Below are 72,089 nucleotides of genomic sequence, written 5' to 3' on the forward strand. Positions count from 1 at the left end.
CCTTTAATAACGTGCACCGCTCAATCCTACTATACACAAACATTCAGTTTCTCTCCACTGACACTCCTTGCCATCATGTAGTTTTTGTTTCAGCGCTTAATTTCTGTGATTTTAATGATTGTATGAAGTAATACAGCAGTTAAAAATGTCCTTATTGTAGTGAAATAAGTTCAATCTACAAAACAAACATTTGACTTCAGCTGTTGTTTGAGAATCAACAATTTTTTCCAAGAACATGTTGATTGTTTTCATCTTTGAAATAAAAGTAACTTGTATATATCGAAGTAATTGATATTGTCATATCTATCTATCTATCTATCTACCTATCTGTTAGTGGCGTTCTGAAATGAGGAGGAAAAGTCCTCAAGGTTGTTTTAGCTCATGCTAAAAGAAGAAAACATACAATTGTGACCCTGGACGACAAAACTAGTCGTAATTAGCACAGGTATATTTGTAGCAAAAGCCAACAATACATTGTATGGGTCACAATAATCAATTTTTTAAGCCAAAAATCATTAGCGTATTAAGTAAAGATCATGTTCCATGAAGATCGTTTGTAAATTTCCTACTGTAAATATATCAAAACCTAATTTTTTTTATTAGTAATATGCATTGCTAAGAACTTCATTTGGACAACTTCAATAGCGATTTTCTCAATATTTTAATTTTATTTTTTATTTTGCACACAGATTCCAGATTTTCAAATAGTTGTATCTCGGACAAATATTGTCCTATCCTAACAAACCAGACATCATCTGAAAGCTTATTTAATCTCAATTTCAAATCAATTTCAAATTATGACTGGTTTTGTGGTCCAGGGTCACAATTCTATTTTATATTCTTACATTAATAGTGTAATCAATATTCTATTTATTAAAGCAATATGAATCGTGTCCATTTAGTTTTTAATTAGTTTTCATGTATTTAAATATCTCAAGGCAGTTTAAACAATATATTTTATTTGTGAACGTATGTTCAGCTATTCTTTTTAATAGCTTTTTGAATTTTTCGGACCATCTGTCATCAAAGCTCGCAAATATTGATCACAGACACGTCACCAAGCTGATTACTCACTAAATACTCCCACAGATCATGTTTTCATGCCATTTTAAGTCTTATTTTGACATAACAAAGTGGTTATATCTAAGTGTGTGAGTTGTTTACTTACTTTTTTAGTCTTCCCATTAACTCCTTTACTTCATTCAGACTGATTCGCGAACACAAGAAGTGGGATTTATAGCATGAACCACAGCTGAACATAACCAGTCATATCCAGTCAGTCATATCCAATTCTTGAAAAACAGCTAAATGGAAAGTTTCATATTGATTCATATTGAATGCATTATTTAATTATTATACCAATAATATTTAACTTAATTTGTAGTTAACTATATACAAGTAATTCACCTTTATAGTCTGTGTCTGAGCTTATTTATTTATTTATTTATTTATTTGACTTTGTGCACTTGCTATACAAGGTACTTGTAAATGTGTTATACTAGTAATTTTATAATAAATCGAAAAGCAGTACTGAAAAAACTAGGGAATTAAAAATGGCAGCTGCAGTCAATGAGTGATCCTCTTCTGCAATCTTGTGGTTATAAGGGTAATTTCATATCATTTTCATCTTAAAAAGTCATTGTTTTCCGTGAAAACACTCGTCTTCATGAATGAAAACTGAATCTATGAAGTGAATTTTACTGCACAGCTGTAGAGTTGAAAAATAATAAAGGCTTTAAAATGTTACAAAATTTTTAAAATGTGTTCATGACTATGAAGGAAAGTTGATTATCAAGAATTCTATTAAGATGTAATGTTAGTTGAAGAGAAACGTCGTTAGTTACGTAACATTTGCCTAAACAGTTATGACAGTGTTTAGCTGTCAGCATTTAAATGTACAACTAAGTGTCTAGGTACTCCTCTGGGATTTCCAGGCTCCTTATGTTGTTAAATAACATGAAACTGAATGATGCCACTATTATTATTTATGATGTTGCAGTTATTATTTTTCTCAGTTTCTGATAAAAACGAGGCTGGAGAGGAGTCTCAAGAGTCTCCACTTCTATATAGCACATATAAAATGAGCTTCACTGGAAGTTTACGAGCTGGCTTATCATTATGCAGAAGTTCTAAAGAACACCCCGTGCATATGGTCAGTTGGGCTCAGGAGAGGCGAGACGGACGCGGGCCCCATAAACACGGGGCGTCAGCGTTAAAGGGGTCATCGGATGCTAAGTTCACTTTTACATGTTGTTTGAACATTAATGTGTGTTGGCAGTGTATGTACAAATCTACACTATAATGATAAAAATCCATGCAGTGGTTTTTAATTAATCTGTAAAACTAATATCCCCTTTTTCAAATCGAGCCATTCCCAGATGCCTGTCCGTGTGGTGTCACACCCACAGAGGCCACTCCCACGATAGTTGATTGACATGAGCGTCTTACCTCAGATTAGCTGTAACAGTCCACTCTCTTTGTTTCAATGCTGGAGCAGGGATGTAAGTTAGACAAGAATATCTCCGATTGAGCGATTGAAGTGTTGTGTTGCTGGATGTAATAATGAACGTAGTGGTTGTCATTTACTCCCGACATCTGAGCCGCTAAAGATGCAGTGGATAACGTTTGTTTGTGAAGGGAATGTGCCTCCCGATCTACATATATCCGTCTATGTTTGCACAAATCATTCGTGATCCAGCTTCACCTACAGCAGAAGTGACTATAAGGGGTTTTTTTATGAACCTTTGCGATAGCCTTTCCTAATAATGTGCTAGTTAGCAAGTTTAGCGGCTAAATGCAGCTAAAGTAAACAGACTCGTCTCTCCACAGAGAGAAGAGAGGGGCGGGGCAAGCAGAGCTCATTTGCATTTTTAACTAAAGAACAGACCCTGAAGAATCATATCAACTTGTGGAAAATGGGCATCCGTTGACCCCTTTAACGCTTCTCATTTACTTTGAATGGAGTGACGTCAAGCATTGCCGAACTGAATTATGGGTCCGTTGCATCGCGTCACTGGCATTGTTCGCGACCATAGACTGTAAAAAATATGGACGTGGTGTCCGTGACGTCACCCGTAGGTTTCTGAAGAGCACTTCTGAAGCTCTTAGTGGGCGGGGAGTCAGCTGTCGCCATCTTGGAATCGCGTCACTGCACGGTACTCCCGGATAATCAAAAATGGGCAAAGAGGCGGGATGTGGGTGGAGCTGGTTGCTGAAACCACACCCACCTAGCACGACGGTGTATAGCTATACAGACCAAAACCACTTTTTGTACCAGGCTGTAAACATATTTTTTTCTGCTGTAATGTTGGGCATTTTAACATGGGGAGTCTATGGGATCGACTCCCTTTTGCAGCAAGCCCCTAGTGGCCAGTCGATGAATTGCAGTTTTAGTCACTTCCGTGTTGGCTTCAAGAGGGAGACCGGGAGGTTGCCGCTTGCTTGCAACAGAATTTTAAAAATTTTCAACTTTTCAAGCGCCAATGCAGGCGTCAGCCATTTAGATCGCCTTATGCAAATATACTAGTGCAGACACTAGCCAATCCCGTTCGGTGCAGATGCTGGCCAATCAGCGCGAAGCTTCAGACACGCCCTCCGTGAAGCATTAATGCTGATGCCCCGTGTGAATGGGGCATAACTTTCCCCACAGGTGTCGCTGTTAAACAATGTTTTTTTAGAAAAACGAGTGATTTATACACTTTGTAATGTTATATTTTGTAATGTTGGCATTGTTTTATTTTTGTACTACAAATTTTTGCCTGAACACATTCTTCAATGATATATATTATGACATTATCATTTTTATTGTCTAATAACAGAAAAAAAACAACAACTAAGAGGCATCAATGTGGCAGTAAGTTATATCTCAGATTATGCATTTGAGATGTAGCGACTAACGTCTGTAGCTCCATAACCAGGAGAAGCAGCTGCAGGTCCTTCAAGGAGACAGTGATTGGAACAATTAGTTAAAAATACATCAAGTATGACAACTGAATACATTCACTATAGTACGTACTTTCTTCTCCTCATGGACTTCTTTTCCATCACACTGGTGTCAACAGCTTCTACAGAGGTGTGTTCTGGATGTGAGACTAGAGTGGTGTCAGAAACAACAGGCGTATTTCATTTCACCAGCTTCTTGTTGTTTTTTCCCCTTGTGAATGTCAGAGAAATGTAAAGAGTAAACCTTGCACTGTCTCCTTCACCGATGCAGCTGCTTCTTCCACCGAGATCTTCAGTACTTCCTCTTCAACAGGCTCTTTCTGGAGGGCCTCCTCGGGATTTAGGCTGCGGTTCTCCTTTTGCAAGGCTGGAACAGTCTTTTGGTTTTTCACATCGTCTTCCTTTATCTCCTGAGGTGAAAACTTCCAGTGAAATACTTCCTGAGCGGCCTGCAAATGCTACCGAAAGCAAAGAAAAAGTCTCACTTCATTTAAAACAGATGCAGTGAATTCACATTTATAAAGTGTAGGTATTTTATCAACACATGGTTGGATCAAAAGTCTGGGTTGAAAGTTTTTAACCAAAGAATATTAAGCTATGAGTCTATTTTTAAATTTAGGACTAGGTACAGTTGTGTTAGGGAAAACACTGGATCCAAGAAGTGTTTGATTGTTGTGTTGTTGATTAATATGATGTGAATGTTTAACCTGTTCAATGATGTTCAGATGTAGCTCATAAACATAGAGAAGGAGGATCTGATCTGTGATGGACAGATGATCAGTCATTGTGAATAGCTCAGCTGACATCTGCAAGAGCCCAACATTTGCTTCAGTTATTAAACACTTCAGTCTAACGTGGAGAGAAACTACATTCTCCAATCTAGAGATCCTAAAAGCACAAATATTATTTTGATATCAGCAAAAAAACCTTCAAAAGGCAACACTTACCAACAGCGCCCTCTTGAGTCAAACCACTTAAAATATTTAGAAAGACAGCTTATGATTTGTTCTTGGAAAAATAGCTCAATGGAAAGCTAATGTAGGCTGAAAGACACTTCAGAAATAAGAAAAGCTATTTGATGGGTAATTTAAAAGCGACAGACTGAAAAAATGTGACCATCTAGACTATTATTTTTGAATCAAAACATTCTGTTGCTGCTGTATCTGAAACACATTTACCAACTGAAAAGCTAAAAGCTGAAAATTTGAACTAGTTAAAAAAAAAAGAAGGAAAAAATTAGTAAAACTAAAACCTGTTATGAAGATAGTTGTTATTACAGTGGAATAATTGTTATCATCATCATTTGGCCATAATAATAATAATAATAATAATAGTAATAATAATAATTATTATTATTATTATTAATGCTCATGTTGCTGCATGGGTGAACTAATTGGGAATCCACCTTTTTTCATAAGAGCAGGCAAATATGACCATTTGTAAATTTTATGGGTCTGGCTTTCGTTTCATCTGTGTTCAGCTATTTTTAGCTGTACAAAACAGCTCGTTTTGCCGCTTGATATTGCAAATTGGTGTGTCTTACCATATTATTTTCATGTATCATCTTAATTATGAGCACACTGGTTTGTAGTGCAAACAGTTTTACCGTTTAATGCACATTGTTATTCTTCTCATTATTCTAATGAACTGGAAGTCTCACTCATAGGCTTACATTACGTGTTAAAGAAAAAGGTGGATAAAATTGTTTTTATTGCTGACGTTTTATTAAATTTGTATACCTATATGTTAGTGAAAGGAATCATTAATAAAAAATCCTTATATGTGATGGACATTAGTTATGATTATTTATTTGTATCTACTATGAAGGCATGTTTAATGAAGCATATTAAAAGTAACACTGATAATCACTGGTAAAACATTTGGAAATCATAAAATAGGCCTAATAAATTAATTTAAAGAAAGTAATTAAACTTAAAATAATTACTAGTAAAAATAGAGCATAAGAAATCAGTTGTACAAGGTTAGGGCACATAAGACTTAAATTAAATTATTTCTTACGAGTAAAGTAAATGTGAGATTTGTAAATGCAAAGAAAATTTAGAGCATGTTTATTTAACTGTAGGAAATATAAGGAAGAAAGGAAAAAAACCTTGAAGAATGTGTCATCAAATCAATAAGAAAATGTGAGGTTAAAAGTATGTTCTCAGTGGAAGTTGTTAAGGCATTAACGAATTTTTTTGCATGAAACTGATTATATTAGAAGAATTTAAAGGGAACCTATTATGCAAAAATCACTTTTATAAGGTGTTTGAACACAGTTGTGTGGCCAGAGTGTATGAAGACAGCCCACTTGTTTTTTTTATAATCCCAATAACAGTGTTGGGAAAGTTCCTTTTAAAAGTAATGTATTACAATATTGCATTACTTCCTAAAAAGGTAACTAATTACGTTTTGTTAGTTACTTTTTATGGAAAGTAATGTGTTACTTTACTTGTGCATTACATTTTATCATTTGGGCTGGGCTTGCTTGTTTTTTTTTTCTTTCTTTTTTTATATATAAAAAGTTATATTTTTGCCAAATGTAGAAGTCCCTTCACACCAAAAGTGAAAAGAATAAGCCTCAGGCTGCAGAAAATGTAACTTCATGTCTGTACAGTAAAGGGAGCAGCTGGATTGCATGATGCTGAAGAAGAAAGCTCAACACTCTTCAGCAATAAAAAAAGAAGGACAAAAGTTATGTTTATATAAAGTATTTTTTGCTCATTAGCAGTGTTGAGCAGGGTTGCCAGGTTTGCAAAACAAAACCCGCCCATTTGCTACTTAAAACTAGCCCGAAGTTAGCGTTTCGAGGGGGGGTCCCCGTTAAAAATCGCATTCCACAGGATAAATACACATTTTTTGTCAGGGTTCCCTTATTAAATTTCCATTGCAGGGGCTAAATAAAAAATTGGGGTCGCTTCAACCAGCAGACATCAAAAACAACCCATGGCAACATGATAAATTTATGATAAACCACAGATTTGGCAACACAGGTTAATAAAATGAGATGTCTCATATTCAAATTTGGCATTTCACTATTTTTATTCATTATGAGGAATCTGTTTTTGTGCAAGTGAGATGAGTAAACGCATGTTCACATGTAGCGTTTATACAATTATACACAGCACGCACAATGCCTCTGCACTAAGGTCTGATTTCTTTCAAAAATGGGGACAGGAGAGAGACAATAAATGGGAATACGAAGTAAGCTTTATTTGCAAATGAAAAAGCAATGCATTTCTACTAGCTACTTGAAAAAAAGTAATCTGATCATGACTTAACGTTACTTGTAATGCATTACCCCAACACTGTCCAATAAATCATAAACAGTCTCTCTGAACAAGCCATTCCAGATTTCACCCTACATTGAGGTTGTAGGGAAAAATCCCACCCATTTGTGACGATCTCTGCCCTATTAGCATAGACACACAGCCCTGAGTGAGAAGCAGCAGTCCGCCATTGCTGAAGAAAACAATGTCACCACCAAAGAGACATTACAAGTGTAGTGTTTTGGGATGCACCAAAGAACACAGGAGCCTCCACAGACTCCCTCCATCCGAGCCACTGAGGACACAGTGGCTACATTTCATTTTCGATGGAAATGTCCCAGAAAATCTCGGTAAAGCCCTATATGTGTGTGCCAAACATTTTACCCCTGACTGCCTTACAAACGAGGGTCAGTTCAACGCTGGATTTTCTCAAAGGCTGATTCTGAAAGAAGGATCAGTACCAACGCTTCGTGGAGACAAAGTAAGTGTCACGTGTCATACTTCGTTTTCTGAAAGAGCTTCTTGGCACTTTCTTCTCGCTCAGTGGTCGTTCACTCCTTACGAGTTCTTGAGTAAATATTGCTAAAACTACCATCGCCGGTATGCTAGTGATGGGTCGTTCTTGAACGATTCGTTCATTTTGAACGAATCTTTAATGTGACTCGGGACGAACGAGTCGCCTCGGGGAGTGATTCGTTCAGTCGCGCATGCGCAACATCCTATTAGGTTCTGTACTGGAATTAGTTCACCTGTTTTAGAGTCGTTCGTTCACCTTATGGGGCTGTCACGTGATGAACGAACGACTCAAACCCGAAGACTCAAAAGATGAACTAATCAATTCTCCTTCCGGCTCAGACTGCATAGGTTAACATTACGGGGATGTCACGTGATGAACGAACGACTCAAACCCGAAGACTCAAAAGATGAACTAATCAATTCTCTTTCCGGCTCAGGCTGCATAGGTTAACGTTACAGGGCTGTCACGTGATGAACGAACAACTCAAACCCGAAAACTTGTCAGATAAGAGGCGAGGTGAGCGAATCATAGACTAAAGACCCAGGTAAACAATGAATGAATCTTTTCTGTTTCTTATAGCATTATAGTTTTGTTTTGTTTGTAGTGTGATCAACGTTTGTGTAAGCAGTAGATGTGTTAGGGAGGTAAAACGTAACATTTTAATTATATTTTGCTAAAATGAACGAAATGACTCGAAAAAAGATTCGTTCATTTTGCTGAACGAGACTCAAAAGACCGAGTCGGTAAAATGATCCGAACTTCCCATCACTACGGTATGCAGCATGAAGCTCCGCCCTCTTCTTAAAAAAGGGGGCGGGAGCACCAGCTCATTTGCATTTAAAAGGACAAATACAACAATTGTGAACTAAAACGTCACACACACACTCTGGGGACATCAGAGACTTATTAGCCCCTTTTATTCCCCTATTATGCCCCTTTAAAAAGGGGCATAATAGGTGGCTTTTAAGATAAACCATGATTTTACACACTCCAATATAATAGGTGGCGGTGTGCAGCTTGGTCGTCGTAAAACCAGAAGTAGAAGAAACAAACTAGATACAGTTCGTTTTCGTTGGCTTGACATCGACAATGAAGCGATCCAAGCATGCCAGCTGCTCTGTGTTCGGCTGTAAACACTCACAGGTGTCCTTACACCGAATCCCAGCCTCAGAGGAATCAAAAGCGAAGTGGCTTGATTTTATATTTAAAGGAGAAGTCCCAGAAACGGTGGTCAAAAACTTGTTTGTGTGTGCCAAACACTTTTCGCCGGACTGTTTTGCAAACTTGGGCCAGTACGAAGCTGGACTCGCATCCAAGTTGTGTTTAAAGGATGGAGCTGTGCCGTCAATGCGTCACACGGTTGTAAGTGTTTTATAATAATTCTGGTTGTGTGTTTCTTTTGGTTATTCCAGGTAAAAGTCGAATGCACCAAAAAAAAAAAAATAATAATAATAATAATTGCATGCAAGCACATTCTTATTTTTGTGCTAAATAAAATGGTAGAAGTTATACACTATAAATACACTGATAAAAAGTATGTTTCTGCTTCAGTACAAAAGTGCAATTGCAAAACGATACTAAAATACGATTGATATTTAAATATATTTTTAGTGCATTGAAACAAAGTATACCACACAGAGAACTTTTAATGTGTTTCTTAAAAGCGTGCATTAAACGATAAAAAAATAGTTATAGTTATCCTAAGTTTAAATTAAATTGATTTAATATAAAACATATTAGTAATGTAATAGTTATAAGTACATTTCCATAACTGTGCTAGTGAAGTACACTTAATATAAATACACTAATTAGCACTAACACTTAAAATTATTTTAAGTGTAGCGAGATAAAATAACAGAAGTGTTTTATAATTGCATTGCAATTGCATACAATTTTAGTGTATTTTTATACAGTTAAGGTCAAAAGTTTACGTGTATCTTACAGAATCTGCAAAATGTTCATTATTTTACAAAAATAAGAGAGATCATACAAAATGCATGTAATTTTTCTTTTTATTTGCTATTGACCTGAATAAGATATTAAACATAAAAGACGTTTACATATAGTCCACAAGAGAAAATAATAGTGTATAATAGTGTAAAATAATAGCTGTTTGTTTTGTTTAGTAATAGTTGTTCAAGAATCATTCAGGTAACAACACAGTATTAAGAATCAAGTTTATGTAAACTTTTGAATGAAGTCATTTTTATAAATTCAACTATTATTTTGTCTTGTGGACTATTTGTATACATCTTTCACGTGAACGATCTTATTGAGGTCAATACTAAATAAAAGATAACATGCATTTTGTATGATCCCTCTTATTTTGGTAACATAGTTAACATTTAGCAGATTCTGCAAGGTGTATGTAAACTTTTGACCTCAACTGTATATACTGTCAGTAAGTTCTATTTGGATTTTAATGAAAAGTACAGTAGAAATGTATTACTTAAGTAAAACCTTAATAGGTTACTGTGCTTAGGCTAAGATAAATGCACTAATAGCACATGATTGGATTATTCTTTCATTCATATGTGTTGAGATGTGTACCAAAATTCACAAATAAACAGTAACAGTTAACAGTATACTTTAAGCATAAAGTACTTAAAGTGCTATATTAATGTGTATGAAACTATATTTAAAAAGTGTATGAAAGATGGTTTCAGTTGTACTACAAGTGGTAACTAAAAATATTTTTTACAAAGATGATATGTTAAAAGCACATTTTAGTCCATATTCATGGCATCCCAAAATAGCACAGTTGAGTACACTTAGATGTTCTTAAGATTATCGTAGGAAGAACTAAAGAATAATTTTGGCATATTAAGTACAAAATTAGTGAGCAAAAATAGTTTAAGTACACTTAAAGTACATTATGGAAGTGTACTGAAATAAAGTGTATTTTACTGCACTTATTTCACCTAGGAAATGCTAGCAAACACCAACATCTGGAGTAGTATCTTATAGCAAGGTGTGTAACTTTAACTTTCTTACATGAAATAATGGAGTAACTAAAGTTAATTTTCATTGTGAGAGTAACAATCCACAATGCGGCTGGCTAATGTTATTCGTATGTTAGCTTGGGCCTGAAAGATGAATTTACTGTTTTCCACAGTCTAAATTGAAGTAGGAGTACAAGCAGACTTCACAGGGGTGAACCTTAGCCTATAGTCACAAACTTTAAAATGTACATAAACCCTTCAGTAAAAAAGTGCAATTGCAAAATGATACTAAATTTATTTTTAGTGCATTGAAATAAAGTATACTACACAGAGAACGTTTAGTGTGTTTCTTAAAAGCGTGCATTGAATTATAAAAAAATGTAAGTTTAAATTAAATTGATTTAATTTAAAACATATTAGTAATGTAATAGTTATAAGTACATTTCCCCAACTGTGCTACTTAACTACACTTAATATCAATACACTAATTAGCACTAACACTTAATATTATTTTAAGTGTAGTCAGATAAAATAACAGAATTGTTTTATAATTGTGCTATGATCACTTTACATAAAGTTTTAGTGTATTTTTATACAGTTAAGGTCAAAAGTTTACATGCACCTTTTAGAATTTGCAAAATGTTCATTATATTACCAAAATAAGAGAGATCAAACAAAATGCATGTATTTTTTTCTTTTAATTTGCTATTGAACTGAATAAGATATTAAACATAAAAGACATTTACATATAGTCCACAATAAAAAAATAATAGTTGAATTTATAAAAAAATTACCCTGTTCAAAAGTTTACATACACTTGATTTTTAATACTGTGTTCTTACCTGAATGATTCTTTAACAACTAATACTAAACAAAACAAACAAACAAAGAAACAGCTGTGGATTCAGGTAACAGGTTCATAGGGGTGAACCTTAGCCTATAGTCACAAACTTTAAAATGTACATAAACCCTGCCCCCAGGAACATGCAACAAAAGGGATGAGGTGATGTTGGGCTAGAAGGAAAAGTTGTTGTCATGCCGTCGAGACGCTTTTGTTTTCACCCCCGTTGCAAAATGTATTTGTTCGGTCTTCCTAGGAACGCTGGAGTTAGAGAGCAATGGTTGAAATATATTTTTAACTCGGTTCCTGAAAACTATAATCCCAATGTATGTCTCTGTGCTGCACATTTTACGGAGGACAGCTTCCTTAATATACAAGAGTTCAATGCCGGATTTGCAAAAAAGCTTGTCCTGAAAGATGGGGCAGTTCCCGCTTTAAAAACGGAAGCTGTTGTTTATGTGTCGCAACCTGTAAGTATGTTTTGTTATTTGTTGATGTGTAAATGCTAACTCATGCTTATCCATCAAATTAATGTAATGTTCTTTTTAATCCCACCAAGCGTACTTCGAATTTTTGGTGTGTATGTGATCAATGAAATTATACTTTCAATGTAGCCTTTAGCTGCACGCTAAATATGGTTTTGTGTTTGACTGGGGCACTGTAGTAAAACCATGGTCGGGATGTTGACGCCTTACACCGGAGCACATGCAATTGCGCGTTATGGTAGGGGGTGTGTCGTTTCCGGACAAAGTGCACTGGGCAGCTATAGAATCACAACACACTGAGCCCATGCGTATTCTTGAGGGAGGGGCTTCTTAGAACCAGGAGAACTGAAACAGCGGTGTAGAATAAAGGAACAATATGTGCAAAAGTATTAAAAAAAAAAAAGTCATGAACACGTTACAGTGCATCTGTCATAAACACAATCAAGCCTTCAAAATACTTTTTTTCATACAAATACTGGGTATTTGGTGACGGGTGTTAATAGCTCACAACTGCATGCACATGCAGTGTTGGGGGTTGTGCATTATAAGTAGCGCGCGTTACTTGATCAGATTACTTGTCCAAGTAACTAGTAATGCATTACTGTTTAATTTGCAATAAAATATCTGAGTTACTTTTTCAAGTAAGTAACACCAGGTACTTTGTTTTCCCATTTATTGAATGACAGCTCTCCTGTCCTCATGCTGAGAGAAATCATGCTGGGAGTAAGTGGCGAGTTGTTGTGCGCTGTGTAAACATGATGTTACTGTATTTCAAAATGAATAAAAATAGTAAAATGCATTCTGACTTATTTTGAAAATTATTCTGATTAAACCTATTTTCGTCACTGAATAAAAAATAAAATAAAAAGGTGACTGACTTTTTTTCTCGCAGTTGCAAGATTACATCTTGCAATTCTGACTTTTTTTCAGAACTGTGAGATATAAACTCACAGTTCTGAGCAGTGATGTCAGAATTGTGCGAAACTCACAATTGCAAGTTATATAGTGAGAATTCTGAGAAATAAACTCTCAAATTTTGACTTTTTTCTCGAGTCTATGTCTCGCATTTCTGACTTTCTAACATGCAATTGTGAGTTAAATCAGAATTGTGAGATAAACTTGCAATTTTGAGGACATGTCAGTCTTATTTCCCCTTCAAAAATGGAATTTATATCTTACAATTCTGAGAAAAAAGTCAGTTGCGTGAAAAAAGTCAGAATTGCGAGATATAATCTTGCAATTGTGAGAGAAAAAAAAGTCAGAATTGTGAGATATAAACTCGCATTTGCCAGTCAGAATCAAGAGTTTTTATCTCGCAATTCTGACCTTTTTTTCACTTTTGGGTTTATACAATTCTAAGAAAAATGTCAATTGCAAGATATAAACTCAGTTGCAAGAAAAAAAGTCAGAATTGCGAGATACAAACTCGCATTTGCAAGGGAAAGGTCAGAATTCTGACTTTCTCCCAATTATGAGTGTATCATGCAGTTCTGAGAAAACTCGCAACTGTGAGTTTATATCTCAGAGTTCTAAGAAAAAATGTCAGAATTGCTTAAAGTCAGAATTGTGAGATTTAAACTCACAATTGTGAGTTATAGTCAATTCTGAGAAATAAACTTGCAAATAATTGTGAGTAGTTGTGAGTAGAATAATTGTGTGCAAGTTTATATCTCTTAAGTCTTGACTTGACTCTTGACTTTATGACACGCAATTGCATTATTAACTGAACTGTGAGATATAAACTTCCAATTCTGAGAACAAAATTGGACTATATCTCACAATTCTGAAAATAAAAAAGTCAATTATGTGAAAAAAGTAAGAATTGCAAGAACTTACAGTTGCAAGGAAAAAAATCTGAATTTTGAGTTTTTATCGCAATTACCTTTTTTTAAAATTTTTTTATTCCGGACAGAAACGGGCTTCCATAGAATGTGATGCAAACCTGCAATAATTACGTTAACATGAAAATCCATTATGTGTTTAATTCCTTTAGCCTAAGGTTTGTTCATCTAACATTTGATGTGAAAGGTCTTTTAAATTTGCCAAAAATTGAGCTTTTTTTTTTTTTTTTACTACAGTGGTCGATGATATTACCCGGGCACTTATTTGCTCATTAATGGCAACACTAAGAGCTATTATGGCTAAAGCATAATCCAAAAACATTGGAGTTTGTTGCCTTTTGTAACACTTGAAAAGAAAGCACACACTGTAATCATTGCTGCTCTCGTTTAGGCAGACGCATTTCAAGAATCGGCCAGGGTGCATCACGTGGCCTGTCAGACGGACACGGCAAAACTGTGCACAGTTGCCACCCAGCTTTCAATAACAACTCTACGACCTCACTACAGAAGCACAGGTTTGCTGACCCACATCTTTTATAGTGTGAAGTCATTTATTATGTTTCTGTTGTAATTGGTATTAATTTTTGAATTTCATATTGTTCTACAGTAACAAAGTGTCTCTTTTTATGTACAATAGCTGTACAGGCAAATATGTCATGCCCTGATGATGAAGATGGTGTTGGCACATCACAACCACAGCCACCATCACCACCAACAAAGATGCCTCGCTTGGAGCTGAAGGAGGAAGAGGAGGACCACGAGAGCCGTTGGGTTCTACAAATGATCGTGTAGACTCGTGTGGGCTGGGCGATGTGACGTGAGTAGTAAACATTCTACATTCAGTTGCATGTTGATATGTGGAATTTGGGCTTTTTTATTTTTAGTGAAATGTGTATTTTTTATTTAATAGAATGGAATCTTCCAAGCTGACTCATCAGACCGCAACAAATATTGTTTATGTAAAACAGGAGTGGCCTGTATGTCAGATGGCACGTTGCTATCCGTAGATGTTCCCTAGAAAATGGAATAGTTGCCTGATTCTTGGAAGCACTCCTGGAGGGAACCTCCAGCTTTCTGTTGCAGAGTATGCCACAAGTGCCCATTTCTTCAAACCTGAAAAGGTAGGGGATAAGGTTTTCACTGTGTAGTAATAATGGACTGTAGCAATTAATAACACTAAGAACTACACAGGATATGGAAAGAAGTGAAGATACTGTCCCTGAAGCCATACTGAAACAAAGACTCCTCCTTTTCTGACCTCAGATCTTCCGGGCAATGCAACTGAATGAAAATCAACTACTATGACATCTTTCGAAGGTACATGGAGCCTGCGATTGTACGTAGCTCAAAGACAGCACAGGATGGCATGCTGCAGCAGAAAATTGTCCTAGAAGACTTGAGGACTAAAAACTGATTCTCAAGGTGCTTGTCTGCATGTAGAGGTTACAGTGAAAGCAAGAGACCACAAAGTGACACATGGAATGCAAAAATGCCTGTAACAGATGAGACGAATAAACAAATCAATGTTTGTTCAAAAAAAAGTTTTTTTTTTTTATTATTAATTGTGCTGTGCCTGTTGTTATGCAGAATGAGCGTGTTTAAAAAGCTCTAGCGTTCAGTTCAGCAGTCTTTCAGATAATAAAAGTTTGTACAAACAGTTTTGTGTACTTTCAGTGCTTGATATGCTACATTACGATGAACAGTGAGCCACAGAGAACAGTCATTTGTGTTTTGTTCCTCAGTCGTTTACATTACAGTAAAAACTGAAGACTCAAATGCAATAAAAAACAACTTGTGCCTCTATTCCACATAGACACACTCATCCATAGTCTGTCCTATAGATGTTTAAAGGAATGGTTCATCCAAAAATGAAAACTTTATCAATTACCCATATGTCGTAATGAGGACATTGTTAAAATAGTCCTGCATCAGTTTATAAATGAATCTAGTGAGTCAATGATTCAGTTACCCATTCATAAAGAGTCACTTTTTGCTTCATTTTGTGTAATGAATCAATATTTCAAATCTTAATCAATTGTCTTCAAATGATTCAGTGATTTCTTTGCTTTTCTGCATTTGTAATGCAGTGATTACCGCCACCTACTGGCAGTTTGAGCTTTATTTTTAAAGTGTAATTTCAGTTAAATCATTTAATATTTCTATATTCAAAATTGTATATTTAAAACATTAATCTCAACATGAATTTATGAATTTAGTTGCACTCATGCCACCTCTGAGCCCCATTAAATGTCTGAAAATACAGTTTTGTGTTTTTCTGTGCACCTCCGTAGCACAAATCAATTGTGTTAATACTGATTTCATATGACTGGACTTATTCTTCTTATTCTACATGTTCTTATTCTGATGTTTTATTTAGAAAACTTATAAATATACATTTTTGAATTTGACATAAAAGATGACATACTTTTAATAAAATTAGAAAAATGCCATTGTAAATCACTTTAAGAAGTCAAATATCACCTCATTACGGGAAGGCTAATTGTTTAATCAGAATTTTTGATTATCGATCAGAAAGTGCTGCTTAAATATGAAGCTCTGTGTACAGGCCCCATGAAAATGATGATTTCTTTACTATTCAGTGAGAAGTTAGTGTATCAGTTTGGAAAGTGTATGATATTGTAGGATCTCTTCAAGGAAGCATATTACATGATTGCTCTTTATTCAGTATTCAGATACAACTTTTGATTTTAGTAATGTATTAGTAAATGCTGAAATTCACATTAACAAACGGAACCTTATTTTCTTCACTTCTTTCCTTTTTTTTTTTACTTCTTTACAGTACTTAAGTATGAGATGACAATTTTACATGATAGTAATGTATTAAAAAATGTCTAAAGAAGATAAAAGACAGATCATAAATGATCTAAAATATAATAAAAGGTAGACAGATAAAGTTAACAAAAATGTGATTTCACAAATTCCATTGCTACAGTTGTTGTCATGTCATTTTTAATAAAGAATGGATTGCAATTCACAATCTATATGATTTTCCTCCCACAAATACATATCACAGTCTTATATAGTATATATAATGTGCAACTGGCTCATCTGTATTGTAATGAGTCATGCAGAAGAAGTCTTTCCATCTCATGCACAGGCCTATAAGGGGCATTTACTCATGGGAACCAAGCTTTGGACAGTGTTATCAGAAACACAATAACTGCGATTACATACAGAAAGTAAAAGATCACATCTACTATTGTTGCCACTCTGGTCCAGCTCAGGCATTTCCTCTCTTGTTGGTTTTGCTGAGTAGCAGCAGCCTGAAACTCCACGAGGATCTGCTTCAGGATGTCAAGAGTGTACAGACGCTCTTCATTCCTGTCTGTTTCTGAGTCTGGAGGACTCTTAGTGTCCTTCACTGCATCTGTGAGAAGAATTATATGGACATTAGATATTATAGATGATTTACAAAGGACCGATTTCTTTTCAATGGCTCATATAGGAGAGCAATGGATTTTTATTTCTATTAAAGCACCTCATTGTCAAATGTTGGGTAAATATTTACCAGAAAGAGCAGATGAGCTTTCCTTTGGTCTTACTGAAACGGTCCGATTTCCTTTAGCAATCAGAAAATTCACAAAAATGGTCTCCAGAACGCTGATGGCCATCAGAGTGAAGATGACAATACAATAAATCCCTATAAAAACCACCAAATAATAAATTAATAATGATGTTAATAATAACATCTGTATAAAATAAAAATAATAAATAAAAATATATAATCTATTTCATACAACACAGACAGGAAATTTACAATTTTTAAAGCAAAAAATGACATACTGTCATTTCAGCTGTTAAAATAATTATTTCTGGGCATCTTATTCATTCCTATGTATTATGAAGTGCTCTAATAATCAGTAGAGTGGATAAACTCTCACCAATCAGTGGAATATCATTGGCAGTAGAGGGCAGCATGTCTTGGAGAAGCAGCAGCAACACAGAAACAGACAGAAGCAGAGTTACTTTAAAACCCAACTTCTCTCCTCCACTTGAATCGATGAAGAAGGAGGCCAAATCCAGAATGAGGAAGTAAAGTACTGGCATTAGAAAGTTGATGACATACAGTAAAGGTCTTCTCTTGATGGTGATCTGCAAGTATGAAGAGAAACGTCTTTAAATGCTTTGTCAGAGTAGCTCTTGTTCAGAGCATTAACAGCGGTCACAATATCTGATCCCAGTATCTGAGAAATATGACCCCATTCAAAAGTTTACATATGATAAATGATAATGTTAATATTTTAACTAAAATAAGAAGGATTCAAAATGCACTCACTGATGCTGGCCTGAAGGAAACAATGCATTAAAAAAAATTTTGGAATTTGATAATCAGGGTAAATTTAACTTATTTTGTCTTCTGGGAAACATGTAAGTATCTTCTGTAGTTTCTGAAGGGCAGTACTAAATGACAAAAATATGATTTTAGGCAAAATAAGAAAAATGTTTTCACACTGAACAACTACATTCTATTCAAAAGTTTTCAACCCTCACTGATGCTCTTAATGCATTGTTTTTAAAACTGGGGCATCAAACATTTGAATTTGAAGACCAGGGTAAATGTAACTATATTGTCTTCTGGGAAACATATGAGTCTTCTCAGTTGTCCTCAGTGTGAAAAGATGGATCTCAAAATCATACAGTCATTGTTGGAAAGGGTTCAAACACACAAAAATGCAGAAAAACCAAAGAATTTGTGGGACCTGAAGGATTTTTCTGAAGAACAGCAGGAAGTTTAACTGTTCAGGACAAACAAGAGACTCATGAACAACTATCACTAAGAGTTTGAACACAATCATTTCTCTGAGCAGGATGGATGTGAAGTGGTGTGTTATTGTTCTGCTCTGTACCTTATATATCAGCTGATCCTGTGGATGTCCGAAAGTACTGACATTGGCTTTAGACGTATTTAAACTGAGGAGCTCCCACTCTCCTTGAGTCTGAAAGGCTTTCTTCGAGCTGAGGGTCAGAAATGAAGCATCAGAGACTGGGTTGATTATGAGCTCCTCGGCTGAGAAAACACAAAAACAAAAGACCAACAGACACTACAATGACTAAATTTCAAAACTCCAGCAGGTGAAATGTTGTTTTTTCCTAAGTCATGTTTGCCAACATCAGGATTGTAATGTAATATTCCTCTTCCTGTCATTCAAATTCAAATACTACAGTATCTTTCATGTACTGAATCCAATTTTGAATTTTGCCCAACCCTTATCGACTCTGATAGAGTTTCAAATGTACTTGTATGGATTGGAGACTGAAGGGTAAAAGTGCAGCTTTGGACGTCAAAGGGAAACTGGTGCAGGTTCATCTTGCAGGCCATGGTCACAGTAAAAGTGTTAGATGTCACAACAATGCCTGCATTCAACAGCTGGACATACTGATTTTCCATTGTTGCAAACTCTGTCTTGATGCTGAACAGACAAAGGAAGGTTACAAAAGTAACAAAAGTCAAAACTTTAAAGGGATAGTTTACCCCAAAAATTTAAATTAATCATTTTCTCACCCTCATGTCATTCAAAACTCCTAAGACTTTATTCATTTTTTATTTTTGAAAGTCTTCCACCAAAACGTTTATGCTTAAAAAGTTTATGAAGAAATTGTAAAAGAAAACCATATCAATCAAGCGGTTCAGAGTCTTTTGAAGAAATATGACTGCTGCATATTTCAGCAGATTAAATTTAGGCTTTTTTTTTTTACATTTATTCATTTGAAGATGAACAAAAGTCTTGTGGGTTTGAAACAACATGCAGGTAACAACATACAGAATTGTTGGAGTCAGTCCAACAATTGCTTTAAAGACTACTAATTTATTTTTGTTTTGTATAGAATTTATAATATAAATGCTTGTTTAATTTTCATTCATTCATTCATTCATTTATTTTAGGAGACATTTGTTTAATTTTAGTTTTTGTAAAAATGTTGTTCTTTAATAAAAACTTCTTTGTATTAGATTGTGACATGATCACAAAAAACTGCCACTCAAACTGTTAAGATTAGACTAAAATGATCAAAATTGGCCAAGTTCATGAACACTGAATAGGCACTGCTGATGTGTAATTGCAGGCAGTTGTCAATAGTTACATTTTACATTTACATTTTTATGCATTTGGCAGACGCTTTTAGCCAAAGTAACTTCCATTGCATTCACACTGCTCATTTTCATTTCAGATTTCTTACTTTCCCTGAAAATCAATCCAAGTCTATCAATGTTTCTTTAGCCACCATTAACTTTGATCAAACTCTAAGTGTGGTCACTCAGAAAAGTGCTGCAAACTTGTGAAAGTGAAAGTGAAAGTGAAAGGTAAAAAACAAAAACAAAATATAGCTGCAAGCAGCGATCACGGGCCCAAGCCTCCAGGACCACCACCATCCCGGTGGCTTTAGGGAAACTGTGCATGGAAACTGTGTCGAAAATATGCAGTTAAGAGGAAGTAAACTGTAAGTAAGTAAGACTAAGTCTAAGTCTTTAAATGAGCCACATTTACTGCAGCCAGCTGCTTCTCAGATTTACTTACATTTGTGCATTGTCTTCTTGTTACAATAAAATGCTCATGATGGGACCAAGGAATTCCTCATGATAGGACCCCTTTAAATTTCTCTGTTTTCTACAAACCATGCAGATTTATACTACAAAAAAGCCATTTTCAGACCTTTCAGTGATGCTGATGTCTGGAGTCCAAATCATATCCTTTTTAACAGAACATTCAGTGATTCCACAGAAGTCATCTGGGTTCCATACTGTGAACTGATTCACCCAACCCTGCAAAGTTATGAGTACTGTTAACAGTGATTATAATGGTCAACTGATTTGCTTGATCCTCCTTTAGGTATCATGACATGAGAAATCAATTTGTCTTGATCTTTTGGCATATAAGAGGTCTTTGTACCATTAAAACATCCTGCAAGTTTCATAGCTTAAGACGTCCTCCTCATTATAAACAAAGCATTTATTTAATCAAGCTCCAAAAATGGCTTGGATCCAATGGGGCAAGGTGACATCACCTAGCATGAGTCGTTTGCATAAATACCACCTCCAGAGCAAGACATCAACATATGCTCCTCCCACCAGTGTTCATTCGCTAACGGCTGAACGCGAGTGTTGCTTCGCGTCAAAAGCAAATATAAACTACAATCACTGCTGCATTTTCATCTAGACTGGATACAGTATACAGATGCATGTTTGCATCCAGACACAGTCCACACGCTTAAATCTGTCGTAGGACAAATGAAATGAAAGAACATTCACTTTGACGCGTTTGGTTTAAATAGCTTGTTCGCACCTTTGTACAGATATTACGGCTGTATATTGTCAAGAATCTGGCGATACGATACGTATCACGATAAAATGTAAGCTTTTATAAACAGACCATATATATTTTTAGACCCTGCTTTACAATTTAAGTTTACAATCGCAACCATGTCAGATCATTTTGATCTGAACTTAAGAATTACATCTGCTTAATATCAATAAAAAATAAAGTTCTTACAGGATTCCTACAGAAAACAAAAGAACTGTAAAACAATAAAATAAATACAGATATTGGACATTCTAAGAACCTTTTTGTTCTGAGAATTTCACAAGTTTTGGATTTTGCAAGTTTTGCAGTTTATAATTATGCTCTGCGTGGAATTGCTGAGACCGTGATGCAAGCACCGCATCAACTGCACAAAACAGCTCTACACGTGTATCGATATTTTCTTACACCCCTAACAGATATCAGAAGAACAAGTGGATGCTTTTTTTAAAGGGGTCATCGGATGCAAAACTCCTGTGTACCACCCTATTATGATAAAAATCCACCCAATGGCATTTTTGTAATCTCTATAAGTAATATCCCCTTTTATCAAATCAAGCTTCCAGTCTGTGTGACATCAACTGACAACAAAGGTCAAAGGTCAGTGAACAACAAAGGTTGATTGACGATAGTTGGTTGACATGAACGTCTTACCTTAGACCCGCCCTGACTGAGCTGTAACATTGCAACAGTCGCTATTGTTTCGACTCCAGTGCAGGGGAAGACAAGAATGTCTCTAATTGAGCGATTGAGGTGTTTCGTTGTTGGATGTAATAATGATCATAGCAGTTATCATTTACTCCTGACATCTGAGCCGCTGAAGATGCAGAGGATTAACATTACTTTCGTTTTAGAAGGAAATGCGCTCGGCGATCTACATAAATGCATCTAAGTTCACGCAGATCATTCGTGATGCAGCTTCACCTACAGCAGAAGTGAGTATAAGGGGTTTTTATGCATCTTTGCATAATGTGCTAGTTAGCAAGTTTAGCTAAATGCGGCTAACGTAAACACAGAGATTTTCTTACTATAGGGAGATGAGAGGGTCTGTATTACTTGCTACTGAAGAAAGCGTAACGGTCAACTTGGATCACATGTCCCTTAATAACCAATCACATTACAGCCTTGACGTCTATTGAATTTCAGTTAGAGTCGTGCGACACTCATTGGCTGTTTACAGATACCATAGGAATGAATGAGAAGTGCCGTAAGCTGAATCCCACCTGCCACAAAAAGTTAATGACTTCTCTTATAAAACTGCATTTTTTTTCATGGTAAAAATATCTCAATCCAAAAGTACTGTTTAGTGTAAAACATGTTGAAGATTAGCAGATAGGCTGTCGATTGATTAAATGATAAGCCGTTTCGTCTAAAAAGTTGTTTATTCAGTGTAGTAAAGCCTCTCTTCCATTGACACCCATTCAAAGGAAACGACCTCTAGTCTCCTTTCCCACATACTGCCAGACTGGAAGCATTAGCTTTAGCCGTTACACTTTTTCGGCTAATGGTTGCAGGCTTGCCATCTAGTGGCTTTGGTAAACAAACCGGCTGGTCACCCTACAGAAGAGAGGGGCGGAGTGAGCAGAGCTCATTAACGTTTAAAGGAACATGCAATAGAATGGCTCGCTCTGATTTTAAGGTAAAAAGGCTGTTTTTTTACACTACCACTGAGAATTTTTAAACATAGTATGTTATAGACTTTTCATTCTGACCCTAAAGAATCATATCAACTTGTGGAAAATGGGCATCCGATGACCCCTTTAAATAAATTGACCTTTCAATGTGTTCCTTTGGTCAATAAGTCAAGAAATTATTTCCAGTTTATTTCCAAGTTTGAGTAAAGTTGTGTTTCAAAGGTTTTGAAAACACTTACATGGATAACTGTGACTTGTGTTGAAAGGCTCTGGGCTTTTTCATTCTGTGGAAAGAAATAAGTATTGATTGTGATACTACAACTGCATTACATCCTGTGTCACGGCGTTCAGTCAAATCATTCTGTAATTACCACTTCTGTAATGGAGGTCACTAGGAGGTCTACAAAAACATAGGTAGGGGTTTTCCATTTTAAAACGGGCCGCATGGAGGTCATCTGAATGTCATCACTGCCTAAGCCCAGATGTTCGATAAGCGCCTTGTAACTGCAGTTTCCAGCAGTGGACGCCAAACCTGCAAAGATCAACATTTAACTTTTTAACATTCATCCTTCTATAAATGTACTTTTCAGCTAGTGTGTCTGTTCTGATAAGAGCAATGCTAAAAGCAAACTCTAAATTGCAAATATCCATTTAACTGTTTGTTGTTACCCTTGTGAAAAAGAAGTACACTTCTAAAAAGAGTACTTAGAAATAGTGTAATGTTTTTGGATACTTAGAAATAAATGTTAATTGAAATTAAACAAATAATATTAAAAGTAGTAGAATTTAACAGTGTTTTTGACCCACTTAAGTAGGACATGAGTACATCTTTGCATCTTTGAATTTATGATAGACTAAATATACTTTAATGTTTATGTATTTCTACGGTAACTTGCATGCCATGTATTTAAATATATTTGTAATCAACATTTATAATGATGAATTTGCAATTTAATAAATGTAAAATATATTAACTTTAAATGTAACATTGAATGCACACTAAAGATACATTACCAGTCAAAAGTTTTTGAACAGTAAGACTTCTTAAATAAGTCTCTTCTGCTCACCAAGCCTGCATTTATTTGATCCAAAGAATTTTTTTTTTTTTTTTTTTTTACAATTTAAAATAACTGCTTTCTATTGGAATATATTTTAAAATGTAATTTATTCCTGTGATTTCAAAGCTGATTTTTTAGCATTTTTTGCTGCTCAAAAAACATTTATTATTCTTATTAATATCATCATGTGGAAAACAGCTGAGTAGATTTTTTTCAGGTTTCTTTGATGAATAGAAAGTTCAGAAGAACAACATTTATCTGAAATAGAAATCTTTTGTAACATTATAAATGTCTTTATCATCACTTTTGAGCAAAAAACATAAATTTTTTTACTACAGCTGAGTATATATACATATATATATATATATACACTCCAAGCTTTTGAATAGTATAGTGTATAATGTTACAGATGCTTTCTATTTCAGATAAATGCTCATCTTTGGATCTTTCTATTCATCAAAGAATGTTGAAAAAAATGAACTGTTTTAAATATTGATAATAAAAAATAAATGTTTCTTAAACAACAAATCATCATATTACAATGATTTTTGAAGGATCATGTGATACTGAAGACTGGAGTAATGATGCTGAAAATGTAGCTTTGATCACAGTTATAACAGTTATTTTAAACATTAAAAATATTTCAAAATTTTTCTGTTTTTGCTGTATTTTGGATCAAATAAATGCAGGCTTGGTGAGCAAAAAACATAAATTTTACTGTTCAAAAACTTTTGAACGAAGTATTTAATTTATATATAAATATGTATATACTCTTAAAAGCAATTAAGTTGTTCTTTCACAAGCACTTTCACTGTCACTAAAACAGGAGTAAAACTACACAAGGTAAGATACAGGACATTTACGACAGATGTTAAAGCTGGAAATTTAAAACAGACTTACCAAGTCCAGCAAGATAAAATATTAGCCACCCTACATACATGGCAAATGGTCAAATACAGACTGGGTACTAAACAGATGACTGTCATTTGGTCACATTTATATAGTGGTAATGGGGAGCTGTGTCCCACCTCCTCTTTTGTTCTGAGTTTTACCACAACGAGTGTATGCAGCGAAAAAAAAGAAGACAAAAAAAAAATATACAAACAGCTGATGTCATTTATATTTATATGTCAATAACATACATCCTTAGTCTGAAGTGCTCATCATGATAAAAAAAAAAAATGTTAGTTGCTTTAAAAGTGAAATGGCAACATTAATCAGACCGTGCTTGTTGCGTAACTTAATGACCATTATGAGTTTACATTCTCAGTTCTCATTAATAAATACATATAACATGTCTACAAATAGGTGGGCATGTGCGCTGACATACAGTGCCATTGCACTAAGGGCGTCCCGAGTTCAAATCCTGGCTCGAGGACACTTCTCGACCTCCCCCCGTCTCTCCCACTTCACTTTCTGTCTGTTATTCACTGTCGTATCATAATAAAATGGAATAACACCCAAAACAAACAACAACAACAACAAAACACTGTATCATTAGCCTACTGATACATTCATTTTTAAGGTCTCAAAATTATTGACAAAATTTTGCTGACTGTTTTTTATACCCTATAGACTGCATATCATCATAAAACAAAATCATATTTAAATTTAGATTTTTGTTTGTTTGTTTTGAATAAAGTGTCAATAAGCTCCTTTGGTTAGAACAAATATCTCCTAAAATCCCGAACAACATTAAATGTTTAGATTGTAATGACAAAAATTGTCACATCGTCTAATTTCATAATATATTAAGGACATTTAATATTATCGTTAACTAATAAAATCTTAATCGTCACATCTGTAAAACAGTGTTATTTACTAAAATTCAAACCAAAAAGAAACATTTTTGACATAAAACAAGAAATATTTTCATTACTTGACATAAAATAATAATTATAAAATAATTGTTTTACTTGAGCTAGTTGTTCAGCATTTCGCATTTTCATTTATTCAGAGTTGATCTACTAAAATAACTAAAAAAACTAAATTTTTATAAAAACGATACACATGTTGACAAAAGCCAGAAAAATGTACTAAACCTTTAGCTAAAATTAAAATAAAATCGAAAAATATTTTTAAAAAGCACTTCAATAATAACTAAAAATCTATATACTGCTGTAAAAAAATAGTTTTGTTGTTATTGCCTTAAGAAACAACAAAATACAAATGATTTTTGTTTTGCAATTTCTGTCTACATAGAAGTAATTCAAAATCGAAACATTATTATGTAGTGAATCACATGCTCATTCATTGTTCATTGAATGTGTTTACCCGCAAACATATTACTGCAGTAAACTGCAGATCATTACAATGAAAGATCAGTGAAAAATCTGTAGTCTGCTTACAGCTTGAACAGCTTAGAAATGAATAAAGTCCAGATGTGTCTACCATAATTCATAGGCACCTGAATGCATCCAAATGAATGTACACAACTGTAATTTAATTTAAATATCATATATCACCACTTTAACACTGAACAGTAGTTGGCGTAGTGACTAATGCTTTATTGACTCAGTATAGCTTTCCAAAGCCATATATTTTAGAGCAGAGAGAGCAAATAGCCAGGGTGCGCAAGCGTCCCAAATTGCACTAGGGCTTCCAGAGTAAGCTAATTAACTCTTTACCACCAATACTACACCTTAAGATGACATTTTAGAGGGAGTAAGAGAGGTTTGAACCATTGATAATGTGAGATGAGATGTTAATTATCTGAGTCTGCAGAGAGACTATTCGTCTGCTTCTTGAAGAAATGTCATGTAGCTTTTAAGCTGCTTAACTATTTTTTTGACGAAGTCACGGGGCATCGCTGACATCTTTCGTGTGAAAGAGACGGAGCGGACTTACCGTCGATGATAAAACGTAATTTCGTACCATTTTTATTCAGTAATTTTATACAATTATTCAATTATCTGGCTTGGTCAGTGTCGTTGTGAGTTTTGTTTCTGGGCTGATGTAGGCCGTAAAAGACTTTTGAAAAAATAATTGAAACCGTTCGGCGAAGTGATTTGAACATGTAATGCGGTCAAAGACCTGCCTGGAACTACTTTAGTGCGTGTTCATCAATTAGATTCAAGCATTTAACTGCCTTCTGGTATAAAGTAGTAATGAATTAAACTACAATTTTCGATTTATTGACAGTTCTAGCAAAACTCTGAAACAGAAAATGTAATAGTAATCTTACAGAGAACATATGCAGAAATGTAGAGACGTGTGTGAATTCAAAACATCACACCAAGATAGACACCCACACCAGATCAAATGGATTGCTTATTAAGTCATTTCTTTAATCCAACACCAATTTTGACTATCTGAAACGCTCTTCTAAGCTCTAGCTTTCCATTCCCAACAGAATATTGTGGAAGCACTTAAGTGCAATGAATAACCAAGATACCCTGAAAGCTTGTGAACTAGGTTAGTAAAACGTTTATCTAACCAGTAGAGATGGTCCTGAAAACTATATAATTAGTTGATCAAAACAGGATTTTATGTTTTTTTTTCTTCAGTGTCCAAACATAAACATTTTTATGGAAGCCTGTCTCTGCCACTGAATAAAAAACAAAAAAGGGTTATTGCAAATTTTTATCTCACAAATCTGACTTAATTTCTCATAATTGCGCAACTTAAACTCATTGCGAGATAAAATTAGGAAAAAAAAGACAGAATTGTACATTTATATATTGCAATTCAGACTTTTTTTCTGAATTTTTATCTCACCATTCTGACATTTTTCTATATAACCGCGAGATACAAACTCACAACCGCAAGATAAAAACTTTCTTAGAATTGCGTGATAGAAACTTGCAATTGTGAGATAAAATATCACAATTCAGACTTTTCCCTCAGAATTGCATGATTTAAATTAATAGCGAGAAATAGTCAGAATTGCGAGAAAAACTCTGAAAAAAGTCTGAATTGTGAGTTTAAAAATGTCAGAATTGAACTTGCAATTCAAAATTTTCTTTTCAGAATTGCCCGGTTTAAACTCACAATTGCAAGATAAAAACTAAATTCGGACTTTTTCTTGAAATTGCGTGATTTAAACTCACTGCAAGAAACGAAGTCAGAATTGTGAGATAAAAATTGTGAGTGTATGTATCGCAATTCTGACTTTATAACTCGCAATTTGCGAATTTATAATATGCAATTCTGAGTTTGTTTCTCTTTATAACTTGTAATTGCGAGTTTATATCAAAACATGCAATTGTGAGAAAAAAGTAGGAAAAGGGCTTCCATATATTTTATTGTGTTCGTAATTTTGGCGTAACTAGCACATGACACATCTTAACAGTTTTGTATTAAAAGCAACTTAAAGGAATAGTTCACCTAAAACACTGTCATAATTTTCTCACCCTCATGTTGTTCTAAAACTGTATAACCTTCTTTTTTCAGTGGAACCAAAAAAAAAGAGTTTAAAACAATGCTTAATATTCAGGTATTTTGTAATGTTGGCAACCAAAAAAATAAAAAATAACTACAACTGAAGTCAATTGCATTCAAAACTATTTGGTGATTGACATTCTTGAAATGACATAAGGGTGAGCAAATGATGACAAAATGTTTTTGTGTGAACAATCCCTTTAATACCCTGAGATCCAGATACTGTTTCAGTCCAGTTTAAGGTTTAGAAATCCTCCTTTAATACGAATCAGTTGGCAGTTTGAAATCCTTGAAGCAATAAAATGAGATGTCTCCATGATCAACCACTGCAAAAGTCACTGGGACGTCTCCGCTTTGGTAGGACAGCTGCTTCAAGGCATGCAGATCAGGCACAGGACCGTCAAAACTGTCAATGTACAAAAACAGAAGTCAGCTGGGTTGCTCAAATCAGGACATTTACAGACATACAGACAGGACATTTAAATTGCATGGTTGGCTATACAAGGGATTATGCGTTATTGTATTATTTATGATTCTGATAATAATCAGGGATAATTAAATACTGGTATATTTTTACAATTAAATACTGGTATTGCCACTTCATGCAAAGAACACCCCATATTTAGTAAAATCACTGTAATGCACAACAAGCATTAGTAAACCTATTTTTAATGCCTTAACTTGTTATACCTATTCTTCAGCATTTGCGAAGCCTACAATTTTTGTAAAAGTATTCACATTAATTCTGTTAAAAGCTGTGTTTATTTGGCTGTAAAAGGTTTTATTTCCAGTATCTCCAGTTATTACTATATGTTACGCCTATATCGTAACATTTATTTAAAAGGTAAAATCATGACAGAAGAGTCATACTATGAGGTCAAATCTAGCCTATTATTAAACATTTTGATGAAAGACTTCATGCATATTCCATTTCACTGCTAAATACTGCAAAAACAAACTGATTTTTCAGTATGAATCAGCTGTCAGCATGTTCCAGCCACTGTATAACTAAGGCAAAAGGAGAAAACCAACACAGCAGGGAAAAGACAAATATTGTGAGCAATCATAATGCAGGTAATAAGTCCGCAGACTCATTTCAGTGTACTGAGTCAGTGTGTTCACCTGCAGACACACATGTGGGTGTAAGGCTTTCCAGGTTGGCTCTTTTTAAACTCTGCCACCGTATCCGGTTGGTAAACATCAAAACTAATCGTCCACTGGTCTGACGCGGACAAGCTGAGAAAACAAATAGTTTAAAACAGCAGTTCAATCATTTCAGGCTTCAATTTTCAGACAAAGGGCGAAGCTACCAGGTTACTCTCACAGCGTTTAAGTACATGACCTATTACGATGCTGCACAAAAGCTCATTTAGGATAGGACAGTATAGGACGGTAAAGGTGAGCCATACACACCTGGAAACCCCTTCCGGCAAGCTCGAAGACTTGATAATGCTGATCTGGTCTAGCAGTTCACCTGCACCAGAACATGACAAAAATGAGGACTGCCACATGGAAGCAAGAAAACAAAAGGTATTTTCGACAGCTCAAACAATTCAAAAGGTGCCTCATTAACTTTCTAAGCACAAAAAAACCCATGTTGTTTGGAGATAAGTTATCAGCTTAGCATGCAACTTTATTACAAATGATTAATTATTTACTATTAATTGTCAAAAATGTTTATTAACACTTATGTTTTCTTTTATGAAATATACAGAAAATAACCCTCTAAATTGCATTAACAATAAAAAATAATGTTAAAATTACTAAATGAATTAGGTATCATGAACTTACAATGAACAATTTACTTTTAACAATTAACTTACAAATACATTTTCAACATTTTAATTGCATTAAATACTACTACTCAATATATTATAAACAAATGTATTATTAGTAAGAATATTATTATTACATGATTATTAGTATTACTATTATTATAAGTTGAAATAAAACACAATTAACAAAAAATAGAAACACATCTGAAACATTTAAATGACATAAATGACAATTTCTCAATATATTAAAAACACACACAGTATTATTATTAACATTATTATTATTATTATAAGTTCAAATAAAATAAATCCAACCAAAAAAATTGAAATTCATTTTTAAAATTTAAACTGCATAAATCACTATTACTTAATATATTTTGATTGCTTCCATTGTCCTCAATTGTAAGTCGCTCTGCAAAATGACTAAATGTAAATGTAAATGTACTACAAACATTTATTATTATTATTATTATTATTATTATTATACACTGAAATAAAATAAATAACAAAAATAGAAATATATTTTTTACATTTAAACTGCATTAATTACTATTAATCAATATATTATGAACAAACATTAAATGATTATTATTATTATTATTCTAAGAAATAAATTAACAAAAATATAAATACATTTTTAAAAGTTAAACGGTATAAATTATTATTACTATGAACAAATGTATTATTAGTAGTGTTAGTATTTTTAGCATTAGTATTATTATTATATTAAGTTAAAATAATATAAATTAACAGAAAACAGAAATACAATTATTATATATATATATAATAAACAAACACCATTATTAATATTATTATCAGTATTATTATTATTACTATTATTATTAAATTGAAATAAAATATATCTAACAAAAATAGGAACACATTTTTAACAATTAAATTGCATAAATTACCATAACTTTATATACTACAAACAGATATTTATTATTATTATTATTATTATTACTACTACATTTTTAACATTTAAATTGCATAAATTAATATTACTTAATATATAAACAAGCATTTATTATTATTATTAGTAGTAGTAGTAGCAGTAGTACAAGTTGAAATAAAATAAATCTAACAAAAATATAAATATTTTTAAACATTTAAATTGCATATATTACTATTGCTCAATATATTATGAACAAACATTAATTATTATTAGTAGTAGTAATATTTGTTATAGAAAAGTTACAGAAATAAAATAACTCTAAAAAATAATAAATTTAAGTAGTAAAATGACTAAAACCAAAATAAAAATTAAGCTAGAATTTAAGAATAAAAGAATTTAAAAATAAAAAAATCTAATAAACATTAAAAATGGCTAAAATGTTAGCTAAAATTAAAATGAAACCTAAAAATATAGAAATAAATACTAATAAAAAAAAAATTAAACTGATAGACACATATTTATTAACTTACTTATTTACTAGTTGTGTTTTTTATTTAGAAAAATATATTTATTAGTAGTAACGTTTTATTTTTATATATATTCTTTATTTGTATTTCTTGTGATTATTTTATGATTTTAATTCCATTTTATGTTAAGCACTTTAAATCACATTTGTGTATAAAATGTGCTAAATGAAATGTGCCAAGCAAACTTGCCTTGCCTAGATTAATAAATACTGTTTATTTTATATCATGATATTCATTAACATTGACTGTAAAATTAAATAATATTAACAAATTGAACCTTACTGTAAAGTGACAACAAATTCTGATATAGTCATGTTATAAACCTTATTAGAAAGAACAACCAAATACTCTTTATGTTTGATTCACAAAATAATACAGATGCATAAATAAATAGATGATAGATAGACTTGTAGTCTGCTAGTTTGAGTGGTTTGATCGGGTCAGATATAACATTACTGACTCAACCTTCATTTACTGTCTAATGAACATGTGTAATCTTACGGTGTGAGTTGCACTGTCCCGGCTGAGTGAGCGGCGTCACCTCATTCTCCCACAGATGCACAGGTTTATCTTTCTGGCTCCGTCTCCTCCTGTCCTCCACCAGCTGCAAATACTCCGCCCAGTTCCTGCAGTGCCGCACCTCTCGGTCACTGTTAATATCCCTGTGGTAGCGATCTCTCTCTCTCTGACGCTCCCTGTCCCGCTGCGACAGCTTCTCCTGCTTCACGTTGAGTCTTCTGAGCCACGGTGACAAATCGCATCCACCCACCTCCAGCGCTCCGGGCAGCAGACTGGGGTCTGGAGATTCCAGAGAGACGGAGCGGCTCCGGCGAGAGCCAAGGTCTGGGAAAGAGATGCTGCTGAAGTCCCACCGAGGAGCTGCGCTTTGGGATTGAGCAGACGGAGGCTGGACATCCTCCTCCATCCACCACGTCCTGTCAGAGGCATCAGCTGACTGCATGGACTCCTCCAGAGATGGATCTGGAGCTGTTTGACCTGCGGGTGATTCACTGGCGTTAACTAGCTCCTCACTTTGGTCTTCAGTTGTCGTCTTTTCCACTGGTGATGGGTTTTGTTTGTCACTGAAGCCACATGACAATCAAAATAGAGATGAGATATTGAGTTAGAGGACCTATTATGCAAAAATCACTTTTAAAAGATGCTTGAACACAGTTGTATACTCGCAGTGTGTGGAAAAAACAGCCTATAATGGTAAAAATCCACCCAGTAATTCTCTTTTATAATTCCAATAAATCATAAACAGTCTGTTTGAAGACACGATTCCAGATTTCTCCCTACGTACACGTCATCGTAGGGAGAAATCCCACCCATTTGTTATAATCTCTATTAGCATACATAGTTAAAAGCAGCTGTTGCACTGATTCCAAACTCATCAATAATTTAGAAATAGTCTTTTGTTTGCATTCAATCAAGTTCCATATAAAAAAGAAAGAAATGAAATGAGATCAAAGTATCTTAATTAAATAGAAAATAACATAGTTATGTATTTAAAAAAAATACTGAATAAAAAATTCTTTTTAATTATGTTTAATTAAATAATTCAATTCTACGCAATTTTTTTTAGTATCTTTAGTTATATTTTAATTATTTTTAATTATATTTAATTATTTGATAATTATTTCGTTTTTATGATATTAATAATATTTTGATAAGATTTAGCTCCCTTATTGGTCAACACAGCATTTCATTCATGATAAAATCAATAAAATAGTATTATTATATCATCATCTTGCATCATCGGACCTGTTTCCGCCATGAAGTGCAAACTATTTTGTCTAGTTCTGTTTTGTATAGGGATTTGAATACACCCTCTTGGATTAGAGGGAACCAAACAGTGACTTGCTGCTGAATTAATAAAGTTCATTTAATCTCAAAGGTGTTTTTTAAAGATTTTTTTAAAGGGTAGTTTTGCCCTCTTTAGTGCAAAAAAAAAAAAAAAAAAAAGATTTAAAAGACTCAAAACCCAAAAAATATATATATTTTATAATTTGAGCAGGATTATTTAAACACTTCTATTGGGCTAAAATAATAATAATAAAAAGATATTGATATAATTTTGCTTTCATCTTAATTTAATGCATCTTTAAGAATATCTTTAGTCAAATGAGGCCAGATTTTTTTCCTACAATCAGAGAACAGATTTTACAAAGGATGAAGACGCAGCTTGTTACATAAATCATAGAGGTTAAGATTTTAAGCCATGCAGATTCTACAATATACCTTTATAATAATAACCATTATCCTGAATTTCACATATGTGACCCTGGACCACAAAACCAGTCTTAAGTCGCTGGGGTATATTTGTAGCAATAGCCAAAAATACACTGTACGCTTCCAAATTATTGATTTTTCTTTTATGCCAAAAATCATTAGAATATTAAGTAAAGATCATGTTTCATAAAGATATTTTGTAAAATTCCTACTGTAAATATATTAAAACTTAATTTTTGATTAGTAATATGCATTACTAAGAGCTTCATTTAGACAAATTTAAAGGTGATTTTCTCAATATTTTGATTTTTTTGCACCCTCAGATTCCAGATTTTCAAATAGTTGTATCTCGAACAAATATTGTCCTATCATAACAGACCATACATCAATGGAAAGCTTATGTATTCCGATTTCAGATTATGTATAAAGCTCAATTTCGAAAAATGGACCCTTACGACTGGTTTTGTGGTCCAGGGTCACATGATCAGGACCTAAAGAAGAAACATAGGTGGGAAACGTCAGATGTACCTGGACACAGGACTCTGAGAGCGTTTCCTCTTCAGCTGTTTTCTCTGTTTGTCCCATGATGATGCTGGCAGATTCAGCTGTCTCTCATATGTGGATGGGACTGAACTGTGTGAAAGATGACTTTTATTAGAAATTGCTTAGAAATATTAGATAATATAATAGATATATTGCATAATATCATTGTGTGGAAAAGTCGGTACAAACACGACATGACTGTTACCTGGGGTCAAATCTGTTCACAACATACCCAAGCCTTTTCAAATGTCCAAAAACCTAAATTAAAGAAGACAAATTACACTTACGAATGTTTAAAGGTGCACTCAGTATGCTTTTATGCGGTTTCAAACTTTGTACATCATCGCAAACATTTGTCAAAAGCATAAAATGGCAAAAATACTGAGTGCACCTTTAAGAAGAGTGTTTTCTCATTCAAGACAGCTGAGACAAACCTGATACTGATGAAGAGTCACAGTCTCATGAGAGAGAAACCGCTCATATCCCTCCTGAATGGATAAAGGAAGGTCCCGGTAAAACACCTGCACATTGCCCTGAATCAGAAAGAAAACATGGCAAAGATATAATTTACACAAAAACATAATTGATGTAATCATTCTATTAGAGTCATTTCTGAAGAATCATGTGACTGGAGTAATGATGCAGAAAATTCAGCTTTGCATCACAGGAATAAATTACATTTTAACAGATATTAAAATAGAAACCAGCTATTTTAAAGTGTAATAATATTTCACAATTTCACTGTTTTTACTGTATTTTTGATTTAAAAAATACAGTCTTGGTGAGCACAACAGACAAAAACATTTATTTAAACTCTTACCAACCCACAAACATTTCAACGGTATTGTACGTCAGCTTTTTCCACATGTGCCTCATCATTATCATTACTTAAAACTGAGTATGAAAATGTCCACTCACACATTCCATAAGGTAGAGAGCCTCTTCAGGACGCAGGTACTGCTTGCCTCTCTCTGAAAAACCCATCGTCTGCCAAAACTTGCCCTGCAAAAACATGGCATCATTACTAAGAGTGGCCTATGAACAGATGGAGATGATATTTTATTTATGTCTGACATGGACTCACTGCTGGTGACTGTAGTTCCACTAATCTTTCGTCAGGGATCCAGACAGCTTTCACTAGATTCCCTCTGTGCAGATGCATAAGAAACATAAAAACAGCTTAACATTTCTTTCTGTTTCTTAGCTTTAGTGCATTGTGTAGTAAGTGAGTTTGTATGTTTATGAAATCACTCACAGTCTCTCGACTCTCTCCTCGGCCAGGAGCGTCCAGTGCTCGTCCAGACTCTGCTGCAGACGGGCCCTCTGCTGCTCCGACCCATTGGGCAGGAAGTCTTTCTGACCCCTCACCGGTATCTTATGGCTCCGGGACCTCGCCTCAAACAGCTCTGATGGACTGCATGCAAATATACAAATACAAAAAATGTGTAAAAATGACAATAAAAAAACATGTGTAAAGATAAAGATAAAATAAAGATAGATTTACAATGTGGTTATAGCATTTGATTTAACATTAAAAGAAGAATTTCTTGCACAGATAAATAGAGTATTTTCTAGGGCTGCACGATAAATCGCATGCGATTGTGAGGCGTGCTTAGTCAGTAAAGCCGGTAATTTGATTAGTAGTAAAGCTCCATCACGTGCGTTCAGCTGGAGCGGCAATTAATACACAAAATCGTAAATCACTGACAAGCTACGCAAAATCGCACTCATAATCGCAGATGAATCGCATTCGATTATGAGCACGATTTGGCGTAGCTTGTCAGTGATTTATGGCTCTGTGTATTAATTGCCGCTCCAGCTGAACGCACGTGATGGAGCTTTACTACTGAAGGATCCTTAGATCCTTACATGCAAATTATTGTGTTGTGTTTAAATTTTATGTTTGTTTTTAATTTCATTTATAATCATTTATTTACATAATCATTTAATAATCATTTTATAATCATTAGTCATTCACATAATTCATATTTAATTATTTATTTGATTATTTAAGTATTTATCATTTATTCATTTACTCATATATATTATTCATTTATATGTTTTTATATTTTATATTTCTTATTATTTTCCTTGCTTATGCATTTTCATTATTGTTCAGTTCCATGATTGTGGGGTTTCATGAATTGTTTGGTCTAAGAAATAGATAACGGGGATGTTTATGGAAATTCAAGGTTTATGGGATGTTGAATCCGTTTGATATATCATTGTTCTTTGAGCTGTACTCCTCAGACGAAGTCTGAACATTGAAACATGCGCAACTAAAACTGTTCAATAAATTCTGTTATACCCTTTTTACCATCATCACTTCGTCTCCTGCTTCTGCTCATCTCTGGCTTCCATCAGTCAACTTCATAACTGACAGAAACCTGCTGTTATTGTGGGTTAGAGTCCCGCATCTACTGTGGGTTAAAGTCCTGCATCTTTTGTTAGTGGGGTTGGGGTAACTACAGCTTGCTGACTAGTTGTCCTGTTACCGAAAGACTGATATTTTCTGACGGGATCTGGTGTCCGGGGCTGCATCCTAATTGTCTGGCGTGGGGACCTGATCTAACACTACTAATCAAAGAATCGGCTTCATTGACTAAGCGCGCCTCACAATCACATGCGATTTATCGTGCAGCCCTAGTATTTTCACAACGCTCCATCAATCGGCCATATTGGCAACGCTGAATGTAAACAAAGCCACGGAACTGAGCGAAACTTGCATATTTTGCTGATTACTGCTGCTGAAATTGATCAATTATTGTCATGTTTTGGGCTGTACTAATCGGTCAAAAGATGATAGCCAATTTGTTATAACAAAAGTTATAACAAATCAAGGACAAGAGGGCAAAAAACTGTCAGAGGAACAAAAGGCGTTTGTGGTTGGCCAAACTGAACCAGGATTTCTGAGAATCCTGACAACATTTGTGTTTGTTCTTATCATTTCCAGTCAGGTAGGTGAAATAATAGGCTAATATATTAATTAATACTGCTTGTACGAATCTTTACCACTTTAGTTTGTCAAAACTATTGCACCCTTTTCTACTTACAAAGTCCTTCTCTATATGATTTAGCAGCTTCCACATTATTTTTTCATAGTTTAGACAGCATAAATTAGCAGAAAAACGCATTCAGTAACACATTAACCATGCAATCAGTGGTGTTGTTTACATCCGACTACCGCCAATATGGCCGCGCATCCGGGTAACGGACCAAACCGTAACATAAGCGCAAACACTGTATTGTTCACAATAAGCAAGTAAATAAATAATAATAACCGGAAAAAACGGTAAATTTTCAGTTTACACTAACATTTTTGTTACATGAACTTCGATCATCTTAATTTATTTTTGCTTGCCATATATGTAAAGTAAAAACAAATATTTATCATCTTGTGTCATTTTCGTGTGTCGAAATATGCAAATAGTGTGAATTATTATGTCTGATTTATAAAATCCAAGCAATTTCATAGCAAAATGTGTCACTTTCACCACGAATAATTTGAGCTGTGGTGAGAATAACAAATGTTCACCGTGTTTCAAATAATGAGAGATTTCTACTAATATGATGGGATGTAATATTTGTTTTAAAGTAGTAAGTTATTCATAGTTGAAACACCCGCCATAAACATCACCTGTACCTGTATCAGGGCTCGGATGGAAACAAATATGAGTTGATGTTCACATATTCAGAAGGTCATTTAAAATCTGCAGATATCAAACAGATTTCAATCAAACGACAACATTTTCTGTCATACTCATTAGTCACGTGATGTAACTTTTGCGTGTTTGCTGGCTAGCGCATGTTTCATGTTTCCAGCCTGTTACGGGAGTGTAACTTCTCCTTGTGTTACTGCAAACCACGAACAACTCAATAAACTAAAGGCACTAACACTTTCTTTCAATGAATAAATGATGACACTTACCTGAGCAGCTCCTCAAAAACACTATGTTTGTGAGCATCTGTAGAAGTGTCTCTGTCTGCCATATTTACTGTCTGTCGCCTGTCCGTGTCGTTTCAGGGTCCTAGTGCGCAAGGGCTAGCAAGTAGCCTACATAGGTGCGATTGAGCGTCTTTACCAGTAGATGGAAGCACAGCACATAATACATGTATGAGTCTTGCAGGGATGACCTGTTTTTGTAGGCCAAAACCGAGATGCATTTAACACTTCTGGTTGCAATGTCCTGATATCAGTGTTTTTAAATGTATATTAAATGCCTGAAATAAGGTCTGTGTTTAACACAAGCGTAAGATATTGCTATATTTTGTTATACAGCATAAAATGCATCAGTAATAGCCCCTTGTGATTTTTAAAGATTTTAGTTGGTTGCCAAGAAGTGTCTAAAATGGCACTTAGAGGGTTTGCACCTACGTCACTATTTATGTGGCCATATTGGAAATACTAGTATGTAAACAACAGCATTGATTGTGAGTTAATGTACTACTGAATATGTTGTTCTGCTAATTTATGCTGTCTAAACCATTGGAAAACGTGTGGGAGCTGCTAAATCATATAGAGAAGGACTTAGTAAGCTGGAAAGGGTGCAATATTTTGACAAACTAAAGTGGTAAAGATACTTACAAGCAGTAATAATTAAGATATTATCCTAATATTTCACCTACCTGACTGGTAATGATAAGAACAAACATGAATGTTGTCAAGTTTGTTGCCCTGGAAATCCTGGTTCAGTTTGGACAAGCACTAATGCCTTTTGTTCCTCAGACACTTTTTTGCACCCTTCTCCTTGATTTGTTATAACTTTTGGCAGTCTATAATACTCCAAATGTTGTTCCCGGTCCGACCGATTAGTACAGCCCAAAACATGACAATAATTGGCTATTTTCAGCAGCAATAATCAGCAAAATATGCAAGTTTTATTCAGTTGAGTGGGATTGTTTACGTCCAGTGCCGCCAATATGACCCATTGATGACGCGTCGTGAAAACACTCTATACACTCTAAACACTCTATAGACCCTGGTGAAAAAAACCAGCATATGCTGGTAGGTATGTTTTGATGCTGGTTTAAGCTGGTCCTTCCTGGTTTATGCTGGTCATGTTGCTGGTCAAGGACCAGCATAAACCAGCAAAGGACCAACATAAACCAGCAAAGGACCAGTATAAACCAGCAAAGGACCAACATAAACCAGCCAAGGAACAGCATAAACCAGCAAAGGACCAACATAAACCAGCAAAGTACCAGTATAAACCAGCAAAGGACCAACATAAACCAGCAAAGGACCAGTATAAACCAGCAAAGGACCAGCATAAACCAGCAAAGGACCAGCATAAACCAGCAAAGGACCATCTTAAACCAGCAAAGGACCAGCTTAAACCAGCAAAGGACCAGCTTAAACCAGCAAAGGACCAGCTTAAACCAGCAAAGGACCAGCTTAAACCAGCAAAGGACCAGCTTAAACCAGCAAAGGACCAGCTTAAACCAGCAAAGGACCAGTAGCAAAGGACCAGCTTAAACCAGCAAAGGACCAGCATAAACCAGCAAAGGACCAGCTTAAACCAGCAAAAACATACCAGCATAAGCCAGCAAAGGACCAGTATAAACCAGCAGAAGGACCAGCTTAAACCAGCAAAGGACCAGTAAATAAACCAGCAAAAGACCAGCATAAACCAGCAAAGGACCAGTTAACCAGCAAAGGACCAACATAAACCAGCAAAGGACCAGCAAAACCAGCAAAGGACCAGCATAAACCAGCAAAGAATGACCAGCTCTAAACCAGCAAAGGACCAGTATAAACCAGCAAAGGACCAGCATAAACCAGCAAAGGACCAGCATAAACCAGCAAAGGACCAGTATAAACCAGCAAAGGACCAGCATAAACCAGCAAAGGACCAGCATAAACCAGCAAAGGACCAGTATAAACCAGCAAAGGACCAGTATAAACCAGCAAAGGACCAGCATAAACCAGCAAAGGACCAGCATAAACCAGCAAAGGACCAGTATAAACCAGCAAAGGACCATCTTAAACCAGCAAAGGACCAGCATAAACCAGCAAAGGACCAGCCAGCAAAGGACCAGTATAAACCAGCAAAGGACCAGGCAAAGGACCAGCTTAAACCAGCAAAGGACCATCTTAAACCAGCAAAGGACCAGTATAAACCAGCAAAGGACCATCTAAACCAGCAAAGGACCAGCATAAACCAGCAAAGGACCATCTTAAACCAGCATCAAAACATACCTAACCAGCATATGCTGTTTTTTTCACCAGGGGAGGCTGTCGGTTTAGCTGTTTACTTCTGCCTGTTTTTATGTGTCAGAATAAACGTTGTGTTCAATTCTAAAGATTAATATGATTAACAAAACATGTAAAAATCATAAATATTTATTGGTCACAGAACTTATTTTCTGCAATAATCCAAATACCAATAACAAAATCCTGTTGGGTTTTTGTCAAGGGAACCAGTGTGATGCCTTCCAGGTTTGCCTACAAAAATATGGCATCATTGCAACACTCAAAATCACAAAAGAAGATATTTTGATGAATGTATCAGCGTTTATTTATTTATTTGTGTCCACACATGGAAAGACATTGCTTGATTCCCAATGTTCTTATGCAATGCCTATGTACTACGTCATCCGCTGGAGCGCCACTCTCTTGTGAACGTGAATACAACAGCGAAAGCTAGACATTACGATTTATAAAGTTGTAAATATGAATATTGTTCTTACACAAATGCATTGATTTGCTTGAGAAGGCCTTTATTAACCCTTCGGAGCTGTGTTGAGTACTTTTTATGATGGATGGATGCACTTTATTGGACTTCAAAATCTCAACAGCCATTCACTGCCATTGTGGGGGGAGAATATTTTTAAATATAACTCTGATTGCATTTGTCTGGAAAAAGAAAGTCATATACACCTAGGATGACTTGAGGGTGAATAAATCATGGGGTAAATTTCATTTCTGGTTGAACTTTCCTTTTAAGCACGTTTATATGTGACTTCTGAATTTTCTAAAAAAATGTTAAAGTGTACTACGGTTCTACCATTTATGGTAAACTAAATTATACTTTAATGCCATTTCTACTGATTACAACGAATATTATTTATCAGGCAGACCACAGCTAGTCTACAAAACACATGCACTACTTTCAGAAAGTCACATGAGAGCTTTGTGAGAGGAACAGCAATCTTTCTGGAGGTTAACAACTGTGGTCGTGATGAACTTCTGTGGAAATGAGCTGTAAAAGTTCTGGTCCACAACAAAAACAACAGCATGGCAGTAAACAGACTTTTAGAAGAACTATTTAATCCTTTGATTGATTTCTTTGGTCTTTTCAAATATGTTTTGTGATGCACACTGGCTGTGGCTGCTGCCCCAGAGACGGCTCTGCTGAAGTGCTGTCAGGGGTATCAGGTGAAAGGTGTGAATGGTGACGTGTGTTTGGCCGTATCACGCATTCAGCTCTCTTTTGTTTGACCTGAATGGCCACAAAGCTCAGCCACCTGACCCCAGAGATGAGACAGACACCTCACAGACCAAAACACTGGCACTACAGCCATGCTTGCATCTCCTCCCACAGGCTTGCGCACCTCCACCCCCTTCCTGAAAGTCAACAATAAAGCATGTTTCCAGTAAGCCGGATAGCTTCCCAAGTCCTGCCCATTGCCATGACAACAAACGCCTTAAGCTGACAGTGGTGTCTCTCTTGACCAAATGAGGCCACCCATGCAGAGAAATGCATGGCACAGCATGACATGTTCTGTACGTATATATACACTCCAAGAGCTTCTGATCCATCACATCCTGTTCTTGTGTTTCTGGACACTGCAGGTCATTTCTGCTATTCTGTCTTTATATGGTGGATAAAATATTAAACTCACAATGTTTCTTCTTTTTTCTCCTTGTCTTCCCTTGTAAAAAATGTGTGGTCAGTTGTATTGAATGTGCATTTGTAGTGTACTTGAAAATAAGTGATTTAAAAAACTAACATTAATGAAATAAAAGGCCACTTAAGTGTACATAAAGAGAGACACTTTTTTTCATGACTACGACTTAACACACTTAAGCACGCTTTTAAAAAAGTACACTGTAATTACGTCAAATTACACGTTTTAATTTAAAGTACTTTTTTTAACATTATGTTGTAATAATAAAGATTGTCGTGCTTATTCAGCAATTTTGTGTATTTGAACACTTTCCAACAATGACAGTATGATTTTGAGATCCATCTTTTCACACTGAGGACAGCTGAGGGACTCATATGCAACTATTACAGAAGGTTTAAACACTCACTGATGCTCCAGAAGGAAACACAATGCATTAAGAGTCGGGGGGTGAAAACTTTTTAAATTTGATAATCAGGGTAAATTTAACTTATTTTGTCTTCTGGGAAAGATGTAACTATCTTCAGTAGCCTCTGAAGGGCAGTACTAAATGAAAAAAATATGATATTTAGGCAAAATAAGAAAAAATGTACACATCTACATTCTGTTCAAAAGTTTTCACCCCCTGCTTGTTTTTCCTTATGGGAGCATCAGTGAATGTTTGAACCTTCTGTGATAGTTGCATATGAGTCCCTCGGTTGTCCTCAGTGTGAAAAGATGGATCTCAAAATCATACAGTCATTGTTGGAAAGAGTTCAAATACACAAAATGCTGAAAAACCAAAGAATTTGTGGAGGATTTTTCTGAAGAACAGGGCAGTTTAACTGTTCAGGACAAACAAGGGACTCATGAACAACTATCACTAAACAAAAAACATTTTTGAACATTTTTATAAATTCAACTATTATTTTCTATGGACTATATGTAAACATATTTTATGTGAAATATCTTATTTAAGTTAGTACTAAATAAAAAAAACATGCATTTTGTATGATCCCTCTTATTTTGGTAAAATAATTAACATTTTGCAAGGTGTATGAAAACTTTTGACCTCAACTGTGTGTTATATATTACATTTCTATATGAATAAACTTATTCAGTTGGACTGAAACTTCCCATTAGCATACAGTAGCACAATAAAGACTCTGGAAACAATTTCTTCAGGGGTGTTTGAGTCGACTACAGGCTAAATGTGGTACTGCACCGGTGTAAAACACATGTGGTATCACTGAAAGTGCAGTAGTGTAAACAAAGCACTAAGGGCAGATTAACAGATTAGTGCTGAAGGAAGCAAAACTTCCCAATGAGTCTGAGACGCTATGAAGGTAAACGATTTGTCCTCAGCGTGGCTTTGTTTGCTAATAGTTTCAATGGTGTCAGCTTCTGTGCTGCAGACCTGTTTGCACAGGACCCTTTAAAGCGATTGACAGATCTTTGATTTTCAGAATTGAGTGGTTTCCTTTGAAGCCTTTAAACTTTATTGTTCAAAACGATGGATAAAACTGATTGAAATAAGCAAAAACGACAAATTCCTATCGATTTAATACAATCAAATCTGTTATTTACCCAGAAAGCTGGCGAAAAGTGTGTATCCATAATAAAATGAAAGGCTGTGCAAGAAAAAACACAGTCGTGTTTGATTCAAATAGGATTAAAATCCCAAAGTATGTCTGAGAAATGCAAATTTACTAAAGCAAACTAGACTTTTCCAAATAGGCCTAGAGTTTGTAATCAAGTTGACCTTTTACTACGACCTCTCTGGCAATCTGTTTCAACATAGTGTTTTGCAAACCAACGGTCTGCACAAAAGTGGGGAAAAAAACCAACAGCTCTGGCGATTTTAGACGAGACAGACACAATTCAGTGCATTAAACAGCGGATTAGAGAGTCACATACTATGAAAGACTTTCACACATCCCAGGCCCCGGCAGTTAAGCGTTCCTGAATGGGATGTAGAGAATCACACACAAAGCTTCCCCGTCACTGCTGGACCAGCGCAGGGGCCGTTTGACGTAACTGACCACAAATCTGTAAAACTGTACAATGAACAATATAAAACATTTACAATGGCCATTCAAAGCGTTCACGCAGCTGTAAATGATTGGATATCATATTGCCATGACACTGTTATTAAGATAATTCTTGTGTGGTGCTATTAATGTGACATGTTGATACTCCAAAATTTTTCAAATGCATTGTTATTGCTTACTGAAGGATTCCAAGCAAAATGATGTCATCTCCTGGAAGATGATGTCATCAAGGAAGGGAGCTTTACAAAAGAATACCCTAAATAAAACATGTATTTAAAGACACATAACACAATTAGCTGAACTTCAGAGTGTTTTTTGACCTACTTAAGTACATCTTTATATGTAATTTCATAATTACTTCTATTGTCTTTGAAATATGGTTAAAGTGAACTCCTGAATATGGACAAACATTTATTGTAACTTAAAACTTACACTGTATGTATTTAACTTTAGTACATTTAAAATTACTCACTTGAAATGTTAAATAACACTACATTTAAACTTATAATCAGGTACTTAAGTACACTTCTTAGAAGTGCATTTTGATGTCAAAGTTAATGTTGGTTGCTTTAAGGCTTTACTTTACAGTACATTTTAGAAAATTATAATGCATTAATAATGCGGGGGTGAAAACTTTTTGAATTTGAAGATCAGCCTAAATTTAACTTTATTTTGTCTTCTGGTAAACACGTAAGTGACTTCTGTAGCTTCTGAAGGGCAGTACTAAATAATATATATATATATATATATATATATATATATATATATATATATATGTTTAAGCAAAATAAGAAGAATAACACATATTCATTCTGTTCAAAAGTTTTCACCCCCCGGCTCCTAATGCATTGTATTTCCTTTTGAAGCAAAGTGAGCGTTTGAACCTTCTGTATGAGTCCCTCAGTTGTCCTCAGTGTGAAAAGATGAATCTCGAAATCATACAGTTATTGTTGGAAAGGGTTCAAATATACAAAAAATGCTGAAAAACCAAAGAATCCGTGGGACCTGAATGATTTTTCTGAAGAACAGCAGGCAGTTTAACAACTATCACTAAACAACACAGCTGTGGATCATTCAGGTAACAACACAGTATTAAAAATCAGGTGTATGTAAACTTTTGAAAAGTATCATTTTTATAAATTCAACTATTATTTTCTTTTGTGGACTATATGTAAACATCTTTTATGTGAAATATCTTATTCAGGTCAGTACTAAATAAAAAATAACATGCATGTTGCATGATCCCTCTTAAAATACTTAACGTTTTGCAGACTCTGCAAAGTGTATATAAACTTTTGACTTCAACTGTATTATGATGTAGGCCTACTTAAGTCCTACTGAGGCAACTAAAAGCAAGTTTAACTGATTGCATTTAATATAAATCTAAAACTATAATATATTTTCATTTAACTGCAGTTATCATGCAGTTAAGTGTCATAAATCATTACATCAGTTCACACTTAAATATACTCTTTCAAAGTTTATTATTTCTGTAATAATTATACTTTATAAGTATACTAAAGTGTACTTCTTTTTCATAACGTTTAAGATTTTGATTGTCTGCTATGTGAAAATAATCAACTCTAAGTCAAACAGCCTAAAGAACTGAGTTAAGTGTATCAAATATTTAAGCGTCTGTCAAATTACAGTCAAAAATGTGCAATGGAAGTTTATCCAATACAGCAAAACCATTAACTTTTGGTCAATATTGTTTGAAAGCTCTAAGAGGAGTTGGGCCATGCTGGAAAAAAAAAAACATTAAAACTAGTACAATTCCCATTATAACCAGTAAATCCATTACAAATTGATGGTTTCTATTGTTTTTATGAGTCAGGAATTCAAGTTTGTACAACAACATTATGATGGCTTTGTCAAAGCAGCATAATGATTGTTTCAGTCAGTGTTCATAAACTTCTTGTGACTGCAGATATGAGCTGATTAATGTGTGTATGGCATACGGGCAGCACACTGCTTACTCTCCTGCACAAGGTCACAGTGTTCTGCTGGCTCCCTCAGGGAGATTCCACGCTTCTAGAATGTTCTAGCTGATTCCCTGCATGGCTAATTTTGTTGTTATGTATGAGGTGTGTGTGTGTGTGTGTGTGTGTGTGTGTGTGTGTGTGTGTGTGTGTGTGTGTGTGTGGACGGGGGGTAGATTCCTCCTCTCTCTCCGGTGTGTTCAGCCTTTAAGTCTTGGCTTGTTTGCATTCCTCTCAGTTAATAAGTGTTTGTCTGATCCCAGAGCAGGGGCTAAAGATCACCCCACGCAAACACACGGCCCCTCCCTCGCCTCGCTGTAAAAGAGCCAGCGAGAGGGACGCTGAGCTAATGAGTGTCATAAATTTCATGGAGCTTCAGCTCATCCATTAACCATGATAATATCCGGAGGACCAGCGCAGATCAGATCTACCACAGTGGGTCACGTGACCTGTCTGCATGCTAACATACACACACACACACATACATGCATTCACTTTGATGGTATGTTTAGCTTTCAACCCTGTTTAAAAGGCCAGTTTATTGTGTTTTGTTTCAGTCCGCTTATTTTGTGTAACTAGAAAACTTAAAAAAAAAAAAAAGCTTCAGTGGACCTGACCAATATAAACCAGCCTGGGTTTGCACACTCTTATGAAATACCCTAGTGAAAAATAAATGCACTAAAATGTATTTAAATTACATTTATTTCATGCTAAGTATGCTACAAATACATTTACATATTTGCGTACTTAATAAAAAGTATCCTGCAATTTTACTTTAAAACTGGTATACTTAAAATCTGCTAATTGTACATAGTACAGAGGTAATGCTGAAGTCCAACTAAAGATACACTGAAGTATATTTGATTGTACTAAAGTGGAACTACTACAAGTATGCTTCAGGTACACTTGAAATATTTTGCATTTAAATACTGAAATTATTCAAAGCTCATACAATCCTCAACAATAGTGACATTGAAACACATTTTAGGCTTAATATTAAGAAATGTGCATTATACAGAAATAGTACTCTAAAGTTTAAATATAATATAAACACTTAGTATAAAATAAATGTATGTTTAAAAAATATTTTTTATTAGGGAAAACGTACACTTTAGCATACTTAAAGTATTTATTATGGAAATGCTGTACTTTTAAAGAATATGTTGCCAGCACGATTTAACATGTTGTTAGCATGTTTTTAGCATGATTAGTTTCTTGCTTGCATTTTTATAGGCTAATTACAATGTTGTTAGCATGATAAGCATGTTGTTAGCATGTTTCTACCACGTTGGTAGCGTGATTAGCAAGTTAATAGCATGATCCTAGCATGATTATAAAGTTACTAGTATGTTTATAGCCTGATTAGCATGTTGCTAGGCGTATTTATGGCATGATTAGCATGTTACTAGCATGTTGCTAGCATGATTAGCATGTTAATAGCATGTTTATAGCCTAGCATGTTGCTAGGCATGTTTCCAGTATGATTAACATGTTACTAACATGTTGCTACCATGTTTCTAACATGATTAGCATGTTACTAGCATTTTGTTAGCATGATTAGCATGTTGCTAGCATGTTTATAGCATGATTAACATGTTACTAGCATGTTTTTAACATAGCATGATTAGCAAGTTACTAGCATGTTTCTAGCTTGATTAACAAGTTACTAGCATGTTTTTAACATAGCATGATTAGCATATTACTAGCCTGTTGTTAGCATGATTAGCATGTCACTAGCATGTTTCTAGCATGATTAGCATATTACTAGCATGTTGTTATCGTGATTAGCATATTACTATCATGTTTCTAGCATGATTAACATGTTACTAGCATGTTGTCAACATGATTAGCAAGTTACTAGCATGTTCTTAGTATGATTAGCAAGTTACTAGCATGTTGTTAGTATGATTAGCAACTTACTAGCATGTTGCTTGCATGATTAGCAACTTACTAGCATGTTGCTAGCATGTTTCTAACATGGTTAGCAGGTTAGTAACGTTACTCGCATGATTAGCAAGTTACTAGCAGTTGTATGCATGATTAATAAGTTACTAGCATGTTGCTACCATGTTTCTAACATGATTAGCATGTTACTAGCATTTTGTTAGCATGATTAGCATGTTGCTAGCATGTTTATAGCATGATTAACATGTTACTAGCATGTTTCTAACATAGCATGATAAGCAAGTTACTAGCATGTTTCTAGCTTGATTAACAAGTTACTAGCTTGTTACTAGCATGTGTCTAGCATGATTAGCATATTACTAGCCTGTTGTTAGCATGATTAGCATGTCACTAGCATGTTTCTAGCATGATTAACATGTTACTAGCATGTTGTCAACATGATTAGCAAGTTACTAGCATGTTGCTAGCATGTTTCTAACATGGTTAGCAGGTTATTAACATGTTACTCGCATGATTAGCAAGTTACTAGCAGTTGTAAGCATGATTAACAAGTTACTAGCATGTTGCATGATTAGCAATTAACAAGTTACTAGCATGTTGCTAGCATGATTAGCATATTAGTTAATATGATTGTTCACTAGCATGTTTCTAGCATGATTAACATATTACTAGCCTGTTGTTAGCATGATTAGCATGTCACTAGCATGTTTCTAACATGGTTAGCAGGTTATTAACATGTTACTCGCATGATTAGCAAGTTACTAGCAGTTGTAAGCATGATTAACAAGTTACTAGCATGTTGCTAGCATGATTAGCAAGTTAATAGCTTGTTGCTAGCATGATTAACATGTTACTAGCTTGTTATTAGCATGTTTCTAACGTGATTTGCATATTACTAGCATGTTGGTAGTGTGATTAGCATGTTGCTAACATGTTTCTAGCATGATTTGCATGTTGCTAGCATGATTATCAAGTTACTAGCATGTTGCTTGCATGTTGGTTAGCAAGTTAATTGCATGTTACTAGCATGATTAGCAAGTTACTAGCAGTTGTTAGCATGATTAGCAAGTTACTAGCATGTTGCTTGCATGTTGGTTAGCAAGTTAATTGCATGTTACTAGCATGATTAGCAAGTTACTAGCAGTTGTTAGCATGATTAGCAAGTTACTAGCATGTTGCTAGCATGATTAACATGTTAATAGCATGTTGCTAACATGATTAGCAAGTTACTAGCACGTTGCTGGCATTATTAACATGTTTCTAGCATGATTGACATGTTTAAACAAGCTAAAACCATTTGATTCAGTAAAAACCAGCCTAAGGTCATTGTCTAGTCTTAGCTGGCTTAAACTGAAAATAGCTAGTTTAACCTTGACTGGTCTTTCTCCCAGCTTGGCCAGCTAGGACCAGCCTGACCAGCTAAAAAGTGGCCAAAACCGCTTTAAACCACTTTAAAACCAGCCTTAAAACCACCATTCAACTTAGGCTGGTTTTCGCTGTTTTTTTAAGTAGGGAGTTGTTAAGCTTTGTTCTAGCAATAAACAGCTTCGATGCACCACAGGCCTCTTTGTATAAGAGTTTTCACCTCCTCAATGAAAGTCTATGGGATTTTAGGTGGGTTTGATAGTCTGGTTTCGAAAACCATAAGCCGATCAGTTAGAAAAGATACAGCAACTAACTTCAGACCAGTCTGAAAGTCTGACACAAGGTTGGTGGTTGTAGCTATAAAGCTCTAGGAAGAGATACTGACTAAGTTTTAGCTCATCAGAAGAAGAAGAAGCCAACTTAATAAATTTTTTTTTGAGCAGCAAATCAGAATATTAGAATGATTTCTGAAGGATCATGTGATGCTAAAAATTTAGCTTTGAAATCACAGGAATAAATTACATTTTAAAGTATATTCAGATAGAAAGCAGTTATCTGAAATAGTAAAAATATTCCAAAATCGTACTGTTTTTGCTGTACTTGGGATCAAATAAATGCAGGCTTGGTGAGCAGAAGACACTTTACAAAACATTAAAAATCTTACTGTTCCAAAACTTTTGACTGGTAGTGCATCTATACACTCTACTTTATATTGCATAAATAGCAGTGTGCTATTCTAAACACGTTCAGTGTTGTTATGTCTGACACAGTCTGGCCACTCAAACAAACCCGTCGCGATCCCGCTCGTTACCGCCAGTGGCAAAGAAATTACACACTTCACCTTTCAAAAACAGTATCAGTGTTGATTAGAAAGGGCCGGGCTGTGGGAAATTACTTCAGAAGTCTGTGTTTCACTTCATCCTCCATCTGTTCCAATCAAGTCATTTAATGGGAGACGCAGCCACCATCGCTGGGGGTGGAAAACCGAGAGTTGCACTGGAGAAAGCCTTGGCTGAGCCCATCTACGAGGGGGTCCCAATTTGGATCAGGCATTGGGGCTTTTGTCAGGTTTTTGTCACCACGGCCGCTCACCTATTGAAGGCAGCGCCTCAGATATGTAAAGCAGCATCATTTTAAAGTCTTTGCTGCAGTGGGAAACAAACAAAAAGAAATAAAGAAATCAAATCAAGAGAAAGGAAAAAAGAGTATCTTCCCTGAGTAGCGTAAAAGGCCCTGGCACAGGCATGTGAGGGAAATAAATAAATAAATGCAAAAAAACAGAGTAGGGTGAAAGAGTTTACTATGCTCTTGTTTGCTTAAAGTAGGCTTTTTACTTCTCATTGATCGAAGCCAAGTCCCGCCGTCGGTTTGGTGCGTCTCCCACCCAGCATTGAAAGGCAGGTCCGGACTTGCCAGTTCAAGGTCGAGCTGCGTCCGCCAGCATCACGCACCGTCTTTCCCTGACTACCGCGGGCCTTGTTTATGTTTGTTTTTTTCTCTCCCGCTGTAATTCTCTCTCTCTACGGCATCGGCTCTCTTGAGGCTGTGGTGAGATCAGGTGTCGGGTGAGCTCTTCTCTGCCTGCGTTTGTATGTGATAAACGTTTAGTGCATATATTGTTTCGTGGTCTCCACAACAGAAGCTTCATCCTCAACACCTATGAGATTAGATGACTTTGAGTCGACAAACCTGTACTTGAAGTGCCATTCACAGGACGGTTGCCATGTTTGTTTCTTTAAAATATAGGCTTCATTTGCGACCATGCGACAGGTCTGAGTTGTTGCTATTGTCATGCTATGTAAGGTTAAGCTGTTATATAATGCAAAACGAATGAGATGCATTTCTCTTGAAGAAACCGAAAGCAGGTACCTTTGTGACTACAGGCTAGAAACGTTCTGAGAAAACAATACCCTAAAGGCTCATTTAGCTTTGCAAAGATGTAACATATACAATACATTTGATTACTCTGTAATGACTGGGAATTTTTCATGACGCCTCTATAGTTTAAAATAATGGGGAATAGGTGGTGTTTATTTCATCAAATGTGACCCTGGACCATAAAACCAGTCCTATAAGTAGGCTATATTTGTAGCAATACCCAACAATACATTGTTGGATTTTTCTTTTATGCCAAAAAATTATTTGTATATTAAGCAAAGATCATGTTCCAAGAAGATATTTTGAAAATTACCTACCGTAAGTATATCAAAACTTTTTGATTAGTAATATGCATTCCTAAGAACTTAATTTGGACAACTTTAAAGGTGATTTTCTTTTTGCACCCTCAGATTCTAGATATTCAATAGTTGTATTTTGCCCAAATAATGTATTTTAAATAATGAATGCTTATTTATTCAGATAAATCTAAATTTCAGAAAATTGGCCCTTATGACTGGTTTTGTGGTCCAGTGTCACAAAGTAGAGAAAATATTACATTTATCATATATGGTATATATATACCATATATATATATATATATATGTATATATATACTGGCCCGAAAACCAGTATCTGGTGTGACCACCATTTGCCTCATGCAGTGCAAGTGGGCCTCAGGATCTCATCACGGTATCTCTGTGCATTCAAAATGCCATCAATAAAATGCACCTGTGTTCATTGTCCATTATATATGCCTGCCCATACCATAACCCCACCGCCACCATGGGCCACTCGATCCACAATGTTGACATTGGCAAACCGCTCACCCACACGACGCCATACACACTGTCTGCCATCTGCCCTGTACAGTGAAAACCGGAATGCATCCGTGAAGAAAGACCACCCTCCAAAGTGCCAGATGCCACTGAATGTGAGCCTGCAGTCAGATCGAGACCCGATGAGGACAACGAGCATACAGATGAGCTTCCCTGAGACGGTTTCTGATAGTTTGTGCAGAAATTCTTTGGTTATGCAAACTGATTGTTGCGGCAGCTGTCCGGGTGGCTGGTCTCAGACGATCTTGGAGGTGAAGATGCTGGATGTGGAGGTCCTGGGCTGGTGTGGTTACATGTGGTCTGCGGTTGTAAGGCCAGTTGGATGTACTACCAAATTCTCTAAAACGCCTTTGGAGACGGCTTATGGTAAAGAAATGAACGTTCAATTCACGGGCAACAGCTCTGGTGGACATTCCTGCAGTCAGCATGCCAGTTGCATGCATTAATTTTGGTAAGTATATATATATATATATATATATATATACAGTTTTGGAGTAATGCATTACAAGTAACGCAAGTTACATAATCAGATTACTTTTTCAAAAAAGTAACGGCAGTTACTTTTTGTTTCCTTTCTGTATTTAATGTCTTTGCTGCTGACCTTTGATTATCCAATTTAACCATACTAATAAGCAAAACTTACTTTTGATTAGCTAATATTTGTGCTTCATTTTTCTCATTGCTGAGGAGAGTTGAACTTCCTTCTCCTACAGTTCTACTGTACAGACGTGAATTTACTTTTCCTTCAGCCTTAGGCTTATTTATTTCACTTTTTGGTGTGAAAGGGCTTTTACATTTGCTAAAAATCTAACTTTTTATATCAAAAACAAACAAGCAAGCCCTGAACATATTTAAAAAGTAACACGAAAGTAATGTAATGCATTATGCATTTGATTACTTTTTGATTACTTTTCTAAATTCAAATTTCTAAATTTTTTCCTACATTTTTCTAAACTGTTAATCATATTTAAACATTTAAAGCATCTTCAGAAGTAGATGAACTATGTTTCAATGAAATGCCTTCGTTCATGCTTTCAAACAATCTGAAATCGAAAGAGACAATGGTATCGGTCCTGCCAGGTGGAATTGTACAATGGAGGAAATGTTTGTGATGCTATGCCAATAATACTTCTACGTTTATGATGTTTCCTCAAGGGACTACTGCGACAGAGTGAAAAAGGTCAAATTAAAACTTATTTTACCACACTTCTCTTTGACAGTCTGTACTAGGGATGGGCGATATGGGCTTAAAAATGTATCACGATAATTTCTGGTATTATTGCAGTAATGATATCAGTGACGATAATTCAGGGAATCCTGTTTCTTTAGAGAAAAGTATTATCTTTCCTATTTTTACCCCAAATAGAGCATAACTGAGTACACACATACAATGTAATGACTGTTTAATTTACTGGAAGAAACTCAGAAACTCCACATATTACGTATAGTTACTACATACTACATGTAGTTCAATTCCAGAACACTTTGTGAACACTGGGTCAGTACTTCTGCAGCGATGTAGGATGATTTTGAAGTTGGAGTTTAATAAAGCAAATTATAAGTTTATTAAGGCAAAAGTCATAGGTAATAGTTAGTTAATAGTGAGAATTGGTCCCCAAACTAAAATGTGACCAAAACTTCAATCACACAGCACTGGACTAAAACTCACTGCTCCACAAACGGGAACATGCACAATATCGAAATCCCTCGTTTGCAACACATCTCTACTCATTAGCAACATGATAAACAGCATTATTAGAGATGATTACAATGAGCAGTGCAAACAGCAGGAAATGGCTTTGTCATGGGACTCTTTTGCAGGATCACCACCTCCACCCCCAAACACCTACAAAAGAGCATCACAGCCCTGCGTAATGAATAAAGGGCCTCCCACTGTTTCACTACGTATTGTTTTCCCTATGCTCGCTCACTGTGTGTATTGCTCCCTAAGCTGGTGATGGATGTCGGATTACTCAGCCGCTAGTGTCTCGCTAACAAAGAGACCATGGCTCTGAGAACACACACCAAACACACACACACCCGCCACCTACAACCCAGCATGTCATGGCCCACTGCTTCGCATGACCTCCACGTCTCTGATATCAATGATGCAGGGTGCAGCTTCATTGTGGAGACTTGTTGGTTTTTGTCAAACAGTAAGCTGATGGTTTACGGCCATTATTATTAGTAACATTATTACTGATCAGAAACAGCCTGTTATATGTCTTTATACTGTACAGTTGAGGTCAAAAGTTTACATACCCCTTTTAGAATCTGCAAAATGTTAATTATTTTACAGATTTTATTGTTCATGTTATTGTTTGTTCAGTACTGACCAGAATAAGATATTTCACATAAAAGACATTTACATATAGTCCATATGAGAAAGTTGATTTTTAATACTGTGTTGCCTCCTATTCTTCAGAAAAATCCTTCAGGTCCCACAAATTCTTTGGTTTTTCAGCATTTTTGTGTATTTGAACCCCTTCCAACAATGACTGTATGATTTTGAGATCCATCTTTTCACACTGAGGACAACTGAGAGATCATATGCAACTATTACAGAAGGTTTAAATGCTCACTGATGCTTTAGAAGGAAAAATTATGCATTAAGAGCCGGGGGATGAAAACTTTTGAACAGAATGGAGATGTGTATATTTTTCTTATTTTGCCTAAATATCATATTTTTTCATTTAGTACTGCCCTTCAGAGACTACAGAAGACACAGAAGTTACGTGTTTCCTAGAAGAAAGAATAAGTTAAATTTACCATGATCCTCAAATTCCAAAAGTTTTCACCCCCCGGCTCTTAATGCATTGCGTTTCCTTCTGAAGCATCAGTGACTAATAGTTGCATATGGAGGATGTAAACTTTTGACCTCAGCTGTAAATCAAATTAAAGTCATTAAAAATGCAACCTATTTTATTTCTATTATCTGTATTTTTCCTGTGAAACAGGAATAACAATTAAAATAACAATTTTATTCAACAATTTTCTCCTATGCATCACCCTAGCACCATTTTGGAGAGCACCATAACCCATACACGTTGTTATTGTATTTTTTTTTTAAACAAAAAGAATTTGCATAGTTTCATAAAATTACACTGAACCACTGATGTCACATGGACTGTTTGTCAATTTTCTTAGTACCTTTCTGCACCTTGAATGTGGTACGACCCTTGCTGTCTATGCAGGGTCAGAAAGCTCTCGGATTTCATAAAAAATATCTTCATTTGTGTTCTGAAGATGAACGAATGACTTGGAATGGCATGAGGGTAAGTAATTAATGACAGAATTTTAACATTAAACCTCTGCAAAGGTATTTCCAACATTTTTTTAACCGCTACACAAATAATTAAAAGATTGTGAGCTGGTCATTTCATCTGGGATATTTGGTGAGAATTAAGGGTCACTTGGAGGTCAAATGATTTGGACAAATAAGCATTTATTCTTAAACAATTAGTTCACTTCTAGAATAAAAAATTCAGTTGTCATCCAAGATGTTCATGTCTTTAAAGAAATTATCGTAAAGAAATTATGTTTTTTGAGGAAAACATTTCAGGATTTCTCTCCATATAGTGTATTTCTATGGTGCCCCCAAATTTGAACTTCCAAAATGTAGTTTAAACACAGCTTCAAAGGGCTCTACGATCTCCTCCAACATCAAAATCATTCTATATCCTTGCAGAAGTACCAACCCAGAGTTCACAAAGTGAACATGCAAAGAAGATCAAACACCCTTTAAGAAAAAAGGCAAAAACAGTGATGTAAGACGATTTTGAAGTTAGAGGAGAAAATAAAATAAGAATTTTTTGACAATAACTGTCATGACGGGGAAAAAACAGTTCACACAGAGCTAGACAAGAAGAGTGTTGCTAGGTTAAAAAGTATATACATTGTAATTGTTTTTAGAAAGTAACATTTCTAGATAAGACCCTTATTCCTTGGTTCTGATTGTTTAGAACCATTTGAAGCCGCATTTAAACTGTATTTTTGAAGTTCAGACTCGGGGCACCATAGAAATCCATTGCATGGGGAGACATCATGAAATGTTTTCCTTCAAAAACATAATTTCTTTACGACTGAAGAAAGAAAGACATGAACATGTTGGATGACAAGAGGGTGAGTACATTATCTGTCAATTTTTGTTCTGGAAGTCAACTTCTCCTTTAAATCAAATGGTTCTTCTAGTTCACTTAAAAGAACTGTTTAAAAAAAATTATTTGTTCATGAACCAGACGTCACACTAGACCATTTGCCTGGGGCTATGAATTACAGATAATAATGTTGTAAATACTGTTCAGTTTCTTGCGCAAACTGATCATTTTGCTCCACAAGACCTCAATAAATCATTAGAATGGGTATTAATGTTGTGTTGCCTCATATGCTGTTTTTGACGCTCAAAGTAACTGCGGCAGCTGACTTGCATTTTACAAATCTTCTTTACTGTGTAAAGTCTCCTACATCTTGGATGGCCTGAGGGTGAGTAAATTAACAGCAATTTTTCATTTTTGCGTGAACTATCCCTTTAAGACACCTTCTTAAACACGTAGTAAACTCTTGATGAGAAATAAATAAAATGTTTCCCATTTTGGGCTTTACTCTGGAAGGTAAGTGCACTTTCACAAGGACATACAGCATCACCTTAATAAATCTCAGTGGCCGCCAGACCCCTGCCAACCCTCCCTAATCAAACCCCCACCCCTGGCCGCAGGGACTGTTATGGACCCTTGCCCATTTTGTGCTCGGCCCTCATGACAATAGCACCAGTAGTTGCCCAGGAGACTGGCCTTTCACTGCCCATGTGATAAAAAAGATGTATTCGCTGCTCCTCTCCCCCTCGGCTTCACGCTCCACCCCCGTCTCTTGTGTCTGGATCATGGGGATCGGTTGAGCACATGAGGGCTGTCCGAGACATCAGCTGCTCTCGGCTCTCCTTGTGCTACACAGAAGCAGAATACCAATGGAGTTGTGCGGGAAACGGCACAAACCCCGTCCTGAAGCCACAGCTTGCCCAGTGGCTCATATTCACAACAATGTAGTAGGTCCGGCCCCCCTCATCCCACAGTCTGACGTCTGACTCAGCCGTCTGACAAACGACCTCTCGTTACAGTAAAGACCCGACCTCTTTGATATTTACTCTCCTTTCTGAATGTTTTCACTCATTGAATAACATTTCCCTGATGTGACGTCAAACAGACCTGAGGAAAATTCTGAATTTGAGAATTGGCTCCATTTCAATCAGTGTGAATCTGAATCAGAACTGGACAAAGAGCTATTGCTACCTGATTAAACCCATACAGATTTGTTTTGTTGGTATAAACTGATGTTTTTGGGTTGATTCAGGTTTGGGTTTGCTGACAATTATATTTTTAATTTAATTTTTTTTTAAGGTTACAACTTTTTCCACAGGATATTAAACTTTCTGACAAATCATGAAAAATTATATTAATTCTAAATATTTATTTAAATTAGTGCTGTCAAATTGATTAATCACGATTAATTGCATCCAAAATAAAAGTTTGTGTTTACATAATTAATATGTGTGTACTGTGTATGTGTGTGTATATATGTATGTATGATTTATATTATACATACATTTAAATATATATTGCATATATATATTTAATATATATTTGTATGTGTACACATAAATATGCACAGTACACACACATATTATGTAAACACAAATGTTTATTTTGGATGCGATTAATCACCATTAATTGATTTGACAGCACTAATTTAAAAAAAGTTACAAATTTATTATAATTTAAAATAAGTGTTTTCTATTTTAATATATATTAAATCATAATTTATTTCTGTGATGCAAAGCTGAATTTTTTTCAGCATCATTACTCTAGTCTTCAGTGTCACATGATCCTTCAGAAATCATGAAAATATGCTGATTTTATTTTATTTTATTTATTTATTTATTTTTTATTATTATTATTTAATGAAAATTTGTATTAATTATACAGAGTACCATTTCAAAGTTTTGGGATTTTAAATGTTTTTGTCACCAAGGCTGCTTTTATTTGATTAAAAATACAGTAAAAACAGTAATTCTGTGAAATATTATTATAATTTAAAATAAGTGTTTTCTATTTTAATATATATTAAATCATAATTTATTTCTGTGATGCAAAGCTGAATTTTTTCAGCATCATTACTCCAGTCTTCAGTTTCACATGATCCTTCAGAAATCAGTCTAATATACTGATTTTATTTTATTTTATTTATTTGTAAAATTCTTTAATGAAAATGTGTATTAATTATATAGAGTACCATTTAAAAGTTTTGAGATTTTTAAAAATGTTTTTGTCACCTGCATTTATTTAATTTAAAAAACAGTAAAAACAGTAATATTGTGAAATATTATTATAATTTAAAATAAGTGTTTTCTATTTTAATATATATTATATTATCAGCATCATTACTCCAGTCTTCAGTGTCACATGATCCTTCAGAAATCATAATAATATGCCGATTTTATTTTATTTTATTATTATTTATTTTATTTTATTTTTTGATGAATAAAAACATCAAAAGAACGGCATTTATGTGGATTATTGTAACAGTGAAAAGTCTTTACTGTTTTGGTCAAGTTAATGCATCCAGAATAAAATTCATTTCTCTGATCATCGAGATCATCTAATGTTTCTGAAGTAAGTTGTGTGTATGTGTTTCCAGGCAATTATGCTTGAAAATGAAACCTATATGAATACTTTATTTCATTCCTGTTACATTTCCTTAAATCCAAATTTTGAGTCTACCTTCATTTCAATTGTTTCAGTTTAAAACACATTCTCAGCTAAGTTTGATACACACAAGAAGACATTATTGCTTGGCTGTATTTTGATTACATTGGCTCTTGCTTAGAAGGCTTTTTACGCTTTTAGTTTTGAACATTGTTAGAGTGAAAGACAAAAGCAACAGGTTTAGCATTTCATCAGTGTGCTCTCCTTACCTGTAGCTATCAGCAAGACTGCAGGATAATACCTGGATCTAGTTACAGGGCCTCTCATCTGACCAAGCCACCACATTATAATTACGAGTACACTTTACCTGAAAGACTATTCCAGCATGGATTGGTTATCCCAGACCTCTCCTGAGAGGGGTGATAACCCAAAGGATAATTGTCACAGTATGTACAGTAAACCCATCCATCCTAAAGGAATTTCTTAATCAGAGTGTCCGCTTACACTAAGTCCAAAACAGCACGCCTCATAGACATACTCCATGCCTTGGAGTAGACGTCACATGTTTAAACATACAGACTAAGGGATGAAACCTATGGTTACTCTACTTTTAAAGCATACATTTGATTTAAACAATAGGTCTATGTAATATTCACATATGCAGTTCATAGGGGACATACTATATTAGTCCTGAAATAATATTTAAACCTATAAAATTTAATGTTTACCCATTTCATCTCACAATTATGACTTTTTATTTATTCTGATTTCATTCTCACAATTATATTAGAATTGTGAGAATGAAATCAGAATTTTGAAATATAAATTCAAATTAACCTTTTTTAAATTATTTTGTTCCATAGCTTCCATGGACTGCTACTTGAAAACTGTCATTTTCTGCCACCAGATAGGCTCCGCCCACAAAAAGTCATCACTGTTTCCAAACACGGAATTGGTCTATTTGCAGAGAAGCTATTCACACTAGCTCCACCCACCAACGTGTGGTAGCATTAGACAACATCTTATCAAATGACATCTTCAGTGGTGTGAGTAATAAACCACCAAGTGTTTTACTTTCGACACGATAGACCCGAGTTCGAATCCACTATTTGCCGAGCTCATTCTTTTACCTTTTCACATCACATATCACATTGGAAAGGCATGTATTTTCAATTATGCATTATGCATTTATTTTAAAATTAAGGAAATAATCATAAAGAGGAAAATTACATGCCTCGCAACTGTTTATAAGTTTAGTGTTAGATGTAGGGAGTGCTTTATTGCCTCAAAGTGACATCCATTTAATAATTTTAATAAAAACTATAATTTACACTCAATACGCTATTTGAGTTAACAGAACTTAAAATTTTAAGGCAGCCAGGTTACAAATTATTTTAAGTTGACTCAACAAATAGTTTTTTTACAGTCTACTTGATATATGCACCTCAGTATTGTAGTACATTATAAAACAGTATGAAATAAAAAAGTTTATTCAACTTGTAATATTAAGTTATACTAAGTGACAACTTAGATATTTGAGTTGATTCAACTTAAAATTTTAAGGCAGCTGGGTTACTTACCCATCTGTTAAGTTTAATAAACACAAATATCTAAGTTGTTACTTAGTACAACTTAACATTTCAAGTTGACTAAACTTATTTGTGTTGACTGAACTTAAAATTTTAAGGTAGCAGGGTAACAAATTTTAAGCTGACTCAACAAATTGTGTTTTTTATTTTTTACAGTGTAGTAGGCTATAAATAGCATGTAACTACTATTATTGCAAAGAAAATACTCCTATTTTTACATAGTGTTAACAGCATAATGCTAAAAATACTGCTATTTGCACTTAGTGTGAATAGACTCTGTCGCTATTTGCCACTGCCCTTATTTATTTTTAATTAATTATTTTTTAGTCAACACATTTGGAAGACATCTAGAATATTCTTTTAACAGATTTGTTGATAAAGTTGATTCATTTATTAATCTATTTATTCTGTCAACAACATTTTTAACATATGATTTTTAACAGAGAGGTAGTGATAAATGACAAATTAATAACTATCAGATGAAAAAAATCCATTCTTAGAATTTAATTTCTTATTGAATAGGTGTTGTATTGTACAAAGCTGTCAAAACTGAAAGTCATGAAAACAGTAAGATTTTTAACATTTTTTTTTTTTAAGAAGACTCTTCTGCTCACCAAGCCTATATTTATTTGATCCAAAGTACAGCAAAAACAGTAAAAATTCTGATATATATTTACTATTTAAAATAACTGCTTTCTATTTTAATATATTTTAAAATGTAATTTATTCCTGTGATTTCAAAGCTGAATTTTTTAGCATCATTACTCCAGTCACATGATCCTTCAGAAATCATTCTAATATCCTGATTTGCTGCTAAAAAAAAAAAAAAAAAAAAAAAAAAAAAAGTATTATTATTATTATGTTGAAAACAGCTGAGTATAATATTTTCAGGTTTCTTTGATGAACAGATGAACAGTTCAGAAGAATAACATTTATCTGACATTTTTTGTAACATTATAAATGTCTTTATCATCACTTTTGAGTCATTTAAAGCATCCTTGCTAAATAAAAGTCTTATTTCTGTAATTAATTTCCAAGTTTTCAAATGGTATAGTGTATAATGTTATAAAAGCTTTTTATTTAAAAATGCTGATCTTTGGATCTTTTTATGCATCAAAGAATCCTGAAAAAAAAATGCACTCAACTGTTTTAAATATTGATAATAATAATAAATGTTTTTTGAACATCAAATCAGAATATTAGAATGATTTATGAGGGATCATGTGACTGGAGTAATGATGCTAAAAATTCAGCTTTAAAATCACAGGAATAAATTACATTTTTAAATATATTAACATAGAAAACAGTTATTTTAAACAGTAAAAATAATTATTTTACTGTTTTTGCTGTACTTTGGATCAATTAAATGCAGGCTTGGTGAGATGAAGAGACTTTTTTAAAAACATTAAAAATCTTACTGTTCAAAACTTTTGACTGGTAGTGTATCTGGGTCACATTTAACCCAAAATCAAAACAAAATACAAAAAGGCTTAGTTTTCCTAAGCAAAATGTAAATTTTTCATTCTTTTATCAGAATTTGATCAAAACCATGTTGCTGCCAGATTTTGTGAGCGTCTCCCAACAAATGACTGTTCAATATACAACAAAAGCATTTTATGAGGTCCAAACCAAGTGTTTCCCAGCGTCCCCAATATGAATGCCAGGTCCTGTTGATCTATGTAAAGGCACAGTGATATATGAGGGCGTGGGACGTAGTCCTCGTCAGACCCCACATGGGCTGAGCGAGGGCCGGCTTGACTGGAACTCTGGGGGGTACGAGAATCTCACTGAGCACAAACAAAGCCCTAAACACCCCCACACACAGAGAGCGACACCCCCAAAATAAGACAAGCACAGAGATGCTTGTGTAAATCACACTCAACACTGTCTCGCTCTATTTGACGTCCCTCCCATCGCATAATAAAAGCAAGAGCACAAATGGAGCATGAACTGAGTAAAAGATGTTGCTCCGAGAGAACGATTCAGCTTTAGATCTGTTTCTAAACCATTTTACACAACACACACACACAACATGAGATATCTGTTTTGTATTTTAATCTTAAGTACAGTATGTTCAAATAGGCTAAACATGATTCAGAAGAAGCTGATGTTGAGGTGACATCGTCAGACTATGAAATAAGGCAACACTTTTTAGGAATCATTACAGATGGGGGGAAAAAACATTAAGTAACCAAAATTACCAAAATTAGGAGCCAAAAATCTTTAAAACGTACAGGGCAATGACAAGCATCACAATAAAAACAATGAATCAACCAACTAGTATCTTTGGAAGAAGTTTTGTTGTTACACAATAAGTTGATTCATATATACGTAATTGCGTTACCAAATTTGGATACATGACAAACAGGCATAGGTAACACGAATAGGCATATATGACATAAAAATATGTCTGTTTTGCCTTTTATTTTCCTTGGCACATACAAAGGTTAGATATTACTAAAACCCAATCAAATGATACAAAACAGTTTTGCTAATTTTTGAGTCTGAAATGTGGTTGCATGTTCAACAAACAAACAAAAAAATGTTGGTGTATTAGTTCCTATTTTTTAATATTTGCTTTAATGACATGTCTTCCCAGGTGATTAACTCATCCCATTTAACTTTACTTAGTACTAACAATCTAAATAAGAAGATAAAAGTAGCCTTGATGTAAAATATAATCTGTATGATGTCAGTTTAACACTCATAACACAACATGTGCGTGAAAGTGGTTAGATGTGCATGTAGAAATCTATCAGAGCCAGAATTCAGCTGCAAGAGAGAAGTTTGGCACATACACTTTTACCTATCAAATAATCCAACATGAGCAGGAACCCCAAAATTAGTGAAGGTTCACTATCAAAATACACCATTTTCATCAAATCAGCCATTCAGCGCTAAAAACAACTAATTTGCTGTCTATAAGCCTAAACAAGTCAGTTTCAACCAAAAGTCCTGGACTGGAGGAGCTCAGCACTGCACATTATCATCCAGTTCAGGTCTTGGAGCCTCCACCAATGAGCTGATGATATAAATCAGGTGGTACATCCAAAATGTGTAGCCTTCCTGAGATAAACTGCTTTTATTAGCATTAAATTCACTCTTAAAAAATAAAAGTTCCAAAAGGAATCTTCGCAATGTCAGAAGAACCACTTTTGGTTTCCCAAAGAACCTTTCAGAACCTTTAAGAACATTTTGAACAATGGAAAGATTCCGTGGACGTTGAAGGTTCTTTATGGAAGCATAAATGCCAATAAAGAACGTTTATATTTAAGAGTTGTTTGCAGTCGCAAGGAAAGCGGCATGATGCACAATTTCATTTGCACAGTTGATTTAAAGTTCTGCTTCCAGAATTTGTTTGAGTATGATACAATATGTATAACATATTTGACTTCATCCACAAGGTGTTTGAACTGTTCTTAAATGAATGTCTTTCACTTACAGTGCCTTGCGAAAGTATTCATACCCCCTGATTTTTTCACGTTTTATGTTAAACTGTTTTTTCCCACATTAATCTACACCCATACACCATTATAACAAAGTAAAAACAGAACTGTCACAACTTTGTAAATTTACGAAAAAAAAAGTAAAATAAATCCTTTGCATAAGTATTCATAACTTAGTACTTAGTTGGAGCACCTTTACAGCCCCAAGTCTTTTTAGGTATGATGCGGCAAGATTTGCACATCTGCATTTGGCAATTATCTGCCATTCTTCATCTCACCTCTTCACCTCTCAAGCTCTGTCATGTTGGATGGGGACAGATGGACATTTTCATTTTTCTCCAGAAGTATGTGATTGAGGTTTGAGGTTCATCAGACCAGAGAATATTGTCTCTCACAGTCTGAGGGTCCTTTAGGTGCCTTTTTTGAAAATTCACAGTGTTTTTATGTGGCTTTACTGAGAAGACTACTAAGTCTGGCCAAACCGTGATGTTTGTCCTTCTGTAAGTTTCTATTATCTCCATATATGATCGTGGAGCTCAGCTAGAGTGAACATCAGCTTCTTGGTCACCAGTCTAACCAAGGCCCTTCTGCATTAATCGCTCAGTTTGGTCAGGAGGCCAGCTTTAGGAAGAGTCCTAGTTGTTCCAAGTTTCTTGCATTATGGATAATGGAGGCTACATGCTTCTGTGAACCTTCAGTGCAGCAGAATTTTTTTCTGAGCACTTCCCCAGATCTGTTCCTTGACGTAAGCCTGTTTCTGAGTTCTACAGGCAGTTATTTTGACCTCAGAGCTTGGTTTTTGCTTTGATATGTATTTTCAGCTGTTAGGCCTTTTATTAGGACGTCTGTGCTGTGCTGTCATGTTGTGCCACAGGCTAACTTCACAAGTGTAGTAACATCTACAAGCGATATGAATGCTCCTGAACTAAATTTCAACTGTCCCAGATAAGGGTGTGAATACTTATGCAATAGAATCATTTCTGTTTTTTATTTTTAATACATTTGCAAAGGTGGTAAAAACCTGTTTTTGCTTTGCCATTATGGTGTATGAAGTGTAGATGAATGTGAACAAAAAAAGTAATTTAAGCAGTTTAACAGAAGGCAGCAACATAACCAAACGTGAAAAAAATGGAGGGGTATGAATACTTTCGCAAGGCGCTGTATATGTTCTGCTACATAAATTTGAATTGTAAACAACAAACTTGCATCTCTCTGTTTTCCTGTCTACCTCCAGTGCTGTCCATGCATGTTCAATCACCGAATCCCATGTTCCAAGCATTTGATGATTCAGATGATTTTAAGGACTCGCTAAGGATCTTGATTAGATTAGCTTTAATGCAGGTAGATAACATGTCAAATACAAAAACATAATCATAAAAATCAGTATTAGAAATAGATACGCTTTTAAAAATACATCTTCACATGGTCTTCATGGAATCCAGCATGAAATCTTTGGGGGTAAACAGTCCAAACCCTCTTTGCTCTTTGACTTGTTTGTGTCCAAAGGCCCAAATCTCAAGTGTCACTAATGACCTCTTTAAAGAAGAGACTCGATCTTACTGCTTAAGTCTCCTCCGAGAGAGTCTCCCAGGTCAAAGAGCTGATCGATGTTGACTGTTGAGCTACAGAGGAAGTCAGGACGGTTGCCCTCTTCTACCTCAGACCATGGACTCTGTAGAAATGCAGTGGCCAGGAAGGTCTCCTCATCAAAGTCTGCTTCGCTGCTCCTCTGGGTTTCCATCAACACATGGTTTTCAACAACGCCTCCGAGAGGTTCGAGGGGGCTGATATGTGTGCCTCTAATCATCAAGTCCTCGTCTTGTGGTATCGGGCTCATCGGACCCCCTTCGTTCAAACTTAACTCTCCATTCAGGGCTGAGTCTAGCAGGGCGTCCCAGTCAAAGTTGCCCTTCAGGGAGCTTAAGTCCTCTTGCTCATCCATGGCCAGCAGTGGGGAGCTTGAACGCCTTGGAGCTTTGCTCCCACCAGTTCTGTGACTGTACGGCTGTTTTCTCTTACTTCCCTTCCCTGAGACCCAACAATTCAACATGGTGGCTTCAGCCAAACGAGGGTCCCAATTCTGGTCAGCTTCCGTGGCTTCCTCAAACTCTTTCAGGAGCTGCTGTGATTCAGGACTTATGCAAAGGTTTCTGGCCATCCCTACGGTGGCTACAGCTTGCCCAGCATGAGAGCTCATCCTAAGGCGGTTCTGAAGAGCTGGGTTGATTTGCACAGGAGGCATCCTGCGCTTCTTGTAGGCACCGTTGAGAAGACGCTCTGCATACTGGGGGTCGATCTTCCAGAAGCCACCTTTGCCTGGCTCATCCTTTTGTCTCGGGACTTTTATGAAGCATTTATTCAGCGACAGATTGTGGCGGATGGAGTTCTGCAATGATGAAGGAGAAAATCAATTATAATATGCAATAATCTCAGGTCTAATCTATCCACCTTTTTATTTAATACAGAAGTAAGCCTATGGGTGAGACTTCCGGTTCATTATCCACTATATGAAATAACGAAAAGAATAACAACATGCAGTAAACGGTAAAACTGTTTGGACTACAAACCAGTGTGCTCATAATTAAGATAATACATTGAAATAAGATGGTAAGACACACTAATATGCAACATCAAGCAGCAAAACAAGCTGTTTTGTACAGCAAAAAATAGCTGGACGCGGATGAGATCGGAGGCCAGACCCATAAAATTTACAAATGGCCGTGCCCGCTCTTATGGGAAAAATAAGGTGGGTAGTTCAGTTTTGTTGTGGAATTCTGCATTACTATGATGCACTTAAACACATGACGTCATGCATTAAATTGCTGTGAAATAGCCTGAGTGCAGTTTTTTTCTTATGTGGACACATTTCCTATTGAAATGCAAGTAATTTCGGTAGGACATATCATCGGGATTGATTACTTTTCACTTGAACACTTTAATTCGTTAACATTACTTCATGCATTAGGTATCATAAACAAATACCAAGCATTTGGTAATATAGGTTAATGTTTATTCCTACATATACTAATACATTTTTAGTTTTTCAAGATTCTGTATAAATTGAGTTTTATTAAATTTGTGGTCACATTTACCATTGCTCGACAAATTAATTTCAATAGACCAATTTAGAGTAGACATCACATTGACGTCACTTGCAGCTGCGTGCGCATAGTGTTTGCAGAAAAACACTGGTAACAAGTGGAGGTAAATGCGTAAAAATCCATGGAATAAGAGAAAAATTTTTTTGTGCCATTTGATGTCAAAATCAGAATTCAAATAATTTTTATAGAAAACTGTCGTCAAAGACGCCATTTGAACTGAACGCAGACATTTAACGCACATAATATGGATAAAAACTGCTATGATTACTCTACTTTTAAAGCATAAATTTGATTTAAACAAAAGGTCTACATAATAGTCACATACGCTGTTCATAAGGGACATATTGTATTAGCCCTACAGTTACAGCATGAAATATTATTTAAACCTATTACTATTAACATTTTTACACAACATTTGTTGATTTTATCTCACAGTTCTGACTTTATTTCTCGCAAATGCAAGTTTATATCTTCTAATTCGGACTTTATAACTTGATTTAACTTAAAAATAGTGAGTTAAAAAAAGCCAGAAGTGTGGGATATAAACACCTATTCTGAGCCGAGGGGAAAAGAGAGAATGACAGGTTGTTTTTCCTTATTAGAATTGTGAGATATAATCTTGGAATTGCAAGAATAAAGTCAGAATATTGAAATATAAAATCAAATGTACCTTTATTTTTTATTTTATTCCATGGCTCTATAGACTGCCACTTAAAAAACGTCATTTTCTGTCACCAGATAGGCTCCACCCACAAAAAAAGTCATCACTATTTCGGATCCGTAAGACTATCCCACTATCTAACGTCAATTTTGTTGAATAACAGTGCTTATCACTGGGTGACAAGCTCTTATAATATGCAGAGAACATTTTGAAAATGGCATCTAATCAATATAATCTATAATCTTCATAAATGTAACTATTTTGTACCATATCCGTGTAATTCTTTAGCCGTAAAAGCTATCTCTCATGGGTTTTCTGCAACCATGATGCGCGCGCATCCTGAATGATTACAAACCGATAATTGATCTATAGAAATCTGCCCAAACAGGAATTCTGTGTTAGAGCGAATTATTCCCCCTTGTGGATTTTGCATCGGATTCAAGTTTTTCATGTAAATTTACTGTGTTGACCAATAGAAAGCTGTTTGGTTTTAAAGTGACTCCTGTCTGTGCTTTAAAACTGCTACACTATTGACAATAGTCAACAGACCTTTTTGAAATTTGTGAACAATAGCATATTTATGAATTAACATGAATAAAATGAATAAATTCTGTAAAAAAAAAAAGTGCTATTTCATAATTCCTTAATGCATTAACTAATATTAACATGCTTTTCAGCTATTGTTAGCTATAGTGTCAGACGTGAGATGGACATTCTCATTTTAAAGAGCATTTAATTGGAAAAAATTTGGATGCATGTGAATTTAAAAATGCGTTGTCAATATTTGTGGCCATTTCCTAGAAGAAGAAGCCTGTATCTGTATATAAATGTCTATATCTCAATATATTAATAGACTAACTGTGACCCTGGACCACAAAACCAGTCATAAGTAGCAAGGGTATATTTGTAGCAATAGCCAACAAAACATTGTATGGGTCAAAATGATTAATTTTTCTTTTATGCCAAAAAAATCAATAGCATATTAAGTAAAGATCATGTTCCATTAAGATGTTTTGTAAATTTCCTACTGCAAATATATTAAAACTTAATTTTCGATTAGTAATATGCATTGCTAAGAACTTCATTTGGACAACTTTAAAGGCGATTTTCTCAATATTTTATTTTTTTGCACCCTCAGATGTTAAATTTTCAAATAGTTGTATCTCGGCCAAGCATTGTCATTGATATATTTTAACAAACCATACATTAATGGAAAGCTTATTTATTTATGAATCTCAGGGTCCATGGGCACAAATGGCAATTTTGTCAACTTTCAGTAATATGCAAGACCACAAGCTAACAAACAAGGACTAACAATAGCCACAAATGTCCAATTTTGATTGTGTAGGCTCTTTAAAGGCCTCCACTATGTATCAACATATCACGCATGCCAACCAACCACCACAACCTAATTAGGTTTAAAGGAAGCACTCACCTCCTAACCCTGGTTAAACATTGCTTTGAGTTTAAATATCTAAAAACTGAGCGAATGTCTCTGTTTTCTTCAGAGAAAAGACGTTATGGCTAAGTGGTTAATTAATAATTCACCAAACCATCTAAATCTTGTTAGAAATCCCCCTTTTTTGTCAATATCCAACTTATGAGCTCATTCTTCCTCCTCGCCTCACTTTGAAAAGCAGTTTAAATTATAAACGTTTAAAGGAGACAAAAAAACTACACTACACTACACCTTTTGCTATGACATCTGAGCACAAGTCATTAGTTGAACAACTAAACTGGAAAAGCTCTTACTCTGTTTGGTGGTCATCCAAAAACTAAAAATATCAAGCCTCTAAATAACAGGCCTCTGAAAGGTTTCTGTTGGTCTTGCTCCAATACACAATCCACTTCAGCAGGTGCTAAGAAGCCTTTCTCTCACTGCATTCTGCCCAAACAATAGCAAAATACCCTTTGCCAGCTATGCAAATGAGGCAGGTCTCAATGTAAGCCATCTATTAAGTGCATCTTTTAAGTGCAAATGAACGTGCAACACTAAAGCAGTTGTAAACTTTTACCTGCCAAGTGGGGTCTGCGTGGCGGAAGTAGCAGAAGTTGTCTGTGATCCACTTGTAGATGCATGAGAGGGTGATTTTGGTTTTCTTACTGGCCTGCATGGCCATGCAGATGAGAGTCGCATATGAGTACGGTGGCTTGATGTGAGGATTGGTCTTATAATCGACTTCATCCGGACAGTGTCCGTGAGCAACCAAGCTGGGAAGAGCCGACAAGGAAGGCGTCCGGTAGAAAGACGCCGCTGTGGGTTTGCCCGGGGTCAGTGGCATACCTATGGAGGCTGGATCTCCTGCTAAAGGAGATGAGGGTGCATCCGAGCCTACTTGGCTCCCAAAGAGGTGGCTGTGGTGATGGCTGGATTGGGATGAGTGTTGCCCCCCGCTGGTGTTGAGAATGGAAAACTCCTGCAGCCACTGAAGGCTGGTCAGGCTGTCGTCTAAATTATCAGAGCTGCAGTTGCTGCTGTTGCACTCCACCGAACTCTGGTCCAGCTGCTCGGCCTGAGCGGCAGCCGTGACCACCTCTTCCTCCAGCCCCACCGAGCCCTCCGGCCAGGGGTCCGTGTAACTCATGGAAAGCATGGTCCCGTCCCAGCCAAATCCTGAGGAGACAAAATTTGAGCAAGTGAGGTCACTTGTTTAGGATGTTTGTAAGTCATGTGGTTTTATTTGGATTCTCCAGCTTATAGAGGTCATAGAAGTTTCCTGAAACTTCACAGGTCGAATTTTACAACAGCTCATAACTGGTGTCTGTGAGCACACAATGGAGCAGATCCCAAAACCACTAACATTCCTCAGCACGGCAGGTGCACCAGGATTCATTTGGGGCTTTTTGGTTTTTCAAAAAGTGTTTTTTCAGACTAGTGGAAAGAAAACATCCAAAATGCACTGTTAAGTGCTATTTGTGTCAATAGATTTCAACTACAATACATATTTTTAAAGCCTGTTTTCACAAAATTAGGTTTTTCTCTTACACTGAGACATACATAACCACTTTAGTAGCACTTACACGCACCAAACTTTACATTTTTATCCCTATATATATCCTGAAGGTTTTTACAGAGGGATTTGTTCATATATAATTTGCTTGATTACATACACTTTATCCCCTCCCAAAAAATGTGAAAATATACTGTAAATTTCTAAGTATTTTCTGAATTATAAAGTGACAAAAATGAGATTAAACATAAAAAAATTAAACATTTTGAAACTTCATCCAGTGTTTAGATTTTTGTATTAGAAATGTATGCAAATTAGCGTATATTTCATTAAATAATGCCTCATTTGCATATTTAAACCTAATTTTGAAAAACTTGCAGTACAAAAAATGTTTGCAATTATCAATGTAATCAATCAAATGGGTAAGTAATGCGATGCTATTAGTTTTTGATTTATGTTTTTGTTTTGTTTTTTCACCTGTAGTGTGTCGCCAAGCAAAAACATTAATATATTTCGGTTGATTCAGTGATATTCAATAGTATTTTAATTTGGATAAAACCATTTAAATTAGATGCTACCGGTTTTAGGCCATTTTTTAACACAATGTAATAAATTATTATTATAAAGTAAGTAGCTTAATTAGCTCTTTTTAGTTGTACAACATTTTTGTTAGGCCTATTTTTATTTTAATAATTATCAACCAGCAATGACATAATCACATTTTGTAGGCTTATCACGTTGGTAACCAAAAGTATACATTTGATGCATACGACTTTCATATAAATACATTTTCTAAATGATCATACGTTCATCACGTCTGTATCAAAAAGCAAAAGTTAGACGAACTCACCTGTGTTTACTGATGCTTGAATGACAGGGAAACAGCATCCAATAGCACAAGAGCTGTTGTCAGAATAAAACTTTATCCGATTAAGGCCAAATAAGTTCCAGGAGAGAGTGACTCTGCGCGTCTCAGTTCAAGGTCTCCAGGGCAGCAGAAGCTCCGGGGCCAGTTTAATACCTGCTGCAGGACGTTTGTCCGGTCACCCCAGCAACGCTACACCCCCTTGTAAACAGCTTCCCGTTCTTCTATTGGTCGGGCGGTTGTTATGGTGACCGGGGCTTTTAATCGCGAGCGTACAGGTTGGTGCTTCACGCACGTCCATTTCTCCTCTGTCTGGCAGAGAGAAAGAGCGAAAGAAACACGACAAACGACAGAGTAAAAAACACAGTGTGTTGTTAATAATGAAATTATATAGTTCCTTAAAATAATCAAATCGCACAGTCCAGTCACCTGCATACATGTGAACTCAGCAGCACGCAGAATGATTGTGGCGCTTTTGTATTCATTTGTATTTATTTTATTTTATTTTTATGTCTTTTTTATTTTTATTGAAAAATGCCTATTAATACACATTAAATGTACATTTGTTACAAGAGTTATTTCTACTTGATCTGGGACTTAAAATTACTTTGGGTATCCTTATGTTAAGTTGATTCAGTCATTATTTTAATTTATTTTGATTTTTTTTTTTTTGATTACCTGTACTAATATTGCTAAGTTGATTCAGTCATTTTATTTTATTTTATTTTATTTTATCTTTT

General features: G+C 35.2%; 4 protein-coding genes across 5 annotated transcripts in view; 1 reads left to right on the forward strand and 3 right to left on the reverse strand.

Annotated features, from left to right (window-relative positions):
* Positions 1 to 284, forward strand: part of anks4b (ankyrin repeat and sterile alpha motif domain containing 4B) — a 4,651-nt gene extending 4,367 nt beyond the window's left edge. Inside the window, exon 2 of the mRNA XM_051098912.1 lies at positions 1 to 284. This exon is cut by the window's left edge and continues 1,101 nt beyond it. Coding sequence (XP_050954869.1) covers positions 1 to 7 — 7 coding nt within the window. The 3' untranslated portion in view covers positions 8 to 284.
* Positions 285 to 16,752: 16,468 nt separating this feature from the next.
* On the reverse strand, positions 16,753 to 26,793 carry LOC127163449 (5-hydroxytryptamine receptor 3A). The gene is made up of 9 exons (XM_051106682.1): positions 26,693 to 26,793; positions 23,159 to 23,319; positions 23,027 to 23,071; positions 20,509 to 20,618; positions 19,097 to 19,269; positions 18,706 to 18,866; positions 17,740 to 17,950; positions 17,367 to 17,498; positions 16,753 to 17,225 (listed from the first exon to the last, which is right to left on the reverse strand). Exons 2-9 carry the CDS (start codon positions 23,240 to 23,242, stop codon positions 16,975 to 16,977), a joined length of 1,167 nt encoding a protein of 388 aa, XP_050962639.1. The 5' UTR covers positions 23,243 to 23,319; positions 26,693 to 26,793; the 3' UTR covers positions 16,753 to 16,974.
* Positions 26,794 to 27,068: 275 nt separating this feature from the next.
* On the reverse strand, positions 27,069 to 38,223 carry tsen54 (TSEN54 tRNA splicing endonuclease subunit). Of its 2 annotated transcripts, XM_051106681.1 has the most exons (12): positions 38,126 to 38,209; positions 37,841 to 37,907; positions 35,453 to 35,611; positions 35,282 to 35,345; positions 35,116 to 35,199; positions 34,632 to 34,730; positions 34,403 to 34,455; positions 34,183 to 34,287; positions 31,924 to 32,504; positions 29,639 to 29,699; positions 29,348 to 29,461; positions 27,073 to 28,631 (listed from the first exon to the last, which is right to left on the reverse strand). In XM_051106681.1, exons 5-12 carry the CDS (start codon positions 35,179 to 35,181, stop codon positions 28,484 to 28,486), a joined length of 1,227 nt encoding a protein of 408 aa, XP_050962638.1. In that variant the 5' UTR covers positions 35,182 to 35,199; positions 35,282 to 35,345; positions 35,453 to 35,611; positions 37,841 to 37,907; positions 38,126 to 38,209; the 3' UTR covers positions 27,073 to 28,483. The 2 variants fall into 2 exon arrangements, with proteins under 2 accessions (XP_050962637.1, XP_050962638.1); XM_051106680.1 differs by lacking the exon at positions 37,841 to 37,907 and having other exon boundaries at positions 27,069 to 28,631; positions 38,126 to 38,223.
* Positions 38,224 to 63,436: 25,213 nt separating this feature from the next.
* foxj1a (forkhead box J1a) lies at positions 63,437 to 71,461 on the reverse strand. The gene is made up of 3 exons (XM_051106836.1): positions 71,335 to 71,461; positions 69,549 to 70,147; positions 63,437 to 66,157 (listed from the first exon to the last, which is right to left on the reverse strand). Exons 2-3 carry the CDS (start codon positions 70,125 to 70,127, stop codon positions 65,309 to 65,311), a joined length of 1,428 nt encoding a protein of 475 aa, XP_050962793.1. The 5' UTR covers positions 70,128 to 70,147; positions 71,335 to 71,461; the 3' UTR covers positions 63,437 to 65,308.
* Positions 71,462 to 72,089: the final 628 nt, after the last annotated feature.

This window comes from Labeo rohita, chromosome 3, assembly GCF_022985175.1.
Source record: "Labeo rohita strain BAU-BD-2019 chromosome 3, IGBB_LRoh.1.0, whole genome shotgun sequence".
Classification (NCBI taxonomy): domain Eukaryota; kingdom Metazoa; phylum Chordata; class Actinopteri; order Cypriniformes; family Cyprinidae; genus Labeo; species Labeo rohita.

What these genes read in the sequence shown, in the direction of transcription:
- tsen54 (XM_051106680.1), bottom strand. Translation starts at nt 38,187, where the DNA reads ATGGCAGACAGAGACACTTCTACAGATGCTCACAAACATAGTGTTTTT. An exon ending in TGACTCTTCATCAGTATCAG is followed by an intron (nt 34,456 to 34,631) that starts GTTTGTCTCAGC and finishes TCTTTAATTTAG; the next exon opens with GTTTTTGGACATTTGAAAAG. An exon ending in TCTCAGAGTCCTGTGTCCAG is followed by an intron (nt 32,505 to 34,182) that starts GTACATCTGACG and finishes ATGTGGCTTCAG; the next exon opens with TGACAAACAAAACCCATCAC.
- LOC127163449 (XM_051106682.1), bottom strand. Translation starts at nt 23,242, where the DNA reads ATGACCTCCATGCGGCCCGTTTTAAAATGGAAAACCCCTACCTATGTT. An exon ending in GACATCAGCATCACTGAAAG is followed by an intron (nt 19,270 to 20,508) that starts GTCTGAAAATGG and finishes TTGTCTGTTCAG; the next exon opens with CATCAAGACAGAGTTTGCAA. An exon ending in AGGATCAGCTGATATATAAG is followed by an intron (nt 17,951 to 18,705) that starts GTACAGAGCAGA and finishes TCATACTTGCAG; the next exon opens with ATCACCATCAAGAGAAGACC.
- foxj1a (XM_051106836.1), bottom strand. Translation starts at nt 70,127, where the DNA reads ATGCTTTCCATGAGTTACACGGACCCCTGGCCGGAGGGCTCGGTGGGG. An exon ending in ACGCAGACCCCACTTGGCAG is followed by an intron (nt 66,158 to 69,548) that starts GTAAAAGTTTAC and finishes TCATCATTGCAG; the next exon opens with AACTCCATCCGCCACAATCT.